The 72,089-nt window shown below is 34.1% G+C and overlaps 1 protein-coding gene across 1 annotated transcript; it reads left to right on the forward strand.

Annotated features, from left to right (window-relative positions):
• The first annotated feature begins 14,000 nt into the window (after nt 1-14,000).
• LOC111507842 (A-kinase anchor protein 14) lies at nt 14,001-20,138 on the forward strand. The gene is made up of 2 exons (XM_074180108.1): nt 14,001-14,421; nt 19,626-20,138. The coding sequence occupies exons 1-2, from the start codon at nt 14,081-14,083 to the stop codon at nt 20,065-20,067; spliced, it is 783 nt and encodes a 260-aa protein (XP_074036209.1). The 5' UTR covers nt 14,001-14,080; the 3' UTR covers nt 20,068-20,138.
• The last annotated feature ends 51,951 nt before the right edge of the window (nt 20,139-72,089 follow it).

The raw sequence follows: 72,089 nt of genomic DNA on the forward strand, positions 1-72,089 counted from the left end.
TTTTCGGTGAGTAATTCAATTAAGAACTCATGTCTTGTGAAATTTAAATGATGATAATCGTATAAGTTTTGTGAAAGGGATGTTTATGAAAATTCATTGTTACAGGGCCCTGAAGAAGAATTTAAGTGAATCGGAAACGTCGGCAAGAAATGAATTGTTTTTTTAAGAAAAAATTGATTTTGTTACCCAACCAACCATATTTCAGATTGCTGTCTATCTTTCTTCAAACTTTCCATCAACAATGTCCTGTCACAACTACCAAAAAATGTGATATTTGGATGGATCTAACTTAATGAGAAATTGAAAGATAAACTTTCGATGGAGGACAGTTTTCACTTTCTACTTCTTTTCGCTACATAAAAATGTGGGGAAACTTCCAAAGGAAGGAAAAAAACCAATTATTTCCGAAATGAACTCTCTACACATTTTTGTATAAAGATGGAGAAGTAGGAAGCCAAAAACTAATCATTCCTAAAAGTAAACCCCTTTCAATATATATATATATATATATATATATATATATATATATATATATATATATATATATATATATATATATATATATATATACATATATATATATATATATATACATATATATATATATATATATATATATATATATATATATATATATACATATATATATATACATATATATATATATGTATATATATACACATATATATATATATATATATATATATATATATATATATATATATATATATATATATATATTTCAATATTGAATTGTACAAAAAGGATTTGAAGCTTTATATCTTCCATTAATTATCTGCGAGCGCTTTCGACAGTTGGCACTCCAAAACTCCTGAGGAGTGCCAGAAGATGACAGTACTACCAACTGTCGAAAGCGCTCGCAGATAAGTAAAAGAAGATATACTTCTATTAGTACTATTCTATATTAAATACTCAAAATAAAGGAAATATATATATATATATATATATATATATATATATATATATATATATATATATACATACATATATATACAGGGTGTCCCTGGACTTCCTCTTTTCCTCTCGGGAATGTATAGATGGGGTCAAAATATCACCAGTACTTCATATAACTTTTTTTCCTAAAAGTCTTCGTAACCAAGTTACGGGCCCTCGAAGTTACAAAATGAAAAATGTTTTTCTTTGATAACTTTTCAAGTGAATATTCAAAATCATCCAAATTTTGGTAATTGACTAAACAAATGAATTCCGTCGATGAGCTTTCATGCAGGAGTCAGTTGTTTTGCTACAAAGTCAGGAATGGACTACCCCCGATGGTCCACACCCCAAAACTTTGAAATGACAGATATTTTTCAATATTTTTCAACAAAATAAGGTTACTTGGACAATTTTATGAATGAAAGTACTCGTGTGGAAAGTCGATCGGAGCAACGAGTCTTGATAAAAATGTAGTTCTACTCGACGACATCAAACCCGCTCGTCCACCATTATTTGAAATGAATAATTATCAAAGCAGAAATAATAATGATAACGTTAATTCAACAACATTTATAACAGGAATAATACAAAGTATGCTAAAATGAAGTCGTAAACAAAAAGTACAGTACCTATATGGAAGTTTAAGTCACAATTGTGATAGCAGATATTTTTTCAAAAGAAATATCAAGTTCTGTAGATTCGTGGTGTTTTTAAACTAACAAGCTACTCTACTAAGAAATATCGAATTCATTCCATATTTTGTATGTACATAATACGTGTGGAATAATCACGTTTCGTGTTGATCAGTTATCTGAATCTCATGAAACTCAACATTCGAATGTTTCAAATTCTTCTTCACAGCTAAACTGTTGAGGAGTTTCACTGATAATTATAATTTTATGGGAGAAATTCTTTAACACGAATAAAATTTAGCTGAAAAACGCACATCGGAAAAAATATTTACTATACTAATAAAAAGCAAACGAATGAACTACAAAAACGGCTGCACATGATCAGGTGAAAAATATCCAGGGAATAATTATGTTCCATTTCTTTCACAGATGTTGACAAGAAAACCTTTTAGAAAGTTTTGATAAAAAATGAGAAACTGGAATGCGATTTTGTTTTGTTGAGTGGTGCGTTGTCATATGACTATCATTGTATTGTCAATATTCTATAGGATATTTTGAATTTTTTTGATATGGCCGAACAGTTTACATTCAATGAATATGCAGATATGCATGTATTTTATGGACGAGCATTTTGTAATGCTGCAGAAGCTCGTCGTCTGTATTCCGTGCATTTTCCCAATCGAACGGTACCGTCAAGAGAAACATTCGAGCGTGTCGATCGCAGCTTGAGGGAGACAGGTATGTAATAATTGATAATTAATTTGAGCACGTTGTTTTATTTCGATATTATTGTAGGTACAGTTTTGCCAAAACGAGGTGGTGAGGGCGCTCCTAGGACTGTATTGGAGGAAAATATTTTGGAAGCCGTCGCTGATGATCCTTCAATGAGCATCAGAAATCTATCAGAACAGTTCCATACATCCAAGTCCACTATTCATAGAATGATTAGGGAACAACTGCTCCACCCATTTCACATCCAGAAGGTACATGCCATGACACCTCAAGATTTTCCAGCACGACTGGAATATGCCAATTGGTTCATATGGCAATTGGTTCCGGATTTAAATCCATTGGATTTCTTTCTGTGTGGGCATCTAAAAAGCCTTGTTTACGCTACACCTATTCACACAAGAGATGCATTGTTGAATCGAATAACATTACATTGTGAAGCCATACGAAACGACCCTGGAATGCTATTTCAAGTACAGAGAGGGTGTCTTCGCAGACTAAGAAAATGTATAGAGAGAGAAGGTGGTCATATCGAGCAGTTTCTGTAGCGGATTTTTCATTTCTGTTTGCTCTTGAGGCTCTTGAGTTTCGTTAGTTAAACGTGTTTGCATTATAAAAATTCGTTATAAACATTTTACCTATCATTTCCATTTTCCTTAAAAACTAATATTTTCGAATAATGGTAGACATCTCAGGATAAATATTGTTGAATTAACGTTATCATTATTATTTCTGCTTTGATAATTATTCATTTCAAATAATGGTGGACGAGCGGGTTTGATGTCGTCGAGTAGAACTACATTTTTATCAAGACTCGTTGCTCCGATCGACTTTCCACACGAGTACTTTTATTCATAAAATTGTCCAAGTAACCTTAATTTGTTGAAAAATATTGAAAAATATCTGTCATTTCAAAGTTTTGGGGTGTGGATTATCGGGGGTAGTCCGTTCCTGACTTTGTAGCAAAACAACTGACTCCTGCATGAAAGCTCATCGAAGGAATTCATTTGTTTAGCCAATTACCAAAATTTGGATGATTTTGAATATTCACTTGAAAAGTTATCAAAGAAAAACATTTTTCATTTTGTAACTTCGAGGGCCCGTTACTTGGTAACGAAGGATTTTAGGAAAAAAAGTTATATGAAGTACTGGTGATATTTTGACCCTATCTATACATTCCCGAGAGGAAAAGAGGAAGTCCAGGGACACCCTGTATATATATATATATATATATATATATATATATATATATATATATATATATATATATGAAATCTAGAAAGGTTAATGCAGTCAAGCTGCTGGAAAATAATTCCATGAAAATCAAAAAATAAATAGATAAGTACTCTTTGATCATTCCCATATTGATTTCAATTTAAGAGCCACCGGTATACAGCTGTTTCAGCCTATTGGGCATCGTCAGTACCGGGCAGGCGGTCCTCGATTGAAGACAAAATGAGAAAAAACCAAGAAAGTACTTGATAAAAATAGCTGCGTAAACGCAAACGAAACATAAGTGGAACCACCTATTGGTGTGACACCCAAGTCAACTTGCCAAGTTGACCAATCAACTTGTCGGTTGATTGGTCAAACCACCAACACTGACATAAAAAACTTGGCAAGTTGACTTGGGTGTCACACCAATAGGTGGTTCCACTTATGTTTCGTTTGCGTTTACGCAGCTATTTTTATCAAGTACTTTCTTGGTTTTTTCTCATTTTGTCTTCAATCGAGGACCGCCTGCCCGGTACTGACGATGCCCAATAGGCTGAAACAGCTGTATACCGGTGGCTCTTAAATTGAAATCAATATGGGAATGATCAAAGAGTACTTATCTATTTATTTTTTTATATATATATATATATATAGATATATATATATATATATATATATATATATATATATATATATATATATATATATATATATATATATATATATATATATATATATATATATATATATATATATATATATAAATGTCTTCTCAACTCATTTTTAATTCCGGTATCCAACAAACACATTTTGATTTTTCAAAACATGAGCAATATACAAAACCTAATAACTTTCAGGAAATACTTGATACCAAATAATCTTTCAATTCCTTAGATCTCAAAAAGCCTTCGATCAAATAGACCATTATGTTCTTCTCAGCAAATTTACAAAATTGGGGCTCTCTAACCAACTACTTACTTTAATTGAATCATATCTAGTTAACAAAAAACAATTCGTTGGATATGAATCTTTCAAATCGGTTCAGTACGTAGTTACGTCTGGGGTACCACAATGTTCTAATCTTAGACCTCTTTTATTTTCAATTCTTATTATTGATCTGCCAACCTGTTTGAATATTCCTAGTCTAACTATTTGCAGACGACCTGAAACTTAATTTCAAAATCGACGACATTACTGACTACCATCGTGTACAGCAAGAATTAGATGTAATCAATCTTTGGTGTGACGATAATCGTCAACGATTAAACGGATCCAAATGTAAAATAATATCATTCACAACAAAAAAGCGAACTTTAATGTACGATTATTATTCAATAAACAATACTACAATTAACCGCGTACACAAGATGAAACATCTTTGTATAACATATGACAGTAAATTAACATTTACAACACATATAAGTAATATGACTGCTGATGCAAATAGGATGCTTGGATTGATTTACAGAAATGGCAAAAACTTCAAAAGTATTGCCACCTTATGCGTATGCCAGATCTAAGTTAAAGTATGGCTCTGTGTTATGGAATTCAATTTACGACTACCAAAAAGCATCAATTGAGAGCGTGCAGAGAAAGTTCTTGAAATACTTATGTCTAAAAGTTGATGGACAATACCCCATGAGAGGCATCGATCATAACATTTTGTTGATATGATTTGATATGACATCTTTGGAAAATAGGAGAGTTATCCTTGATATAAAATTCCTGCATAAGTTACTCAACAATAATATTGACAGTACGATTCTTTTACTCGAGATCAAGTCTTAGTACCAAGAAGCGAATGTCGACACAATCTGAAGTTCTATTGCCAAGCATCACTCACAAATGTTATGTTACGATCACCATTGAATTTTATGTGCAGTAGCTTCAATAAAATCTGTGAACATTGCGATATTCATTTCGATCCTCTGAACGCCTTGGTATCATGTATCCACAATAACTTTTAATAATTTTTGTGTCAGTACTGCTACATTGCATGGTTTGTAACTTTGTGTTATATACTCAATTTTTCCTTCTTCTTGAAATTCTAGGTATAAGAATATTTTATATATACTTTGTTTCAGTATTTACTTTTTTACATTTCTATATTCCATTATTTTAAATATGTATTTCATAATATATACACTGTAATAATATAGTACTTTCTGTAACTGGGTACTCCTGTTAGAAATAAATCGTTTTTTTTTCTCGAAACCCCGTTTGTGTTCCAGATTTGTAACATAACCCATCCGAAGTTTCACTTTTCAATATTTCGAAAATAAATTCTCTCATATGAACATTCGCTGACATCTTCACTATTTGATCGGTATCATGTGACTATCTGGTTTTATAAATTAGCTTGTTCATAGTCACTTGTTTCCACTTGCTCAATTCATCCTCGAAGTAATATTTACTCTCATCTTGTTATCCTCTAATAATTATCCTGCATCTGGTATTTTAATTGTTCTAATTCAGCAATCCACGCTTGTTTGCCGAGTTTAAAGCAGGGATTGCATAAATTTGGAATTATTCGCAAGACACAGAGCAGCACATGATATACTTCAAACTGGGTTTAATGAAAATCCGCCGTGTAGCTTGGTATAGGTACGGCAATTTAATTATTACCTTCCGAAGTCCCGTTCGCTTCTTGATTTATTGCTTAGTGGAATATCAAATTTGGGACATACAACTTCCAAATTCTGGCAAGTTTGAAGTTTATAGTAAAGGATTATTGTGATTTCACAGAAACCGATGGATTTACTGAAGGAGACATGGCGTTGATTTATTTGATCAACTGGAATAATATGATTTTATGAATTTCTTCCACTCAAAGTCTTTGACCACATTCAAAGAAGCATATCGAGTTCCTTTGGATGATTATTTTATGATTCTTACGATTTTCATCAGCTGACTTTTTTTTGTACCTGCGGGTTTGGTTGGTTATTTTCAGTGAGTCATAAAACCACCTAAAAACTTGTTTTTCGAATACACAGAAAAACATATTCCACCATCCATGGCAACCAACTGCTACCGAAAAACTCTCCGGACCAGGAAAATCAGCAAAACTATTGGATATGAAAAACTTCTCAACTGTTTCAACAAATGTCATGATTCACATCATTATTTTCGCATCGTACATTTCTCAGCAGCACACCACACTTCTGTAAGTTACACTTACCCTAGGAACCCTACCCTAGCTCTAACTACTAGTACGCTCACATACCCATCCTGCGGTGTGAATACGAGGAAAGAGTCTGAGGAGCCTTGGGAATAGGCAGATTGAGACGTCGGGGCCGAGTCATAAAACCATAAAAGTATGTTACTAGCTGATGAATAGATAGACTGAGATTCTCCTAGGTTCACACTTCTGTAAGCTACACTTACCCTACTAACCCTACTAGCTCTTACTATTTGTACGCTCACATACCCATCCTGCGGTGTGAATACGAGGAAAGAGTCTGAGGAGCCTTGGGAATAGGCAGATTGAGACGTCGGGGCCAAGTCATAAAACTTTAAAAGTATATTACTAGCTGAGGAATAGATAGATTGAGGTTCTCCTAGGTTCACACTTCTGTAAGCTATACTTACTCTACCAACCTTACTAGCTCTTACTATTTGTACGCTCACATACCCATCCTGCGGTGTGAATACGAGGAAAGAGTCTGAGGAGCCTTGGGAATAGGCAGATTGAGACGTCGGGGCCAAGTCATAAAACTCTAAAAGTATATTACTAGCTGAGGAATAGATAGATTGAGGTTCTCCTAGGTTCACACTTCTGTAAGCTATACTTACTCTACCAACTCTACTAGCTCTTACTATTTGTACGCTCACATACCCATCCTGCGGTGTGAATACGAGGAAAGAGTCTGAGGAGCCTTGGGAATAGGCAGATTGAGACGTCGGGGCCAAGTCATAAAACTGTAAAAGTATATTACTAGCTGAGGAATAGATAGATTGAGGTTCTCCTAGGTTCACACTTCTGTAAGCTATACTTACTCTACCAACCCTACTAGCTCTTACTATTTGTACGCTCACATACCCATCCTGCGGTGTGAATACGAGGAAAGAGTCTGAGGAGCCTGGGGAATAGGCAGATTGAGACGTCGGGGCCAAGTCATAAAACTCTAAAAGTATATTACTAGCTGAGGAATAGATAGATTGAGGTTCTCCTAGGTTCACACTTCTGTAAGCTATACTTACTCTACCAACCCTACTAGCTCTTACTATTTGTACGCTCACATACCCATCCTGCGGTGTGAATACGAGGAAAGAGTCTGAGGAGCCTTGGGAATAGGCAGATTGAGACGTCGGGGCCAAGTCATAAAACTCTAAAAGTATATTACTATCTGAGGAATAGATAGATTGAGGTTCTCCTAGGTTCACACTTCTGTAAGCTATACTTACTCTACCAACCCTACTAGCTCTTACTATTTGTACGCTCACATACCCATCCTGCGGTGTGAATACGAGGAAAGAGTCTGAGGAGCCTGGGGAATAGGCAGATTGAGACGTCGGGGCCATATCCTTTCTGCTGATAAGCTTCTTGTATGATTTGCAGTTTTTTTCCTTTGTATCCTCGTCTCCAAGGGTACATATTGAGATATAAGAATTTGACTGGTGCACGTATTCGTGTTTTTTGTGACTACAGATTCGGGTATTTGCTAGTACTCGTGGGTTTTTTCTGAACTATGTGGTGAATTCCTGCGATGTATTTCTGTATAACAAGAACATTCAGGAAAAGTATTGAATTGTTACTTTGCATCTTTATAGCAAAGTTGTTCATCTCGTGTTCTGAGTCTGGCGATCCAAAAAGCGGCTGCGGCGATTAAACGCACGTATCCGCTCATTGCACGAATCTTCAAGCTCAGTGTTAACAACAAGTTGCTCATTTACAAACAAGTAATGAGACCAGCTATGTTGTACTCTTGTCCCGAAGAAAACTTCTCTCCAGAATAGTGACAGATACATTTCATTGAATGATCTGTTAGATCTGCCGAAGTTGAGACAGTCACTGATTATATCAGGAGGCTGTCTCAGAAATTCTTCAACTTCTTTCTGCCGAAAAGTCATCTGACGAGGTACGTCACGGCACTTAGGAGTTATCATGATCAGCCCCGTGAACATGGACTGATCTATGATTCATTGGATATCTTCCGTGAGCGGCGCGGATGCGATCGCGCTTAGTTCGTGGAAAAATTGGATAAGATATTTCACGCTTTACTACTTTATTCACAACTTTAATCACTCTTACTATATTTTTTCATGAGGTTCCGAATAACTTACGTTAGCTTTCATATATTAAAATAAGATAAAGAATATTGACACTGCAACGAATGGAGAACTCCTGCGTGACCGTTGGCAGGAAGCGAGACGTCACCGACGGAGGCTGAAGCGGAAATCTGTTGAGCGAAGAGCCACCCGTCAAAACCAACGGGGGCGCCTCCCACTGTTTAATTGCAGGACTGTGTAGTGGCGTGTATTTTTTGGTCATCCTGAGCTCAACAGCATAGTCATTCTCCTGCCATCCCACCCAATGTATTGTACATAGTGTAAATAAATTTTTTTCACTATTGTAATCTTAATAGAAAATAAAGATTCTTCGTTTAGTTTGGTTCATATCGTGTCACGAAGATGTCTAAAAAATCCACACTCTATACACCGAATAGTCTAGGTTATTCATCTAGGAAATTTCAGTTTCACCCGAGATGAAAAGATTTTGAAATTGCTTAAAAAATATGTAGAAATTATGAATGTCCATCAATTTTTCGGATTTGCTATTTTGTGTTACTGAAACGATACCAAATAAGACGGCATACCACTGGCCCACTGGCTTCATCATATACATTTTTTATAAAAATTATAGCCAGTAGAAAATTAATATAATTAGTGAGCTTCAATATTGATTGTTGAGCCGTTTATATAAAAAATTACAATTTATACAGCGGCAGTTTTTTTCTCCTTTTATATAGCAATATGGGCTTTGGAAATCAGTTGGGAAAATATCAGGTCATCTTCCTTCAAAAAAAATTTTGAAATAATATGTAATGTGTACTTCATTTGTCTTTTGATATGAATAATTCATTTACACAGATGTGTGTATGACGGAGACGCGAAGTGTGCAATACAAACAGCACAGACGAACTAGGGACAAGAAAAATTCCAGTTACGAACTAAAAAGGAACATGAATCTCTCTTGTTATGAAAATGATTAAGATATGTTGGTGATAAAAATAGAGATGTAGTGTACCTACTCAGCTTTTGCTCATGAATCATGGCTGGAAAGTTGTTCACTTATAAGTGAATTGAATTCGAATTGAAAGGGCTATATTTTTGAGAGTGATTAATTTTTGAGAAAGTTTTTTGCTTCCTACTACTTCATGATTTACACATTTGTGTATAGTTATTTCTTTCAAAATTGATTGCTTTCTCTCTTTATTTGGAAGATTGTAACGTTTTTTTGTTCGGAGTATAACACGAACTATTTTATAAAATTCTCTGTTTACATGTCATATTCGATCACGATCAATTCATTACGTGCTGTCCTAGTGATGCTCTTTACTTTACTAATAGGTGCCACCAGCCAACAATGGCTGGTGGCACCTATTAGTAAAGATGGCACACGACTTCACTCTTCCGAATCCCAAACTCCATTTCTGCCCTCAGAATATTTTTGAATATTGTGGATAGTTACCAAGGTGATGTGGTTTGATAAGCGGCTTTGCCTCTCTCTGCCTCAGCAACTTGCGTTTATGCATTATTTCTTAATTGGATTTGTTATGCTGTATGGCTATTGCTTTTTCATCACTTTGTAGCTCATTTGATAGTAAGTTTTATACCTATTTGGAATAGAAACCCCCCTTTACTGGGGTAAGTTTTTTTAGTCCTTAGTTTATTTTTTATTTCATTTGCTTACAGCAAAAAAAGGGGAATTGACCTATTTTCCAATCACGTGAAAATTTCTACATTTCCTGAGAACTCCTCTACTCTACATTCATGTAACAGTGAAAAATTTTTTTTACATAAGAGCACTGCTACAAGTTGTCTTCATCTCTTTAGGACATTACCAAGAACTCCAAGCACCATCATCCGTCGTGGGAAGTTAAGGCCAGATTTTCGATATGTCCTGATTCATTATTTTTTTATTTGATTACCGATAATTAGATATTATTATTTTCTTCTCCGTAACTGATAATGAAAAATTATTGGCACTGATATATTTATCACGTGCAATTCATTTAAAATAATTACTTTGAAGAATCAATCATTTTACAGCGAGTCATTATAAAACTCACACTTGTTACGATGAACATAGTACTATGCACAGGCGAATTATATAATATAAATGTTGATCATATATAACTTGGATTCTCCTAAACATTTGATTATTTGAATTCTCGAATTATTAAATTACAACAGAGATAGTGAATTATTTTATGTAGTCACTGGATCATTTTTTTGTCACGTCATATAATATGAATTTTGTGAAAGAAAGTTTTTGGCTTTCTACTACTCCATCTGATACAAAAAAATGGATGAGAGAATCTTCCAAAGAAAGGAAGGAAGTAATCAATTTGAAAATAAGTAACTCTATACATGGATGTGTAGATCATGCAAAGAAGTAACTTTCAGACACAAACTGAAAGAAAGTCCTCCTGTTCCATGTGAGTACAATTTATTACCATTCATTCAAAGTAGAACTCATGTGAATGATATCTGATTCTTATTCCTCAACAAATGTTCGATATACAAACTGAATAGAGAAAAGTATCTTCTGTATAATTCAGTGTTCATATAGAAGTATTTGTTTCGAAAGAATTATTTTCTTTCGTGTAATTCAATGTTTATATGAAAGTAGCTGTTTCAGGAGGACTTTCTTTCAGTTTGTGTCTGAAAGTTACTTCTTTGCATGATCTACACATCCATGTATAGAGTTACTTATTTTCAAATTGATTACTTCCTTCTTTTCTTTGGAAGATTCTCTCATCCATTTTTCTTGTATCAGATGGAGTAGTAGAAAGCCAAAAACTTTTTTCCTAGTCATAGGTATCTGCGCTCTCAAAGGCCAAAAATACCAATACATAGAAATGCAGCCGCTGCCAACTAGTCCACGTGGACTGAAGAATTCGCGGTTCGTATTGGATGATTTTTACTATCCGAGTTTCATGATTGGCTGAGGAGTCATGAAATTAAATTTGAAGTCATGTTACGGTGACGAATAGAATGCGAGAATGGTTATAGCCGTCGTGTTGTCAATGTTCAGTTCAGGAACTGATCGCTATTTGATTGTTGAAATTCGATATTGGTGCAGTTATGATCACTTGAAGTTTTTGTTATTTGTTTAAAATGTGGCGTCTTTTCCTGTGAAGTGATTCCAATAGCGATGGTGAACAATGTGAAGAAAATATACCAGTGAATAAGATTCGGATGCATTTGAATATTGAAACATAGGAAGTATGTTTCAATGTATTAAGAATCAACATCTAAAGTTTGGTTTCGAGGGAAACAAACTATTACAAGCAACATCAGATTTGACCGAAATTACTTTCTCAACTATACGTAAAATAGTCAAAAACAAACCTCATAAACGCAAAACGCGATGAGATACGGGACTACCAAAACTTCAAGATGTTCATCCAATAAAATTACTGAAAAGAACAATATACGAATGTTACAAAAGCGATGAGATTCCTACAAATGAAATCATAAGGAAGAAATTGAATACTTCCGGCCCTTACGTGAGCTGCTGTGACGAAATTTTCCAGAATTGGATAAAGAAACTAGGATTCAGATTTAAAATAATAAACAAACGTCAAGCAGTAATGGAAAGCAAAAGAATAGTGGAATTGCGTAACAAATATTCGAATAACTAAATATAGACAAGAACAACGGCAAATTTTCTATTTGGACGAAACTAATGATATTCACAACACAGTTACGAGTATGTGGACTGATGGTTCGAAAATGTGTACGCCAAACATGCCTGCAAACAAAGGATCGCGACTAATCATTGTGCATTGCGGAGAAAATAAAGGATGGGTTCCAAATTCTTTGAAATTATTTGGAAAAAAACTTGAGGACTGCAATGTTGACTATCATAAGAACTTGGAAGGTAATATTTTCGAGGAATGGTTTGAAAACATTTGAAAGATGATATACAAAGTTTTTAATAGATAACAATATGTATTTTGAAAATAAGTATACCAAAAATCTACTACTTGAAGTTTTACAGACAAAAACATTTGAAAAAGTGTATGCCCTTGAGAGTATTACTGAAAAGTATGGACACACCATATTGAGACTTCCCCCCTATTTTTGTGTTTTCAATCCTGTCGAGTTGATTTGGGGAAAATGGAAACAAAACATCAGGCGTAAAAATACTTCTCCAAAATTTGCTAAGAAGGTAATAGAGCTAATTAAAGAAGAAATATCTAATATTACCGAAAGAGACTGGCAGAAGACGATCAAAAAAGTAATTTTGGTTGAAAAAGACTATATGGAGATTGTACACTTCCATATTAATGGTGTAAATAAATTCATTATTCATCAGAAGCTTTCGAAGAAAGTCTGTAATTTTCATCTTTCCGACGTTTCGGCTCCTGTTGGACTTGAGGACGAGGTCGCAATCTCCCTTGCCCTCCAAGTCTCGTCACTATATCTATGCTAGGGGAGCTCTTGGAAGGTAGGTTGCACTATATCATTCACTTAAACTATGCCTAACTTTATTTTATGAACACCCCTTTTCCTCTGCGGTTGGTGTCTCAGCTGGGATATTTGACAATACTTCCTTATTGCATATCAACAACATAAAACAAACCTACATACCAGATTGAAGCCACCGAAAAATAGCGGTACGGAGGAACCGGAGAAACCCTTGAGAAGCGCCTAAGTTGAAATATTTGAAAATATTTTCTTGGTGTGCTTACACCAAATTTTAGCTTATCAGGTTTCGCCAGTACGGATAACAGAGATGAATAGGTGTTGAGTGACATTCGCATTTATAAGCTTAAATATTAACGTGTCTATTTTTTAATTTTCTCATAAAACTGAATGTTATGTTGAATTATCAGGCATTAGGACTCTTGAAAAATTAAAGCCGATTAATGGACGTGCCTCATTCATTACCTCACGTGAGGCTCACAAGAGACGTGGCTGAGAGAGGCGTAAAAGAGACATAACATACGTCTGCGCCTCCACCGTCCTTTCTATGTAAATTGGCGTTGATCAACATTCAGAGAGATCCCACTCTCCAGTCATTAAGAACAATATAATCATTTTTTGACAGTTCAGATTCGCAAATTTTTTTTGCTGTAATTTATACAATATATTTATTTATTTTCAATAATTACCTATTATTGGACTCTCAGTTGTACCCAGAGAAATTGTAAAAATTGCTGTCATTTTTACTTGAACTGCTGATTGGTTCACACTTGAGTCTAAAACAACTTGAGTCACGGTATCCATACAAATTATAGATTTCTCATAATGATTTTGACTGTCATTCTGACATGAATAGTTTTTTTTCCTTAATTAGTTCATAATACATTGAAATGAGTGAGATTCGAGAAAGTATTCGTACAATTACCAATATCATCACCATAAGAGGTCTGGATACGATCAGTATATCGCCATCAAGTCTAACTAAGTTGAAATGTGAGGGATCTGACATTTTTGGTGCGCAGCAAAGCTCCGATTCAGAAAATGAGGAAGGATCGTTCGAGTCTGATAACTACCCTAATTTGTATTCACCTTCGTTCCATGACAATAGGATGGTAATGTACACACGGGTGAGACCAAAGGAAAAATGTTTGTATTTTATGGATTATGAGGAGTTCACTCATATCTTTGTCGATGAAATTTTGGATGCAGCTGTTAAAGCTATCAGAAAGACGTGAGTTCTACGATATAATTCATTATGACACTTTTGAAGATTAGAGATAGTTGAGAATGTTACCTAAATTTTCCTTCATATAACCAAACATCACCTGAAAAGGTTACTTGTTGGTATAACTGATGATACACTACACTTCTGCAGGTTAATTTTTATCGAGATTCTTCTACAATGTCACGATGATGAAAACCTTTGAATACTGTTAGTAATAATGTTTCATGAAGAAAAACCAACGACAAAAAATTCTGATTGCTCTCTTTTTAAAATTTTTCATAAAATAATATAATTACATTACATCTATAAGTATCTATAGAATATGGTACTTTCTTCTCCGAAAACGAAATGAGAAATTTCAGAAATTCAAATCAATCATTTAGTTATGCCCTGTAATGATTTGGAATAACATACATTGGGATGAAATTAGGAAAAATCATAAAGAAATAATGTCTACGAATTCTTTTAGGACAAAAATCACTTCAATCCCTAGGATATCTGAAATTAGCACACAATTGAAACTACATGATACTAAAAGGTTTGCCCTTGAAGAAATTGAAGAAGAAGAAATAAAATAACTTAAAGTTTCATTATGAAGCGAAATAAAAATTTATTTATTTGTTTGTAATGATTAAAATCAAATAATACTTGACCGTATCGAAATTTTTTCCACCAATTGAAAGCTACATTATCAGCGAGTTCTGTATCTATAGAGTAGGAAGGGTGAGTGTAAGCCCACAATACTTAGGCCACATGTGACCTATTGTATATCCTCCCGAGGAGTTGTCCTCCTAGATCATCGTCCATCCTGTCCTTTTCTGGAAGGAGGACAAGTCACTGGGAGAAATCTCCTTCATATTAGCAGGTGTAGGCCAAGACTCACCGAAAACAGACTCTCTTATTGACGATGCCTCCGGGCACTCGCACAGGACATGTCTTATAGTCTCATCTTCCTGTTCACACATCCTGCATAGAGGTGTGTTCACTAGCCCCATATTATGGAGGTGTTTTCTGAGTTGACAGTGGCCAGTCAGAAATCCTACTATCAGCGAGTTATATGAGAGTTCTTTTTCCACAAAATTGAAGATCGCTAAGGAAATTGCAACTATGCGAACGAAGGTAAAGAAATTCGCCTATAAAAATCATAATTCGACAAACGCTGCAAAAACTACTGATGATTCATCAAATGATTTGTGACATTTAACTTCTCCAGCCAAGTAGGCAATACCTGGTTACCAGAAATGAAAAACATCATATTTGCACGGAGTCACCAACAAGAGCCAATCGTACATTTGTGGTTTAAACTGGATTCCTAGGCAACATCTAACATGACTACGTAGGCAGCTATAGCTAACTGTGTAAATTCCATGTCCAGGATCCAGTGTTCATGATATGAATCAAAAAAGAAACAATTCGTAGACACAACACTCCAAAAAGGTAGTCATACTGCGGACACGTATTTCTGGCTGTTGGCCTCATCTGCGGAGTGCATATGTGTTTAACATTTTCGGTAACCAGGTGTGGCTCATCTTTATACTTGGCTACACTGCTCTGAGGCTTATAGTCAGAAACACGTATCCGCGGTTTACGGTTTCAAAGACTAGAAATAAGATTGGGTACGCAGTGGGGCTAACATTGAGTATGCACTCTGCTGTTTCATCATCTTTCATACAGAGACGGCATGTCTTTCGACAGTTCAGGACTGTTTTTGTGACGATTCAGACAGCAGTTAACTGTGAACATGCTGAAAAACTTTGGTCGTCCCTGCTGTTATCAACAATTGTTTGGTACCATACTTTGAAGGACGTATAATAACATTGAAAAGGGCCAACACTGGTAGATTCTGCTAAAAATATGTTTTTATATTCGTAGTCAGGATTACAGATCAGATGAAATTTGTTAAGTATTCCAGTTCACTACAAACAACTTGGTTATTCCTCGCTAAAAGCAAAATGCTTTCAAAGTTGCTTGTATATTCGAAAATATCTGTATATCTCTCTTCAGGAAGATGGGGGAGAGAAGGTAGGTCACGAAGGGTTTCCATGAGCGCTGATGGTCACTTTCGTTGCGAATGAAATAATCTCGGTATGGAGAGCAAGTGGAGGTGGATCATTCAGTATCCTCTTTCTGGAGTTTACAGACCTATGTTTCCTCTGGCACTGACTGTGAAAATCGTTCAACGTTCTTTGAAAAATGTTACAGGCTACCCTCTTCAGTGTGGTCTTGGCCATGATCACATGTTCATCATGAGCTTGCAGATCTACCTCTCTTTTATCAAGGATAGTACTGATAAGACACGAGTATAGGTTAATTTCGACAAATGTTATTTAACATATTCAGAATGAGTTTTAGTACCATTGAGCGTAGCTTCCACTATATCAATTAACGAGACAGATGTCGGATCAGCAGAAAGAATGTCATTGGCCTGACATCCAATTGAACCAAAATCTGTTCACACACGTTCTGATTAATGCGAAATCAATCATGCTATTGAAAAATTGAAATAGAATCTTCGGTGTAGAATAAATCCGAATGAAGACGCCAACTTGGTTGGTGAAACGCGTGTCGGAAAGAGAGCTTGGAAAAAATATTTTCTTCTGTTGACCACCGTTGCTAACTGTTGCGACAGCTATGATTCAAAGTGTCGGGGGTATCACTGGGAATAGTTGACTACAGTGACTCTACTCCTGGAGACAACAGAATTTCGTGACAATTGTCGAGTAGTATTCACACGCAGGCAATTGATTTATGTCTCATTAAATGGCATCATGTAAGCCGCGCTTTGAGGATATTGTCAATTAGAGTCAACGAAAGTTACAAAAGACACAAAATCTACGATTGACTATATTTTCGCCAAAATATAAAACAAGTTGAATAATGAAATTGAAAGTGAGTCTATCATATTTCTAACCGACCTGACAGACCATTTCACACACTTTCACCTGCTTAGATATGAAACCACCAAAGAGAAAAGCACAAACAAAACAAGTTACATAAACTATGAGGAATTGGAAAATCTTTTACAGGGAGAAAAATGGGCGGTTATCAATCATATAACAGACAAGAATAAAAAATCAAATAAACAAATAGATAACACTCCAATAACCAGTAAGTCGGTAAAATATTAACAAATAATGAAGATGAAGCAAATATATTTAATGAATTCTTTACAATCTTGGGTATAGATATGTCTGAAAAAATACATAGTATTAAAATGAAACAAAACTTTCCTGAACGTGACAAAATTGACTCAACCATTGAACCGGTAACGGAAAACGAAATTATTATTCATCTATCAAACCTAAAAAATTAATGTTCTTCGGACCCAGATAAACTCTACAACTACCTAGCCGAATCAATTCTGTCTTACTGTATCACAATATGAAGTGGAGCTTTCAGCAACACCCTGAACATTATACAAACAATACAAAACACACTATTGAAAATCATCCTGAAAAAAAATATACGTTTTTCCACCGATAAGCTATATCAGGAAGCAAATATATTGAATGTTAAACTATTATACACTCACCAATGTTTGAGGAGAATGTTCATTAATCAAGAGAAATTCAACCAGAAAAATACTAGGATAAGCAGGTCTACCACAAACATGAATGTTAATTTCCAATCTTTTAAAAAAAATTAACACAAAGAACATTATTTTTTTTCGGTCCCAAATTTTTCAACGTATTACCAATTGATCTAAAACAGGTTTCAAAAATGAAGAAATACAATATTGAAACGAAAAAATATGTTATGAACTATCCTAAGAAATTTTATGATATACTGAATACAAAATCAACCTAAAAAATACCAAGAGGCTGTCATCTCCCCTGTGTTAATCACATCCGGAAGTAAAATATTCAAAAGCAGAAAAATAGTTTATTTTGCTTATTCACCATGTCAAGTAATGTACATTTAACTCTAAATTTCTCTGATCGAGCACATGGCAGACAGGCAATTTTACCTAGGCTAATGCGTCGATCTTGAAATTTATTCTAAAGAGCAATACGTTGAGATTCGATACTCTACTCTGATATATTTATTATGCCCATTTTTATATTACAGCCCTCGATAAAGCCAATAAACATTAGCGAAAGCTCGGGCAGCTTAAAAGAGTATATTTACTTTCTAAACACCTACTAAGAATACTGATTGAAATGTTAATGATAATGATTAATGATTAGTCCATGAACCATCGAACTTCAATGTGAACAAAGTAAGATTTATATTTTGGGTGACATTTGGTTTTCGAAAATAGCAAGAAGAATTTAAATAAGCATTTTTTCAAAACTATTTTCTTGATAGGAAAGAGCGAAATTTAAAATCATTATTGTGTTCTATCATTTTTTCACTTGTCAATATGCTTGTTTCATACGAACGAGTAAATGAACGATTAAAAAAAATCTTGATTAATTTTCATTCTCAGCCAAATATCTGTCAATCTGTACAACTCATTTAAAATCCAAATTCCACCAAAATCAAATATTTTCAATTATTCGGATGGTGAAGATCGATCAACTGGACGGTCTGTCGCAAATCTATATAACGGTAATACCACCCAGACCACTAGTGAGTACTGTAAACTCTCTTTTTCAGAATAAAAAAAATTATTAATGGAAACTTTGATGTCCTCTATACCAATCGGAAGATTTCATAATATTATCAATCTGAATGAAGGTTGGTTGGGTAATAGGATCAATTTTTTCTTAAAAAAACAATTGTTTTCTTGCAGACGTTTCGAACTCAAATGAATTCTTTTTCAGGGCTCGATAAGTAATTTCTTCGTGTTGATAATATCACTATTTCAAAAACTATCAGACATATTAGAAACGCAAAAAAATAAATAAAAAGCATTGCAACAGACAAACTTCCGAAACAACCAACACAAAACGACAGGTTTGTTTCTTGTCGTTTTATGTTGGTGTTGTTTCGGAAGCTTGTCTGCTGCAATTTTTTAAATTTTTTCCAATATGTTTCTAATATGTCTGATGGTTTTTAATATAGTTATATTATCAACACGAAAAACTACATTTCGAGCACTGAAGGAGAATTTAATCAAATTCGAAACGTCGAAAAAAAAAACAATTGTTTTTTAATAAAAAATTGCTCCTGTTACCTAACTAACATTTCTTCAGAGAAATTATTGGATCACTAAAATAGTCAACTGATATTATCAATTTTCAATTATTCACCATGAATTCTTTTAGATACAACGCGTTGGAAATTGTTAAACTACGGCATCCATCATTCCGAACCATCCCGTCATGGCCGACAATTGAAGAATTTGATGAAAAACTGGGTACCTCAAAACTCAAGGAATATATAGATTGTACATCGGAAGTAACAGAAGACTGGCTTTATTCTGTTGAACTCATTGCAAAACAGAGCAATAATCACAGTGACTTTTATACATACGAAGCAAAATTCGGCATTCCAACAAAGTGTTATCCTGTTCCACAAGCCACTGCGAGTGTCTTTTTCAAGTACGAAGTGTCCAGGATCAAACCCAGATTTTGTCCTGTCGATGTCACATTTCAATTTGAGGCCTCAAATTCTGTTTTGATGCCGGGGACAAATTATATCACAGAGAAATTACTCTTCCGAATTATAGATGCGAAAATAGCTTACTACAAGACAGTCAGATTCTGATGTTACCACAAGTAGATACTTTTTTAGGGATCAAATCGATAAATTCAGAGAAATAAAGTATGGAAAAATGATCTGTGATTTTCTTATTTTGTGTTCTTCTGAAATTATACCCCTTTCAATTTGGACAAGATTCTTATGTCTGGGATTTGATCAAATAAGCGAATGAATGTCAATATCTTCTGTCATCGATGATATGAGTGGATTTTACTCATTCGTGACAAGTCGTAATTTCATGAATGAATTGAGTATTTCTTCTCATGATGTTATCTGGATTTGGTATGAAGAGCCGATAAAGCAAGTGTCTTACGACAAAACATGTCTATGACAGTGTTCCATGTTAGTGAAATTTTACCTCTTACATTCACTATATTGTGTAGCAATCCTGTGAATGATATTTCACTCAGTTTTATAACGAATATTTGGAATGAAAAATGCTTAGTGAAAAATGTTTTTTGTATAATTTAGTGTTCAAATATAAGTTTCGAGAGGGCTTCTCTTCCAGTTTGTGTCTGAAAGTTACTTCAAGGTATGATCTACTCATCTTTGTGTAGAACAATTTTTCTTTTAATTCATTGTGACATTATTTATGTACCAACTTGGATTATAGATGAAAAGCTACGTCTGAAATTTCATGCCGACTTGATATATAATATTATCAACCTACATTCCATTGTAACGGAAGGAACATTGCCCCAAATTTGAAATATGGGCCAATTCTTTTGAAAATTCTCCTGTGAAATTCTTTACTGCTTTTGAAAATTCAACAGGTGATATATTTTTGGTGCTCCTCAACATTGCCCATAGAATTTTCACAGTTACTTCAAGTGTATATATATATATATATATATATATATATACAATACATTCCATTTAAAACGAGCCACCCTGAATAACTTGTGGTACAATGATTTTCAGGAAAAATAAAGAAAACACGTCAACAAAAGTATACAGTGGGACACATTTTGACATATTCACATTTGATGTTATTTCCCCTATCGCACCCCCAGAGCATGTCACCAATTTTTTTTAATGGATCACCCTATATTGATTCGCATTATCAGATGCTCCATAATAAGCAGATTTCAACAAAGTATAAAACATATGGTATGAAGCTTATGGTTCGGGAGCTACAAATTATTTGAGTTTAAAACGAGCCACCCTGAATAACTTTTGAAACAATAATTTGCAGGAAAGATAGAAAAACAGGCCAACAATTATACAGGAGGCCATATTTTGAAATATTCGTTCTAGAGACAAATATGGAAGCAATAAATCAGAAAAAAAGACTTTTTATTAATTCTTGAATCAAAATCTGATAACTGGACAATGAGGAGAAAAAACTGTTTCATAGTAAATGTTCGAAAACGTTTCCAACAACTCACACAATGGTACAAACGAGCTTCCGTTACCGCCCTTGCATTGTTGTGAATTTCGGGAGTTATTTCACTGCAATGCCTCATGATAATCTCTCTTAAATCTTCTTATATTGTTAATTCTACCTCATACACTTTAGACTTCAAATTTATCCATAAAAAAATCTACAGGGGTGAGATCCGAAGACCTTGGTGGTTATTCTGTTGAACCTCTTCTGCCAATCCAGCGACCCCGAAAATAATCATCCAAACCTTGTCGCACTGGAGCTGCATAATGAGGAGGTGCACCATCCTGCTGAAAAACTATTTCGTTATCGAATTAATTTATATCCTCACCATCCTGCTGAAAAACTAATTCGTTATCGAATTAATTTATATCCTCTCTAATGGCCCTGTTGATGCACGGTATTATTCTATTCTTCAACATATTCAAATATTTATCACTAGTCAAATTATCATCGATAAAAAAGGTCCTATGATGTGGTTACCTAAAATTTCTGCCCAAAAATTCAGTTTTTGAGGTCGTTGTGTATGAACTTGACGATATAAACGAGGATTCGTATCACTCATATTTATACAGGGTCCTGCAACAGTGGCGCGGTGTTCCATATCTCTATATAGGAAGCAGATAGGAATCTAATTCTCTATAATATTACCTTATTGCTCGAGCTCGACAAAATAAAAATTTTGGCGGTCACACAGGGTGTTCGATTTTTTCTGGGCGGATCCCAACTGTGTCTTTTTAAATGGCAACCTATATTTTTTATCGCTTTTTCGGTTTCTTCATAGAAAATAAAATAAACTTTATGTATATCTGCACTTCGAAATATTGATGGTTTTCGAGATATCTAGCATGACAGGTTTTTTTTTCCAATATTCGTCACTCAGAATATTTGAAATTATAAAGTGGTGCCAAGTCCAGTTGAAATTTTTTTTTTGTCAAATATTCTACATTGGTAACTCTCTCAAACGATATATCTGAAATCGACCTGTGATATACAGGGTATGAAAAACCGCTTGCCAAATATTGTAAATGAAAATTTGCAAAATCTTCCTTATATTAAATGGAACACCCTGTATATTATTGAATCATAAGAAGCGCCAACGAAACCTCTACAAATTTCATTAAGTATTCCCTATGGCTAAGTTCAATAGTTTTTCTTAAATGAGCATTTCTTTCGAAAAATGGTCATTTTTTCAAAGCGAAATCCATTTGACGACTGAAAGCTTCAAAGCCTAACCTTTCATCTCCACACATTTGTGGTTCCAGTTAGAAGACCTAGAATTCCCAGGCTACATCTAACATGACCACGTAGGCGGCTATAGCTACCTGCGAATTCTAGGTCTTCTAACTGGAACCACAAATGTGTGGAGATGAAAGGTTAGGCTTTGAAGCTTTCAAATGGCGAATAACACAATAACTCTGACACAATTACCTCTATTGTAACTGTTCATTTTCTAGAAGCTACCCGAGCGACTGATGAAGTGAATCAAGAGGATTCCAATTCGCGAATACAAAAGACTTTGACTCCACAAGTCTGCTGGATCAATGAATATAAAGTGACCGATTCAGCTTCTAGTTAAATAATATCAAGTACCATTATTCTTGCATGGTTGAATAAGTTGCCAAACTCCGTTGCACGAGTACTAGCCGTTTATACAAAATTAAGGAATGGTGAATCAGTATGCATGTCCGACGGGATTATGAAAATTACAAGAAATACGAAAACTTGTGCTGTTCAAACTTCTGCTTCAACAAGATCTTTAGAGGATGAAATCGATAAGTAACATTCCAGTAACGACAAATTTGTCTCCCAGTCTGAATGAGACTTTTCAACGAAATAAACCAAAAGAAAAAAAAAGATATTCTATGATCCAGACAATCAAATTGACAGAGCGAAAATAATTATTCATACCCGTTTCTGGAAAAACGAGCCATAACTATGGTTTCATGTTATCGAAACTTCCCCCAATATCAATGATATTTCATTGGAACAAGAAATTTGGAAATGAATGTATGAATTACATGAACAATATGTGAACTGGATCTTGTTCGAGCCCTTGAAAATCATTCATTGAAAAAGCTACAAAATATGTTTCGCCTTGTCGTTATAAAAACAAAAGTGATTCGGAAAACGAGCAGGGCAATTGTTGATGATTACCAAGGTGTTTGGCAAACGTATTTTTATTCAAGTTCGGATTCAAGATGTAACGGAACAATGATTGACACTTTTGAAGAACAAATGCTGAATATTTCTCTGGGGCTGAAAAGAAATTTCAGGTGGTCTCTCATGCTAGACAAAGTCGACAAAGCTATAATTGAAACAGATTTTCTTAAGAAATTTGGTTAATTGATTGATGTGATGAATTGAAGAATTGTAAAAACTCATACGAATTCATCAAGATGCTGTTCATCATATGAATTAGATTCTTTTTTATTTTCGAAACATTGAACCGAAGTTACACCATACCACCACGTTTTAGCGGACTTTCATGAACTCACCAGAACCACCCTAAGAAGGGCAACTCATGGAGCAAATATCCGACATCAAATAGTAACCAATACTCACACTATTCACTGCAGGGCTCATCGATTGAATCGAGAAAAACAAGCGGCTGCAAGAAAGAGGTTCAAATATTTAATGGAACAGGGCATAATTCGACCCTCAAAATGCCTGTGAGCAAGCCCTTTGCACAAGGTTCGTAAATCAAATGGGGACTGGAGAGCCTGTGGCGATTATCGATTATTGAAGTCGATATCAGTTTCGTATATATCCATTACCTAAAATTAAAAATTTTACGTTTCAATTAGAAGATTCGAAAATTTATCTGGTGAGGGCATTTCACCAAATCTCCATGGCAGAAAGAAACATCAGCAATCATAATCAAACAGCAATCATAACGACATTCGGACCCCAACTATCAATTTCACATTTCATAATGGTTTTGAAAACTTTTCGGGGAAACAAATTATAAAACTGTATTGTGTTTACTGTGTTTACAAAACAGCTATGAATAGGAAACTGGCACTGTTTCATAAAACATTATAGTCTTTATTGATATTTTGTAAGGCTTTTTACAATCACTATAAAAGAGTTTTATAAACATTTCGGTAGTTACTATAAAATTTTTCTAACACTCCTAAAGAATCTCATAAAATATTTGAAATACAATTGTTTAGTAATTCCAAGTGAGCGTTATAAAATATAATGCAGCCTAAAACAATAACGATAAAATGAAAAAGTTCTCAAAATGTTTTTTTAAAGGCGCACGAAGTAGTTTTGTATTGGACACTATGAAAATATAATAGATATGTCACCAACTAAAAATTAAGAGATAGAATGGTTGGAGCCATTTCAATAATATCACTTTTGTACTTATAAAACCGGGGAAGACATTGTTTGTGCTTCAAAGATTGATATTTTAACTGCGAATGAAATTTTATTGATGAATATATAGCCTATTAGTAAAATATAAGCGTGCCACTCTATTATTGAAATTTTTTGATGAAATTATTATTAGTTATACAAAAATTCACTCTGTCGAAGTAATCATTTTCTAGCCGCAAATTAACTCAGTTTGTTCTAAATAATATAATCTCACAATATCTATGTACTTTTCGTCCGTAAATATCACTATATATGCAGTAGTTCATATTTTCAACTCATCTAATATCAGTATTCCGAATTGCTATCATTTTAAAATGGCGTCATTCTATAAAATAATTTGGTATCAATAGCAAAAGTTTTAACATAGTATAGCTTCTATGTCATCCCCATAAAACTGTTAAGAAACACTTAGTTCTAGGAGTGATGGTATTGCGGCATTGTCGGACTACTTTTAAAGTCATAGATTTCTATAAAAATGAAGATAGGTTGTCCCACGTATTTATCTATGGAGTATTTTGGCTAAGAAGCTTCTTCCTTTGAGCTAGTGATTTGAGTATATATGTATAAACATGGTACTTCACTTAAATCGGCGGATTTTAATCATTAATTAACTTTTCTTGTTTTTAGCAAGAATAAAATTGAAGCACAAGGTTACGGGGGTCTTCGTCTAAAACGAACCACTTTTTCTATTTTTTTCCAATGACCAATATTATACGACGTTATTAGGTATTGGGACGCTAGTCAAATAAAACTGATAAATTATACTTCATTACACGACCTCTAAAATCAATGTCAACTGGTTCTTCTTAAATGCTCCATTTTATTCTTGGCTACAGCAATTATATATAAGCGAAAGCAATTTGATTTTATAACAGTTATTATCTTATTATTTTGAAATTGTAGTAAATATACCAAACTACAAGATAGTTGGAAAATTATCATTAAAGTGACAATATGATAATTAAAACAAAATTGTGTTTGAAAGCATTGTAATAAAATAATTTCATTAAAGCTACAGGAAGCAGTCGTAAAATACTGAAATAGTTTTATAAAGAGCATACAAACATCATAGAGAAGTGCTATAAAACTGCTACAAAACAATTTACTTTCATAGGAAAATATGTTAGTTGTAAAAATGTTTCTATAATACTCTCGTAACTATACCATAACAGATTTTTAATATTATTTGACAAATTTATAAAACACTTCTATTGCCTACAACTGTATTGTGTTCACGGCTCGTCTACTATAATCAATAAGCATTTTGGAAGTACCTAATTATAAAATACCAACAAAATGAAACTGTTGCAGCACCATGAAATTATTAAACAAATTTGCTGGTTGGGGCTATTTGAATATTCCATTCGGTTTATGAAACGCAGTACAAGTAAATTACCGCAGACCTTTGATAGCTTCTCAAACATTCAGGTAGAACGCTTGAAACAACTATATGACGAATTAAAAGGATTTGGCATTTCCATCTATCCTGAGAAGGAGTAATTTGGGAAAGAATCATTCGGGTTTTAGGATATAATATAACCAAAAATGGAATCAGACATATGGATAAAAATACAAACAATTTCAGATTATGAAAAACCAGAAGATTTTAAATCTCTTAGAAGGTTTTTGCGAATGGTAAACTTTTATAGAACATTCATTCCAAAAACTGCCGATATTCTAGCCCCACTTGGTAATTCCGAGGGCAATACGAGTAAAATACTATTGTGAATGCTACCCAGGAACTTTTTTTGTACAACTAAAAAAAGCCATAGCTAACGCTGCCCTGCTAGCTCATCCTGAAACATTTCCTTCGGCATTTATTGTGGATGCTTCGAGTAGTAATATCGGTGCGACAGTACAACAACAATAAAATACTTTCGTTTCATGCTTGAAGGACGTGAATTTGTAATATATCCTGATTGATGTTAGAATTTAATAAAAACCAGGAACTACTTCTCTCAGACAAACCCGATACCTGGATTTCTTTTAGTCAGTCCTCAATTGACATATTTCTGGATCCAAAATATTGTGCTGACGTCTTATCGTGAATTTCGAGCATAACTCTATGAAATTTTATGAGCTTAGAAAATGGGAAAACACTGGAACAAAATGATGAACCTCAGAAACTTTCGTCAGAAAAAATCATCTCTTCAACCAAAAAAAAATGCAAATACCTGGAAGCAACAGTGATATCTATTGTGATGTTTCTACTCATCATATCAGACCATATGATACGAAAATTTTAAGGAAAGACATATTCATCTTGAAAGTAGGTACATTCGGTCGAGAATTGGAAAAGATCTTCTCAGATGAGTTCTAATCTGTATCCCTTGTCTAAAATAAAGAATGGTTAGTCCTGTCGGCAAAGATAATATCCCAAACTCGCTAAATTGATGGATGTAGCCTTTACTACGTGAACTTTCTAATTTGTGATTAACGTTAATGGAGTAACTGCAGGACATTTTCAAACAAGTACAATAAACTCGAGGTTTGAACACATCAATATTGAATATCACTAGTTCGGACTTTTATTGTCTGATATGATTCGAAATTTCTGAAATAATAACAGATTTCAAATCATATCAGACAATGAAAGTTCGAACCATTGAAATTCACCATGAAACATTGTCAACCAACAAACATTAATATTGATATCATCGGACCTTCACCACCCTCAAATTTTTTTTCATGTCTAGACTGATTTTTCAGATGGGTAGAAACATTCCCTTCGGGTTCGAAGGCTGTGGATTTTTGGAATTTCTTCCTGACGTTTCGCTGGCGTGAGTGGCTAATTCCTTTAGAGGTTTATATCCGATGATCGGATATTAATCCAGGATGTTATACATCCTCGGCCGAGAATGTATCAACCATTTTGTCATTCCCTATGGAATACCCTTCATAATGTATGCATCACTGGATTTGGAGTACCAGCAGAAATAAGCACAGATCAAGAAAGACAGTTCGAGAGTACGTTATTCTCTGAATTTGTCAAAATAATATATTTCAATCATTCGAGAACTACACCAAGAAATTAAAACAATACAAAATTCTAATCATTGCAGAATCACCAACTGGTACACACGTCTTCGTCAGAATAGATATAGTCAAAAAAATTTTGCAACAACCACATCTTGGGCCATACAAAGTTTCAAAACGAAAAAAGAAAAAAATAATTATAGAGAGACTCAAACCAGCTTTTATAGGAAATCAAGATGAACCAGATATTAACAACGAGAACAAAATTGGCAGTCGAATTCTTACTACAGGGAAGCTTCTACTATGGAAAAGTTCTACAACCCGCTCTTCAAGGCATCCATAGTGTCAATTAGAAAGCGGATACATGTGGTAGTACATCATCACAGTCATTAGAGCCCAGTAAAAAGTTTCTGGATTGAAAAAAATATCAGAAACATTTTTTCTTTGTTATTGATTGATTTGTCAGATATTGTCAGATTTTCAAGCTACAAAAATGAATTTTTATTGATGAAATCGTTAGTAGTCATTTGTAAACTAGAGAGTCTTTTTCAATAACATTGATAATCAAAGTACCTGACCGTCGCTTTGCTCAGATCAAGTGGGCTAAAGTCGGAAACTGCCAAAATGGTGTTTATAAGTGATGGGTATAAAGGTTCCTGACACCAGTTGAGGGATCTGCCATAAGGCGGCTGAGACCATAATGCACTTATTGTCCAGTGCAAGCGATCTCAACATACATATAGCTAACAATATGACGCAGCTCTGAGAGTCTTTCATTATCACCTACGATACTTTTATGGTATCTACGAGACTCCTTTCGGAAAATACTGAATCCCTTGTGGGGAATGAGGAGTACCAAGTTCATTGGATCTAATCATTCCCCACCCTCATATAGGTTCCTATAAGCTAATGAGCCTGATGAAGTTATTGTCGACCATCAGAGCAAGACGATTTTTGTCGTGGAATTGTGAATTATCAGCTTGTGGTGGAAAGAATATCGTCCAGAAAGAGGAAGAAAAACGATGAACTATCAAGATTTTCTCTCCGAAATCCATAAACTCTATCCAAACCACTTCGTTAGGATGGTTGTTCTGATTATTTGAATCCTTGGTTAAATGATGCCGTCATCAATCCCGAATCCCAAGTTCATACCGACTAACCGCACCTACAAATATAGAAGGCTATCATTCTTGACTCACTGCGCTTGCTCAGGGCACATGATTCTTGTGTTAGGGAATAGAAAATATGTCATAAAAAATGGAAAATGTACCGTAATGATCTTGATTACTTAACATTCAAACTTTTGGGGGGCAGGTCAAATTTTCTGATTGACTCCAACTACAAAACCTATATAAACCAAATAGAAACCAGGATAACGTCCGATCCCAAACAAATCTGGCAGTTCATAAAGTCGAAAAAGGGCGGTCACAACACAACTATAAATAATTCAGACAAAAAACTTTTGACAGACGGGCAGAAGATATGTGATGTTTTTAAGAGTTTTTCGCTTCTTCATTTAATCCGGCAATAGGTATGAATCAACCAAATACTAATAGATCAACCGATAGCTCAACATTCAGTCCTCATCACATCCCTCAAAATACCATTCTGAGAACGATACTGAATCTTCCTCAGAAATCAACTGGCGTGGACCGTATACCCATTTGCTTTTTAAAACAATGCGCTCAAGAAATGACTCATATTCTAAATAGATTTGGAAAACCTGAATACACTTAATTGAATTAATGAATCGAAGAGGTTTTTTTGTATTAAATTGTATACTTTTTAAAATTTTTGCCGCGACTTTCGTCATCATCAGTGCTCACTTGTCAGGCAACAGGAAGTATCAAATCAAATACATTGCACATTCGTAATATTTGACTTATATAAAACGGAATAGGCTTATAGCCAAGAAAATACATTTTTGAATTCAGTCGAAGTATATTGTAATATTTGACTTATATAAAACAAAGTAGGCTTATAGCCAAGAAAATACATTTTTGGATTGAGGCCATGTGGTTCAGTCAAAGTATACTTTGACTGAATCCAAAAATGTATTTTCTTGGCTATAAGCCTACTTTGTTTTATATAAGTCAAATATTACAAATGTGCAATGTACTTAATTTGATACTTCCTGTTGCCTGACAAGTGAGCAGTGATGATGACGAAAGTCGAAAGCGCTTTGCAAGAATTTTAAAAATTATACAATTTAATACAAATAACCTCTTCGATTCATTAATGTCTCATATTCTATTTATTTTATTCTATCAAAGAAGGTTCTTTCCCAAAAATATGGAAAACTGCACTTGTAGTTTCCATCTTCAAAAGTGGTAATAAGTTATCGTATGAAAACTATCGCCCTATATCGAAACTGCTCGATTTCCAAACTTTTCGAATCGATCATTTGTAACTATATATACTTTGATGTTGGATCATCGCTCGATTGAAACCAATTTATTTATTTATACTGAATATCTCTTGAAGAGCATAGATGAAGGCTACCAGATTGATGCCATCTACACCGATTTCAGTAAGGCATTCGACAAGATAGATCATGCAACTTTACACGGTGATCTGCTAAGATGGTTCCAGTCGTACATTACAAATAGGTCTCAGGCAGTTATTCTGAGATTCTAGATTCATTAATATTACTTCCGGAGTCCCTCAAGGCTCCCATCTGGGGCCTCTCCTTTTCAACGATATATCTAGTTGTTTCTCCTACTGCGATTTTTTAATGTATGCTGACGACTTGAATGTAATCCATACTGTGACATGTTCTAACGATTCACTCCTGATTCAGAACGACATCAATAATCTTGTGGAATTCTGCGAGAAAAACTCTTTATTCCTTAATCTTGAAAAATGCCACTCTATTATATTTACAAGAAACAAAAATATTTACCACCAATATCACATAAAAAACAGCAACTGAAGACAACATCTGAAGTCAAGGACTTAGGAGTATTATATGGCTCTGAGACATTATTTGACTCACATATTAACTATATTGCGAAAAAAGCCAATGAAGCTATTGGATTTCTGATGAGGACTTGTCACGACTTCCCTAATACTAATTCTGTTCGTACACTTTACATGGCTTATGTAAATAGCCAGCTCAGTTCTACTTCAGTTATTTGGAACCCCCTATATATCTGGTATTTCGAATTACTTGAATCGATACAAAGCAAATTCGTCACCCATATCAATAGAATATTCTTTAATAATCTCAATAATCAATAACAAATTAAAATACAATTCAATCTGAATATCTTTGGCGGATAGACGCCAAATTGCTAATATGAAGTTCCTATATGAAATAGTAAATAATTGTTTGGACAGCAGTTCTATTTTGAACCAACTTTTGATAAATGTACCTCTGTATAATACCAGAGGATTATACTCATTCCAAAGAAAACAAAGTGAAACTGATTACTATTTGAATTCTCCCCTGAATAGGTGTTGTAGATCCTGCAACTCTATATCCAAATCATTAGAAATTTACATCTTTTCTAATTTTCTCGCAACTTTCACCACGTCTCTCAAACGTTCATACAATCATCATTTTCATATCTAACTATTGTAATTTACACTGCACTGTTCATAACACGATATTGCATATTATTTATATAATCAAATCATTTATTGTTATTTTCACCTCATCATTTGTGAATACTCTTTTTGGGTCACCATTTTCTTCTACTTCAAATGATTAGTGATGTCTACAATTCAATAGAAGTAACGATACTTCATACGATACCGATGAGTGTAATTACTCGTAAACCTATTTTAGAAACAATGAGAGCCATATCAGTCCTCATTTACTGACTTTATGGTCGTGTTTCTATCCTCCCTTCCATTCTTTACATACTTTATTATTATTGCAAGGCGTGTTGCTTGTCTTCGGGAGTTTTCGAGAATCCAGCAATAACGTTTGTTTTAAGTACAACTATATGGTTGTTTGTATGGTGTTTGTAACATACTGTATGGTATGGTAGAGAGAGAGCAGAGATTTGGAGAAATTTGTTCGTATATAAAAATAAAGACAAACAGATAACGGTAATGATCGTTGCCTATGCTGAAGCGTTTTCCAGAAAATTAGAGTGTATTGAAATATGAACTGAATTGCAATTGAAATTTACTTTGTATAGTTTTATGTGGTCGCTTTATGTATTATTGTTTTGGTCAATGTTTTAAGTTCAGTCGATCGATTAATTTAGTTTGACTGTAATATTTTATTTTTCTAAGTTTGTTGAATGTGTACTTTCACTCCATTATTTCTTTAACATCCAGAGTGACAAGTTCACTTCTCAAATAAACCTCTTCATAGTGTGACATCTTGAACCTGCGTAATTCTCAAATAATGTGAAAGATGAGTATCCCATGAATGTTGATCGAGAAATTGGAAGGACAATCCTATTGGCATGATTGTAAATTCCAAATCAAAATTCAGCTGCACGCACAAAAACATGGGAGAATATTTTTGACACTAGAGAGAATGGGAATATAAAGTTTAATGCAGTAGGTGAGCAGAATAGATTGTACTGCTCAATAACAGTCTCTGAGTTTACAAGTTAAACATTTGATATGTAACAATTGAAAAGATTTGTTTATATCCTTACACTATTATCAATGAATAGAAAAGAACTTCTACCTATGATGACGCTACTCAAACTGGAATAATTGAATGTTAAACATATGTTATGTTTATTGTTTTAGGGTTTTTGTGTTTTGAGTCGTTCTATTGTGAGAGTAATGATTTTTGGTGCGTTCACTATAGATATGAGAAACTGATGAATATTTTGAATGAATGACACTCACGGGAAGTACAAGGAACCACAACAATATATGGAAACAGACAGGACATTGTTTTTGTTCTACCATCTGGCTCAGTTTCCATATGTCCGATAAATTTCATATATTTCGTCGATGAACTTTCCAATAATGAATCTACTAGTAGAAGGTCTCACGACTTACATTAACGTCTCCTTATGTATTGATTATCAGATATTTTCTTAGGTAACTCTCCTCTTATATAGATGGAGTAAAGTGTATTTGACTTCACATATGCGAAAATTTGACTTCTGCTAAATGTCGAAGGAAGAATCACTCACTTGAATTCTTTATGAAGGAAGTAATTGTAGTATCATCAGAACTTGTATCTGAGGGATGTTAACGGAATGTTTTGTAGTTATAATGGCAAAAGTTATGGAATAAGAGTTTCAAAAATTGACGAAAACCATGAAGTAGGTGAAATATTAGTTGTTTTGCATCATCGTCAACTAAATGGTTTCTTTCTTGAAATCAAGCACTGATTCTCACTTAGATACCGATTGAAAGTACCTATTTTCATCTATATTTCAACTGTTTTGAAATGTTTCATCGTTGAATCAATTATAGATTGATTTTTATTATCTGGAGCTCTTTTTTTGAAATAATGAACGCATGTTCCTCTTCCAAGGAATAATCCAGAATCTCAGCAAAACTCCAAAGAAGGTCTGATCTGAGCTTTATAAAGCATCAAAAGATGCCAAGGTGTGTACAGTTTTCTATGTCGAAACAGTGTTCCAAGCTTTTGTGATGCAGCCTTTGCAATTCCAGCGACATGATTGTTTCAAGACATATTGTTGTCCATTTTAACCTACAACAAACTTATCGAAACAGCTGTATCCGGCTCGGGTACATTCATCTTCTTGGAGAAAACCGATGCCAGGGTTTTTGTGGCATTGAATTGAACCTAGTTACTTTCACGCCAATTCGAAATCACTTTTAGATCCTCATTAAAATATGCAACCTTCTGCTGCCGGTGAAGATGTTCCTCCGTAGCCGATGTCCTAGAATCCAAATGGAATGATGAGACAAGTATGTAGTCATCAGCAAAGCAACATATTGGATTCTTTTTTTTAATAAGTTATTGATATACAATCAAAAGATGGTTGGAGACAATATGGATTCCTGGGAAACACCAGCATTAATGGTGAAAGTTTTCGAGAGATATCCATCGACGGCCACTTGCAGAGAACTTTTTTTCAGGAAGCTGAAGAGCCATATACAAAAATGATCTGACAAGGCATAGCATCGAAGTTTGGCCAGCAAACCCTCATCTCACAACGGTCAAAGTCCTTAGAAATATCAAGCGCAACACCTCTTGATTCTCCATGTTTTTCGATTACGTTATTCCAAATATAGGTGACATACGATAGGAGGTTGCCTGTTGATCTTGGTTTCCGAAATTCATATTGATGATCGCTCAAGATGTTGAAGCCTTCCAAATATTAGAGGATATGTTGGTCCACAACTTTCTCTATGATTTTCGATTTAACTGATGATAATATGTACAACATACAGATAAGTTTTTTCAGATACAAACTGAAAAGCTTAATTCTTGGAGAACTGGTTGAGCGTAGTATTTACATATTTACTCAGCTTACGCTACGCCTAACGATTTCATTATATTTCCATCTGATCAATACTGTAGATTGCTGAGGTGAGTGGTGTGACGACTGCTACCTATGACCTTCCGAATATTTTTTTAGTTTTCAGTACATTATCTACATCACTATAGTATTTTTTCAATAAGACGGTTCAACTTAAAAAATGGAACTTATTCTTATATCGATTATATTTTATATATTACACTGTCTAGCTTACTGTGAATATCCGTTTCAATTTCATAACGAACGCGAACAGAATGGTTGTATCGAATGGGAGGAGGTGATTTTCATTTTATTTTATGTTTATATGAAAGTAGAACTTTTACTGAATGTGTAATTCAATATTTATGTGGAAGTAGTTGTTTCAAAACGGTTTCTTTTTCTTTCATATTCTATCTTGATGAAAGTTCGTTCTATGATCTAAATATCTTGATGAAGAGTTTTAATAGTAGTTATTTCCTATCTTTATTTCTGTTTGATAATAAAGAAGTGGTTAGCCAGAAAGTTTTTCTCTATATTGTTGATATTGTAACGGGGTCCCACATTAATCTTAAAATATGACTTGACGGCTTTACCTTCCGAAGGTGTGTTTTATAGATAATTTGCTTTAAATTCATAGTACTCCTCGAACATACACACAGAGGTTACAGTATTCACTATTCCATATATTTGTTGTAGTTTTGGGAAGTGTGTCTTCAATAAGTGTCATCGCAATATTTGATTTACAAAATTAATTGAAAATAATCAACAAACTGTTTTTGATTCACCATTTACTTCACAAATTCATAAAAAATCAATTATCAACATCGAGTTCCAAAGATGAATTTCTTGAAATTCGTCCTGTTGTGACATCTTTGTTGCAAAACAATAACTCACTTTCACAAAAGCTTTTGGACTTAAAAAATATATCAGAAAGCAACAAGTTTTCACTATCCAAATTGCATTTGCTTCTATCTGACGTTGAATTTGAAGAAACTCGCGAAGCCAAGTCATGTTTAGAGCTTTCATATTGAGTTTGAGTTTCGGATTCACTTGTGTCTGGTTTCGTAGTATGATCTATCAGCAAATTATTGAGATCATTAATAATAGTTATGGCATACTTCAGCTTGTTTTTATATCTATTGGACTTTTTCACCAAGTCTTCATTTTGACTTTTGATGGAATTACTGCTCAGTTCCAATATTTTTATTTCACTCTCTAAATTCTTTGTTTTTTCTATGAATACAGTTTCTTTAGTGGCAATTTCCAGTTTCAAATTTTCGTTTTTCGATTTGAGTTCTTTGATCTCTTCCAAGAATTTCTTTTGTTGAATCAAACATTTTCTGCTATTATCAATGAGATTCGTTTCATTTACTTTGATTTCGTTTTGGAGTTTATTCAAGTCTTGCTCAAAACTTGTCTTATTTGTTTCGATAGATAACAAAAGATTGTCATGTTGGATCCGTAGTTCCTCTAGTTCTGATTTCAATGAACAATTTTCATGCTTCAATTGAGCATTTTCACTGAGGACTCCTTGCAGCTCGGTGAATAAGTCAGTTGCTATTTGATCAGTGTTGTTCAATGTATTCGTCTTTATTCCATTGGAATAATTTTTCACTTGATAATTCTTTGGATTTTTTCCTGTATTTTGCTCTCTGAACCAATTCGCTGGAGACATATTGAGAATTTTGACAATTTGAGTTGAATATACGGTTATGATTCCATTGTCAAAGTGACATGATTACACAGAGAAAAATAATATTCGATTTTTAAATATACCGGTATTCTCAAATCGGTTCATATAATATCGATCATTTTGAATATTTGAACAATGTGATATCAATGTTGTTCTCATATTTCATTGAAATAAAAACATGAATATGTATTCGATAATTATTACCATTCATTCGATATATAATATTGAAGTGAGTATAATTCTCAACGATGTTGAGTTTCAAATTCAATTTATGTCGATGGAAATAATATACAGTGTGTCCGCAAAGTATGGAATAAATTCGATATTTCCGAAACCTAAGGTCGCTTTACAAAAACCTGAAACAAGTCTATTTTCAATTCCAATATTCTATATTTTACAACAAAATTCCATTATACAGGGTGATCCATATTAATGTGATGACGTCATCGGTGATTTTTTCAAATACAACACCCCGTATTTCGTGTCAGTTTTAGATAATGCGTAACGAGCTGATTCCGAAAAGTTATGATACTTGTGGTCTAACGGACAGAATTTGAAAGATGTGCGCTAATAATAATTGATATCTAATGAAAGTAGAAATAAAATAATTATTTTATATTTTTCCTAATGAATGATTTGAAAATTGGAAATTAATGCAGTAGTAAATACATTAGTTTATTTTGAATGTTCGAACTGTAGTCCTTGCTGTATTTGACAATAACCTAAACGATGAATAAATTCTTGTTGAACCTTGTTTATGGTTTCCTGAGACATGTTGTTTATTTCTGTTCGGATTCACTCTTTTAATTCTTGAATATTTGCTGGTTTCGTTTCATAAACAACATTCTTCAGATGGCCCTACATGAAGTAATCCAATGGATTTGAGTCTGGCGACCTCGCAGGCCATTCATTATGTTCAGGTCTAGCAATCCATCGGTTCGTAAGCATTTGATCGAGATACCTTGGAATATCTGCAGCATAATGTGGAGGCGCACCATCCTATTGAAACCATAAACTTTCATCAAAATTTCCAGGATTAATTATACTCGGGAATGGGTGAATTGAAGTAGGTACCTACAAGATATCCCCTCAAAGGTATGAAGGTCGGTCGGTTCAAATTCAAATTCAAATTCAAATTCAAATTCAAATTCAAATTCAAATTCAAATTCAAATTCAAATTCAAATTCAAATTCAAATTCAAATTCAAATTCAAATTCAAATTCAAATTCAAATTCAAATTCAAATTCAAATTCAAATTCAAATTCAAATTCAAATTCAAATTCAAATTCAAATTCAAATTCAAATTCAAATTCAAATTCAAATTCAAATTCAAATTCAAATTCAAATTCAAATTCAAATTCAAATTCAAATTCAAATTCAAATTCAAATTCAAATTCAAATTCAAATTCAAATTCAAATTCAAATTCAAATTCAAATTCAAATTCAAATTCAAATTCAAATTCAAATTCAAATTCAAATTCAAATTCAAATTCAAATTCAAATTCAAATTCAAATTCAAATTCAAATTCAAATTCAAATTCAAATTCAAATTCAAATTCAAATTCAAATTCAAATTCAAATTCAAATTCAAATTCAAATTCAAATTCAAATTCAAATTCAAATTCAAATTCAAATTCAAATTCAAATTCAAATTCAAATTCAAATTCAAATTCAAATTCAAATTCAAATTCAAATTCAAATTCAAATTCAAATTCAAATTCAAATTCAAATTCAAATTCAAATTCAAATTCAAATTCAAATTCAAATTCAAATTCAAATTCAAATTCAAATTCAAATTCAAATTCATACTCAAATTCAAATTCAAATTCGAATTCAAATTCAAATTCAAATTCAAATTCAAATTCAAATTCATACTCAAATTCAAATTCAAATTCAAATTCAAATTCATACTCAAATTCAAATTCAAATTCAAATTCAAATTCAAATTCATATTCGAATCCAAATCCGAATCCGAATCTAAATCTAAATCTAAATCCAAATCCAAATCCAAATCCAAATCCAAATCCAAATTCATATTCATATTCAAATAATTAATTTCCTTAAAATGACAAAAAATATATAGGAAATAGTCAACGGCGGACATCGATGTTTCGGAATAAGACACTTGCCTTATTGCCCCTTCATAACCAATCTGGATAAAATTGCATGAAGCACTCAATTCATTCACGAAATTACGACGTTATGCAACGATTGACTCAAATCTACTCATGTCATCGACAACACTACGTAATGATATTCATTCGCTTATTTGATTAAAGCCATTCCATTCGTGTGATGCACTGTTTGAAACCTTTGGTGTGATAATGAATATCACTGGAGTTTTTTCCCAACAACAAACTGTTATTTCAACACCCCGATACGTGTTTCGATTACCAAGTGATCATCTTCAAGAGGGAGATCAACAGTTTCATCCATTCAGTGATATCCTTTCAGTGATATCGAATCAATTCGAACAAGATTCCTATGACTGGAATTGAGTCATATGAGAAAATGAATGCCATTATGTACTGTCACGGATGGCATGAGTAGATTCTTGCAGTTTGTATCTGAAAATTACTTTTTGCATGATCTATACATCTTTGTATTGCTTTCTTTCTTCCAATGGAAGATTCCCACATTTTTTTGTATAAACATGGAGAAGCAGAAACCCAAATATTTTTTTCATAGAAATAGGTAACACAACATTTCGCTGATTTTGAAATTTATTTTGACTGTTGTTCAACTAATGGTATTTTTTGGCAACTCTCCTTAGGTGTGCCCAAAGTCTATTGAACAGACATCAGACTTTATGTAGAACAAATCACTTTGATATCAATTTGAACATCACTCATAACCTATTTATTTATTCGTATATGTATTACCTATCATTTCCATATTTAAAATTGGTGTTCAACATATAATCCACGTACCTCATAACTTCCCAGTTTCTTTTCTGCTGTTTCTTGTCTCTTTCTTTCATCAGTACTTCTCTACTTCATTTATAATATTCCCAGGCATTATTACAAAGACCATTTCCATCGTACATGGAGCGTGGCAACCATTTCATCCAGCGAGAATTTTTATCGAAAGGTCGCTCACACGCTTGATTTGTGTTGTTTCCGTTTGATTTTCTGTCGACACGTAAGGCGACAATCGTGGCACCGTAATAAAAACAAATGCGGATTCTGTTGAGTGGACTTTTTACTGCTCGACCATTTCTGTGAGAAGAAATACTTCTTCGTTTTTCGTCCATTCGGCAGTCGCTACCTTCATATATAAGTTGAACGAAACCTGCTTACTATGTTTATAGTCTTGCATAAAGTGGGTAACGTCGTAGTTTTAGAGTAACATTTTTGTTGCGATAGTTGAGAGGTAATCAGTTTTCAGAGCCATTCTCAGAAATTGTGTGACGTTTCAACATGAGAACTTTGAAGAAATGTAGTTTTCCGTTGAATTCCTCATTGATACGAGTGAGAAATCAGTTGCAATTAATATCAACGACAGTCCTGAAAACCACACTCATGGATTCAAAAATCCATCATTTCCCAGTATACATATAGTTCACCGTATATACTTTCAATGACTTATTATGAAATCCTCCACATACTGGCAAAAATTTCGTTCCCAATTTCTTACAGAAGTATTGAATTTTTGACTATGAATCGTTGCGATCCTCACTACACAAAATTATTGCTACGTCGCGTAATCGTCACTGTACCCAATGCTGACTCCGAAATTGCGAATTTGATAGTTGCATTGTCAGAGAAATTACTTGCAGCATGAACCGACTCATAATCATCGTTATCTTTTTTGTTTGCTGAGCCTAGGTACACTTTATTCAAATTTCTTGAGGATGAATGAATAATTTTTGAGAAACTGTTGACCATGGTTCATCTTGTGACTGGAAATCAGTGATACACAACAGAGAATGGCGATTTCACCATTAGAATGACTGACAAAATATTGAATAGTTCTGCAAAAATTTCTTGAATTTTCAGAAAACCTTCAAACGCTTCACAAAATATTGACTTTTTTTATTTCGAGGAAGGCTACCAAAAAAGTTGGTGATTTGAGCTCAACTGAAAGGGTCCTAGGTAAAACAGTTGTGAAGTTTTCGGATGAATATAAAACGTATTCATTTCATTCTCACAACCTCAAACACTAATTAGCGAAAGGAAAAAGTTTATATTGCTGATTCTATTGCTTCGTTTTCGTGATTTGAAAACAAGTATTATAGTTGTTGGTGAACTAACACAAATTACTTTATGATGATTTTTTATTTTTTATTATTGACTCTGAAAAATTTTAAAATTTTCTCTTCCAAAATGAAATCAATATCATCTGTATTCTCAATAAGGCAGAACTACTGAAAATAGAAATGAAGTTGAATGGATAGAACTGTAGAACAGAACGTGTTAATGAAGCTCTCACAAATCAATTTTGATCAATGATAAATGATGTTTTTTAAAAAACAGATGGGCATTTTTACGTTTAACTTATTCATAGTTTATGAATCTCAATTATTTCGTTAAAAGACCCAATTATTCAATGAGTTTATCTCAATACCCTGATCAGGATCGCTAGGATTGGATAATTTCCCACACAGTCTCTGTTCGAGAGCAAGTGAGACAACCACACTCTCTGCGCATGCGTTTATATTTTATATTGAAACAAATGGGCTTGAAATTGCAAGCCAAACTAAGGAGTAGAAAATAAGTAATAGTTTAAAAAAATATAAAAACCCGTGAATAGCAACACAAACTGAAAAATGAAAAATAATTGGAAACAATACTTTCAAAATACAAATCATGAAATTATAAAACAACAACAAAAATTAATTGGCGCTCCGGGGCAACTTCATTGATTCCAGTGGCGCATTTGCTTTTTCAGTTGCAGGAAAACCCAAACAAACCTGCAGCACCACATCATCTGAAGATCTTGATCTGCCAATGTCCTCTCTCTTATAAAACATAATGGCTCCAATAAATTCAATACATCGTCAGAACACTTAGTGACACGACCATCGTCAAACTTAAACCATTCGATTTTGTCTTTCACCAAGACGTAATAATGACCAGATTCAACGCCAGAACTACAGTGAACAATGACTACATGGAGATTTATAATAGTGGTCTGCTAGATTGAAGTGTTCATGTATTTAGAACCTTTGGTGTTTCCGTCAGAGGTAGAGTTATGTTTGATAATAAGTCATATGGCCGTGTTAGGAATCACACGTTGAAGGGTAAGACCTCATTAGTCCTTAGCTCGTACAAGTTTCTCAACTTCTGAGAGTTGTCGTTTGTATTGGGGCGATAGCCAATTAAGGGAAAAACAGATTTTAAACAGATTTTTTCAAACCGATTCAACTAATGACTTCAAGTCTGAAATCAAAGTGAATTTATTTTCAAAAAAATTAATTCTATTGTAAAAAAGCGTGTGATGCTGAATATCCATTGTCATAAATACTTAGTTAGGATCTGTTTGCCAAATTGAAGCCATAATAAATATTAATTTCAACCCTCGCACGCTTTTTTACAACATAATTAATTTCAGACTCATTAAAAGTCATTAGTTACATCAAGCCATAGGACTTATTATCGACGTCAATCACAGTCTTGAGTAAGGTCCGAATCATTTTTCATTTTTTTGTTTGTATTGGTATTCAAGCGTGTTTTTTTAGTTTTTTTCAAAGGTGAAAATGTATTCCAGTTGATGAGTAAATATATTAAATGATTCAATAGAAGTTCAACAACTGAATAACGATTAGTCTATTTGCTAAAGCAGCGGATTGATGAATCATTTTCAAGTGACTATTCTAAAGGCAGACATAATTAAGTTGGCTGCAAAGTGACAAATGTAGTAGAAACAAACATCCAATGCTGTTATATGATTTGATATAACAAATTTCATAATACTTTTATATGAGGTGATTAACGATCACTTCGATTAAAATTTTCATTATTTTCTGTGAGAACTTTTCAGTACCTATCTCATATATCTGCACAGTTTGGCTTATTGAATTCAGGCATATCTGAGATATGGTCATTTTCGCTGGAAAAGAGGATGAAGTCATGGTTCGAACAGGTGTTATTTCATCTGAAGAATATAAATTAATGGTGAAACCTTGTATCTTAATCAGTATTGTTGTTAGTAAATTATACTTAGTGTCCGAATCAAAATTGCTACTTCAGGTTCCTCTCCAGTAACATAAATATTATTCCATAATATATTATTCCTCTGTATACCGTTGATAAAAAATACAAACTTGCGATTAGAAGAACAGTATATTCATTTCATTTCAGAAGAGGAATATCGACCTTCAACAAAAAAATTGGAGCTTTGAAAAAAGACCAAGTATGTCTTGAATGATAGGCGGAAAGAAATTGTGGAAAACTCAAAAAGAATCGTATTTCAGTTGGGAAAAAAAATTATTAAATTATTTGCTGAAGGAAAAATTATTTAGAGCAGATAGGAGAGATTCGATGTGAGAATAGAAAGATTTATTATCTGGATGAAACTTGGCTTAACGAAGGATACTCCGTTAGAACGACGTGGCTAGACGAAAACGTTACAAGTTTACGTCTAGTATTCTTAGAAGGCTGGTCTGCCAGATTGAAGCCGCTTTTAGGAAAAGGAAAGCGACTGATTATCACCCACACTAAGAGAGTTGATGGTTTTGTTGTAGCAGGGGAGCCCACAATTCAAAATGGGGATTTACTCGAGCGTCATTGAGACATATTAGGTTGCAAACTTCAGATGATGAGAAGAAAAAAATGTTATATAATATATAACTTTTCATCGGTGGGGGAAGCGGCTATAGATGTTTAAATATGTAAAAAATCCTGTTGCATGAACATACTCAAGCGCGTCAGATATTGATAGCATCAATGTCCTACGTATTTTTAATAATGTTGGTATGTTATTCTGATCGTTTGCATGATATGGGTGGTTGTACGAAAGGGTTAAAAGTGAAAAGAAAAAAAATTAATGGAGCGTGTCAGATTTTCTAAAGGGGTGTTGAGTGCAACGAAAAAAAGCTCCAATTCAATATTCTGACGATTTCGATCTGACGCAAACTCGGGCCATTATTATAATGTGCAAAAAAAATTCGCCATTTTGAAATACTCTAGCGCGTCAGATTAAGATATATATGGTTCACCTCTATGTTCTAGACGTGCTTGCTGTCTCATTAATCTGACGATTATCTAGAGGGATTTGCTTAATCTGACAAAAACAATTTTTTTTATCCATTGAACTTAATTAATTGAAAGACTCAGGAAATAGCATGCAAATAAATAAGTATTGAAAAGAGAAATGAAAATTTCTGTTTTTTATCACTTTTATTTGTTAGTAACGTTACTGCAGTTTGGTCCTATATGGACATTCTCAAACCTATACAATAAACTTATTGTATTCTCTTTTCATTATGATCTCCTACCACGTAGTGACGGCTACATCCATCAATTTATTAGAATACTTGTATTTATAAGGAAATAATTTTTTAAAAATGCACAAAAAATTTAATTCTTTATAATCAATTGAATAATTAATGAAAAAAAGAGAAATGAAACTTTCTATGTTTTTTACCACTTATATTTGTAATTAACGTTACTGCAGTTTCGTCCTATAAGGACATTTTCAAACTTATACAATATGTAAGAACATTTTCAAACTTATACAATATATAAGTTCGAAAATGTCCTTATAGGACGAAACTGCATTAACGTTAGTTACAAATAAAAGTGATAAAAAACATAGAAAGTTCAATTTCTCTTTTCTCCATTATGATTTCCTACCACGTAGTAACGGCTACATCCATCAATTAATTGATTAATTAATCATCATCTTCATCACGAACGAGTCTCTGTGATCAGCTGTGATGGCGTCATAGCAACAGAATTCAGAGTGGGGATGGAGTGAGAGAGTAATGGATAGAGAAAAAGTGAATAGAGAACAGAGGAATAGAAACTCGGACAGGGAAATATAGGTACAACACAGCTGCACGCATTGAACTTTATCGACAAATTTTTGTTATTTCGGCTTGCGGAAATCGTCAGATTATATATTTTTCGTTATCCTTGAATCATTTCCTTCAAAATAAAAAAAAATAGCTACACTCGAGAATGTCGAAATGGCGTAATTTTTTGACAACTTTGCTGTCCTCCCCTTTCTTTACGTCACTCTCAAATTGTGAGATTACTGGAATATACACTTTTTAGGTAATCAATTAATTACAGGTAATTAACTCACTCTAATGAGTACTATTCTGCGTCTGCCTCCTCATCATTGCGAACTTAATTCTATTGAACTCGCTGCAAGTTGCGGTTGCAAGAAAAAAGACGACATTTCAAATGAAATATATCAAAATTCTCTTCGAGGAGTCCTAAAAAAGCTGATTTCTAAAAATGACGAATATGGAAAACCATTTACTCCACTGAGAATATTATAAATAAACCCTTTAATCATAAAATTCGATGAAGACGCATGGAATTTATCTGATGATAACACACTATTATTTTTGCATATACCTAGAATTTCCTAAATAGGCATTTATTATTCTCATGTGAATATTCAAAAACGAAATGGAAAAACAAAAATGATTGTATACAGAGTGTTTCAAATTCAATCCTCACCATTGGGATCTCGGAAACTTTGAGAGATACGAAAATGGTTAAATAGTGGCAAAGTTGCGCATTCACCTTGCTAATATGCCGTTGAGAAAGTTCTAAAATTCCGAGTATATCCGGAGATATATGAAACAGAAATTTCGGAAAATGGTTTTTATTTTTTTCCGGCTTTATTTTTTGAAGGATTCGAAAATAAATTGCACTCACAGTTGCCACTTTTAACCTGCTATATAACGGTGTTTTCAGATTTGATATCCGACGTTTCGTCTTCCGGCCGCCATCATCAACTTTATTTTTTCTCATGGACGCTACATTGGATCCTTTCTCTTTTGGATAAAACCAGATTTTTACCTTTTCTATGGTGCATAACAAGTTATCATTCCATTGCGAAAAACTGCAGATATTGAGAAAAATTAATTCCTATCATAAAAGGCCTTGACTTCGATGTTCCTAAATTTGACATTCAATGTTACCCTCAATGACATTTTGTTATTGTACAAGTCTTTGAATTTTTGGTGAAAAATGGCTTTCACGAATAAAGAAAAAAAAAATATGATACAAATTTATTACATATACGATAGAAACAGTGTCAGGACATCGGAAACGTATTTAAACTTGTATCCCGAAAGACAACAACTACATTGGATCAAAATCTCACCGACTTTGGTTCGTTTGAAAAGCCAAAGAAAAAATACGGAGAGAGAATCAACAACCAAAATTTGATAAATGAGGTGTGTATGAGGTAGATTAGATATTGTGTCTTTACAATGAAAATAGAACTTTGAACAAATAACAATAATCAACTAAATTGTAGAGCCAACAGTAAATCACAGCAAATGCTCAAAATGCTGGCCTTGTTCATGATAACACAGCTGTGCCCTTCTCCGAATACTATTCACTGCAAGATCAATATCCCTCCTCCCCAACCTTCCGAACTCCCTAACAATGATGTGTTGAAGATCCTAAATATTTTATATTTCCCCTGATCATAAACTCTATTTTTCAGTGTACCCCATAAGAATGTTTCCATAACGGTTAATGGAAAAACAGATTTTTAACAGATATTTTGTAACACTTAAGTCTGGAGACCTTGCTGGCCACCTCACCGGCCCATTATTCCTTATCCATTCATCATCAAACCATTCAGTCACGTAATTAGATACTCGTCTGGTAATATGCGGTGGAGCACCATCATGTTGAAACCAGATGTTGTTATAGTTAGCTGAAGGTAGATCATCCAAATTGTCCTCGAAAATCGACATTAAAAACTGGTGATAGGTTTTTTCATTCAGCATTCCGTCAAATGAATGAGGACCCAAAATTATATCTTTGTGAATTACTGCCCACACGTTAATGCTAAATCGCACTCCAGGTCGAATTTCTCGGAACTGCCTAGAGTTGTTTATGCTTCAAATGTGTTCGCTAATTCAGTTGAATATACCACAATTCGTAAAAGTGCTTCCATCTGTCCAAATTACATTTCCCAGGAAAAAAATCAGGTGTTCTTATTAGCCAATTACAAAATTCTAATCGCCTTTAGGGATCACCCGGATGCAATTTTTGAAATATTTGTGTATTGTAACATATTGAAATTCTTTTTTTGAGATGTCTCCAATCACTTGTATGATAAATATATTTCCGATGTCCTAACACTGTTTCTATCGTATTTGTAATGAATTTGTGTCATCTCTCTTCTCTTTTTCTTCATTTGTGAAAGTCATTTTTCGCCAAAAATTCAATGACTTGTACAATAACAAAAGGTCATTAAGTGTAACAAATTAAAGTCAAATTTAGAAACATCAAATTCAAAGCCTATTATGATGAGAATTAATTTTTTTCAATGTCTCCATTTATTCGATGAAGAATGATTATAGCCCCCATAAGAAAAAATAAAGTTGATGATGTTGGCTGGAAAATGAAACGTCGGATAGTAAATCTGAAAACACCATTATGTAGCAGGGAAAAATTGGCAATGTGGAAGTGCAACTATTTTCGAATTCTTCGAAAAATAAAGCCAAAAAAAAATAAAAAGCATTTTCCGAAATTTCTGTTTTTTCCGGATAAACTCGGAATTTCAAATCTTTCTCAACAGCATATTAATAGTCAGGTGAATACGCAACATTCCTCCACTTCAACCATCTTCGTATCTCTCATAGTTTACGAGATTCCAATGGTGAGGATCAAATTTGAAACACCCTGTATGAATAAGTGAACATGGTTGTCAGTTTTAACAAATATTTCTTATTAAAAACCAAAACGCATGCCACAACAGGGAGAAAACTGCCCGCCTATACCAGCTGTGGCAAATCACAAAATTTTGTTTGAACACTGTCGTCCAGAACCTTACAAAAGTGTCACAATGAAACATTTTTCTCATTTCAAAATATATTTCCAGGTATTTCATATCCTTTCATTTTGATGTATCCCGCACTTATTTGCCAAATATTTTCATCAGTATCAGTAACGCATCTCTCTTCTGAACTATTTTCCCCATTCCTTAGCACAATGTTAGTGTTCTCAGGCTAAAGTTATGCTATCAAATTATGAGAAACATGAGATATACCAAACTTCACGAATTTATCTCAAACTATGCATCAGTGACTTCTATTCAACTTAAACTCGATTTATAGTGTCATGTTTCCGATTTCAATTTGTTCTTCAGAAAACTTCATAAGTCGGAGTTGTTATAAGTTTGTGGGACGTGAAGTTGTTTCTTGTTTCCTACATTATATCAGTGAATAGAATGTTTGTAAAGGTACAGAAATAAATTCCGTTATTTTGTTTTAGATTTGCGATATATTTTCTCTCAGATTTTCCTGACGCGACGAGGCGGTTTTGCGAAAAATTGGGATCAGTTTTACGGAAGTTGCACACCGAACGACATATTGCTTTGGCATATTGTTTGATGAAATGATTGAATCGTATATTGCGTTTGACTGGATGGAATTTTATATGCATAGTGTTGTACTACGAAGAACTGCTCAACCAAATATCTGATTCGATTCGACTACATGGGTAAAAGAAATTCTCACTGGGAGGCATAATATTAGATACGATTGGAAAAATTGAAAAATGTGATAATTACTGGGCGACAATAGTAAAACAATGACTTACTTTTGTGCTTCTTCATTCTACCATCACAAAAAAATATCCAAATATATTCATTTCGATCAGTTGGAAATACTTCATAACTGAATTTTTCATTTCCCCAAAATCCCAACCATAGGGATGAAAATTGGCATAAATATCTTCCAGGAGGGGCAACCTAGGTGAAAAAACTTGTATAAAAATAATGTTTTTACCGTCCTGGTTAATTCCAGAAAAGTTTATATTGATGAAATTCTTTCTTCGAAATCTAAATGTCTCGAATTTTAAAACAGAACATCGATTTGTTCATATGCACTTTTCCAAAATGACGGACAATGTGTTCAGCACATAATTCTGAGAATTTGCCACCATCAATAGACATCTTCAATAGATATCTACAAACATTTCTGCATTCTTGTACTTCAGATACAGCTTCCTATTCTATTTTCTTAGGTGACCTCAATATCGATATTTTAAAAAAATAATGATTTGCCTAATGAATATCTTAATATACTCAGTGAATTCCGTTATGTATCAGGTATTAATAATCCAACCCGAATCCAAGGATATAGCAGATCTTGTATCGATCATATCTTTATTAATACAGTTCCTCAACTATTAGAGAAAATAATTGCCATGGTATTCAAACTGATATTACCGATCATTTTTCAACTGCACTGCAACTGATGTTTGATACCCCTCAAAGTGATAAAAAAACAATCAAAAAATAAAAACCGTACTAATCATTCCGAATTAAAGAAACAGTTGAATAATATAACCTGGGATGTTATCTTCAATACAACTTCACCAAACTATGCGATGAACATTTTCCTTAATATCATCACCAATGTGAAAAAACACGAAGATCACACCATGAATAACGAATGGTTTGGTGAAATCAGTTAGCACAAAAAATGAGCTAATATAACGAGCACGACTGAATCCTATGGACAAACAGTTGAAAAATGGTTTTAGAATATATCAGAATAAACTCACAAATCTAATAAGAAAAGCAAAATTTGATTACTACCAGGAAAAAATTAAAATAAACTCATCAGACTCTAAATGTGGGAAGTAATCAAAGGAGTGAGGAATACGCAAAAAAAGAAACGTCCAATTACTCGAATAAAAAACGAACAATGTAATACTGTTACAGAAAAACATGCAATCGCTAATTCATTCAATTATATATATTCCACCTCAGGCAAACAAATGGCAGACGAGATAAATAATACCTCCACCTTATCATAATATGTGCCTGAAACTGTTCCAAATTCTTTTTGCTTCTCCCTACTTATAGAAATGAGATTAAAAAGCTGAAAACAAAGAAGTCCATTGGAATCGACGGAATCTGTTCTGAAACACTGCAGTCCATCTCTTCTTATATAGAGGAGCCATTGGCATTCATTTTTAACAAATATATGGAAAATGGTTTCTGGCCAACAGCTTTCAAAAAAAACATTATAACCCCATTATTGACATTTTGAGTGATACAGAAGAAACTGTTATAGGAGTACTCCAAGGCACAGTTCTGGGGCCAACTTTATTCAACATATATGTTAATATTTGTTAATGGACTATATTCCATCAGAAGCAGAGGTGAAATATTGGGCTTTGCAGATGATACAGACATTTTTTACAAGGTAAATAGCTGGGAGCAACTGGAACATGTAGTTAAATCGGATCTGGTTTTTACTAAAAATTGGCTATTTAGATTTGAATTTTTGGTAAAAATATTAACGAACTCTATCCTCAAAATTTTGTACCATGCACTTGTAGCGAGTCACCTGAGCTACGGAATTGCTTGTTGGGGAAGAACCTACGATACGCACCTTCGGCCTGTTGAGGTGCTCCAAAACACTTACCTGGCTCCGAAACTGTATAATAAATACTATTCTTGGGGAGATTCGTACTTTCCGAATGATTCACTTGTTTAAAACCTAGGATAGTAGTTTCCGAGTTTGTTGACACAAAAATTACTTGAATTCAATGTACATGATTAGGTACTAACATTTCAATTAGGAAAACACACACTACATCGTTTTATTTATTTCATATATTTTATTGTGTTCCAATTATTGTGCCATTTTCTCTTAATAGTATATAGGTATGTATTATTCTTTCCATTATTTTGAAGTGAATTCTTGAAATTGTTGTTCTTGTACACGAAGCAAGTGCCTTTGCACTTATCTTCGTTTTTCTTTATTCAACTAGTACTATTATTATTATGTTCTGTGAAACCTTTCAAATGAATCAATAAAGTTAAAGTTGTTATCATATTTTCATAGTTGACGAAAAAATATACATTCAAAAATTACTTTGGTCAACCAAGAGCCGAGATAATGTTTGTTTTCAAAAACTTGCCAACTCTACATTCATTAACATTAAGAGCTGAGATATTCAAGAAAACTAGTGGAATACTGAACTTCACGACGTCATATTCTTTCACATAATATTCACATAATATTTCAATATCAAGTAGCTCATGAAAATACACACATGGAAATTATCTAGGAATATGGACTACTCTCGTTGGAATTGGAAATTTTTCGATTATTTTGTTGTAAAAAAATTTCGAATACTTCAACATTTCAATAAATCAATTTTACTAATTGAGTATGCATAATTACAAAAATATAAAAACATGATAGAAAATGTTGAACAAAAAATTTAGATTATTGGATAAACTTGAGTATTCGTACAGAGTATGTCCTTCCGGCCTATTCAAAACAGCTCTACATCTTCTGGGCATACTTGAAATCAAATTGTCTAGGTTTCTGTGAAGTAGTGCTTGTCAGGCGGCTTGGAGGGCCTCTTACAGCTCTACGTAATTCTGAGAGTTGTTACGGCCTCTCATTACCTTTCTCTAGAGCACACCCCATGCATGCTCTATTGAGTTGAGATCTGGTGATTGTGCAGGCCATGGTAATACCTAATACCTATTAATACCTATTAATACCTATTGATACCTATTAATACCTATTGATACCTATTAATACCTATTATTACCTATCAATACCTATTACTAGATAATACGCCTATTACATTACCTTGCAGGAACTGGTTAACCGATTTCGCAACGTGTGGTCGTGCATTATCGTTCATCAGGATAAAATTTTCATCATTTGCTCCAACGTATGAGGCCCGTTCTTCCTCCATAATCGTTTCTCATCTGTTAATACATTTCCTAAACATTTGCCAGTCTCGATTCATTGCCTGGTCTTCTCCAGACTCTAACTCGATTCGAATTCGGATAGAGTCCAGATCGAGAAAAGTACAGAAGCCCATTTCAGTCCACGCGATATGCTCCAGAGCACACACTTTACAATCGTAAGGCTTGATTGCCTCTGTTTAGAGGTTGAAGTCTGAGTGACCGTCATTTGAAGAACTTGTATGGTTGCGGTAGGTTTATTTCTCGCAGATAATTGCCAAAAATGGTCTTGCGCTGGGTTAGTTTTGACATGCCGGCCAGTATGCCTTTCGGCCACGGTTTCCGTTCCAGGATACCGTGCGTTTAATTCCACCTGACGTATTTCTGTTTGGAGCATCCCCAAATCTCTCAAAATTCTATCACGTTATAAATTATGTCTTATTGTCATTATTCGAATACTATTAAATTGCATACGATTAATTTCGATCGAAAGTTGAAACGAAACTGAATATTATTGAACGTGTTCAATAGGCAGCATGATTATCATTCTTCGTCAGTGAATAATCGAGCAAATAAGACCATATTATCTGGAAACAAAAACTGTCTGAACTGAGGAAACTGCTAGATTAATTCGATTATTTGAGATATTATACAGAGTCCACTTTTGCTGAGATCAACAAATATCCCTAGATTGTTTCCAGTAGTTTAATGACATAAGACACATTGGTTAAAAACCAGGACCCAAACACAACGCTTTCATGATCCAACACCAGACAGCTCTGTTTCGTCCCGCCATAGGTCTCATCAGTGGTACTGAGATGAGTCAAAAATGCACTGCTGGACTCAACTTTGTCCTCTGTCGATTCCTGGATGGTGTCTTCATGAGGGGATATGTCATCGACTTTAACTCACTGACTCATCCGTTGAAGTAAGTTGAATACAGTTGAGTAAGTAAAGTTGAAAACACATCTTCTCACGATGTCGCCATCTATGGAAACGTCAGAAAATCCAGTCTTCAAATTTCAAAGTCAAACGAGACTCCCCAAGGGGGTCAGATGGCGTTTTCGTAAGGGAAGATGTCGTCGATCTCCCCTACTCGGCCCTGTCCTTTAAGAACAGTTGAGTTCAGTATCGTATTTGTGGCTCAATCTAGCAGCACTTGAGACCGACGACGGGTCGAAACAACGCTGTGTGGTGTTGGATCACAAACACGTTGTGTTTGTTTCTGGGTTTGAATTAGTTGCCGTCCAGTATAAGCCGCACTGAAAAACAGAAGATGAACCTCCTTAGCGGTCGATGTCAAAGCTTGACTTCGCAACTGACCGCCTTGGGGAGCCTCCATCATCTCTGATATTCGAGGAGTAAGTTTTTTGCCGATCTCATAGATGACGTCTTTGTAAGAGAAGATGTCATCGACCTCACTCAATCTGGCATATCGATTATGTTAAAAAATGCAGTCATGGAAATATAGCTCCAACACCGAATCAATTTTGAAAATTTCTCTTCGAAACCGTTCACTTAAAATACAAAACTATACGTTGGAACCAAGGACTATTTCTCATTACAAATTAGGAGGGAAGCGATTTTTTTCTCCTCAATCGTGACTCCGGCCATGAAAGCCTGTGTAGTTATATTAAAATCAGTTCTTCTGGTGAATCCGGGCATGTTATCCATGTTAGAAACTGTGTTCTCAGTGTTCAAAATGGAAACTACATACGGTTCTCCTTTTATAGGTGCATAAGAGAGGCAGTTATTGCATATGTCTATTATTTGAGAATAACCCACATTATCCAATCAAATGTTTGAAATAATGGTCACAATGTGATAATTGGAAAGCATTTTGAATGGATAAGATGTTAATAGTCATCAAATGAATACTTTGGTTGCCTCGAACATTCTATACGCATTATAACTGACAGTTATCGCAAAATTCAAAATATCAATTGGGATAACATATTCAAGCTACCTGACAAACCAATGCGACACACGTGATGACACACACTGCGTTGGTTTTGTTCTACGTAGTGAATCATGTTGAAGGTTTTGCCATCCTTTAAGTTTCGTTTTGTCTTCATTAGGTATATGGGTACTTAATTCTTTCAAACATATAATTGATAGTTAAGAACATAGTTTTTTTAGCGAATTCCATTAGAAATCATTATCATTAGTTACTCGGCTTCGTGAAGGAAAATAATATCGAGATTGTGGTAGTTGAAATGAAAGGAATAATTTTGAATTATAAGAGGTTGACAGATCATCCAAAACATTCCCATCATTCGTGACTAATCTGAAATGTTCCGCAACGACCTGGGGTGTTCCCGAACGTCCCAGACTATTCCCGATTGTTCCAATTTCCAGAATCTATATTTTCAAAAGCTCACCTTTCAGAGAACGAAGATAACGCTATTGGACAAGCTCATAAGACACCATAACAAAAAAAAAGTTTGCATATATGTTCTGCCACCCTTGCGAAGCCGGGTCGGGTCAGTAGTTGACTATAATTTTCATTCAACTTGTATTTCATTTAGTGTTTTGGTAAAAACTCATTCCAAAAATTGCTAACAGAAGTGAGTAACATATTTACTTAAATTCTACTTTCGCATCTATGATGGTCATCCACAGATTTATGAGTTTTATAATATGAAGGAGAAAACATTATTATCGAAAACATATCAAGAATTTGAAATTGTACACCGTTGAAAGACGTTTTGAAGAACTGCCAGCAACTGCTTGAAACTACAAGCTCGTGGACTCGAACTTTTCTGTTGGTATTGGAATGTATCGATGCATGACTGATATAATTTCTAATGATGAGCTTCATTCGATTTCGGGCATTCATGTCGCGGTAGAATGTTGAATACAAATGAAATTTTATTGGAAATAGAAACGAAACTTCCAGAGGGAAATAAGTTAACAGGAACCCGAAGAATACCAATATTCGGGGTGTCAGTATATCATTCGAAGTGTTTGTCATGAGTCTCAAAAAATTATAATCCAAATTTAGGAAGATGTCAAGCATTGAATCGAAAATTATTCTCATCATGAGAAAAACCCGAATTCACTATTTGATGTTGCTACCTGCCTCAACGAGTTCATGTCAGACGACTGCATTATTCTAATGCAGTCTTTGAATCACCAAAGTATACAATGATTCAGAAATTTTAAAGATGATGGAATCGAAAATCACTAATGTCTTGACCCGGGTAATAAGAAAATTTGAAAGTTCAGAAACTTACAATTATCAAATAACTGACTTCAATAGCAATCCATTTTGATTTAAATTGAGAATGTTCTTTTGATGGTTTCTATTTTTACCAAAGGGGTATGGAAAACATATTCAAAAAACACTTTATTGTGTTTCGCCATACAATGGCTTCTTTGGGCGTGTCTTTACACGACCGAGCATGTATGGTGAAACACGTATTACGTTTTTGTTAAACTGTTTAGTGAAAATCTTACAATGAATTTTCATCAAGTATCGGCCAATTCCATCATATATGGACTATGGAGTATGGACTTTTCAGAAAATAGGTGTCCCGTGTTGAAAAGATTATGAATCAAAATAGTTGCTTCACAAAAAACAATATATTCGATAAAGTGCATGTACGTTTATTTGAAGTTCGGACTTCCATTGTCTACTATGATATGATTTGAAATCTCTGAAAAAAACATCAAAATAAGAAAGAATAGCTGAAAATAACATGTATATCAAGCAAAACACCCTGAAATGGAATAACAATGAAATAAAAATCAAGGAAAAAATTGAACACGATACCAACAATCGAAACGTCATAAAGTAACTTGGATTGAAATCTGTTGATTTTTAATTCTCATTTCATTTTAATTGTTCAATTTTCGTTTTTTGCTCAATTTTTATTGTATTATAATTTCATTTCAGAGTTTCCTGCTTAATATAATTGTTATTTTCAGATATTTTTTTATTTTGATTTTTATTTGGTATTTCAGAGTCCAAGTCATATCATATTAGACAATGGAAGGCCGAACTAATGAAATTTCTGCATGTATTTTACTGTTGAGCGAATATAATCAATTTTCAAACAACCAATCGAAATATTGATGAGAAAACGTTTTCATCATAATTGGTTTGCAACTGCTAATATAATTATAATCATTATTATTCAACTGAATTACTCACTTTGTAGATAGACGGAAAAACAGAATTTGAACAGATTTTTTTTTAAACAATTTCAACTGACTACTAAAAGAGTAATCAACAAATTTTTAACAACAATAATAAAAAAATCTAGCTTTCTTCGAGAACACAGCTTTTTAGCAATGAAGCTGAACGATCTTACTTGAATTAAAAATTCAACCTGACTGTACTTGGATCTATATGGACGTGCTCTAGGTCGATCTCCAACCGAATACCAAAACAAATCAAATAGGATGTTTTTGAAATGCTTGATAGAGAAGTGTTGAAGCGTAAATTCGTCATCTGCGCTACGGCGATACGGGTTTAAGCATTTGCCGGTGTAGGTTAGATTCAAAAAAAATAATGTGGATATCGTAACATATTTCCAGAGTAACAGAAACACCTGTTTCTTCATGAAGTTTAACTCTTCAGTCAGTCAGTACCGAACACTTACTCCTTCATCTTTATGTGAGCATACAACTAGATGATAGTATATTGTGCTCACATTTGGTTTCCAGTTTTGCTGAAACTTTTTACGTGAATGATAAATTAACTAATTCACATTTTTTGTCAAGTTCAGTGAAATTGATCAATACCCATTCGAATAAATTAAAACATCAAATTGCGAAATTTACATACAATGTGACATTTTCATTTTTTCTGCAAGTGATATTGTGACACTTCTTTCTTTTCGGAAAGAAAGAATGTGGCTTTCTACATCTTCATTATCATACAAAAAATGTGGAAATTTCCCAGGAAAATAACTTTCAGACAGGAACTGAAACAACTACATTCATATAAACATTGGATGGCACGAATAAAAAAATACCTTGAAATACAACTACTTATTATATTCTTCTTGACATAATTGAGGTTGTTCACAGTTCTGGGACTATTAGAAACCAATTAATCTGTCTATCAATTTCAATAAGTAAACTAATATCCTTTCCATGCAAGCATAAGAAATCTAGGGATAATGTCACTCCACTCATTAGGACGAATTTTTTCGATAAAGAGTCAATTGTTAAAAAATGTTCTGCATATATTTATTATTGACTTCTTCACGAATTATTCAATAGCTGTGAAGCAACACTTGCTAGTTCTCAGAAGCTTCAGAATCTATAGTTTTCTAATACGAAGTACATGCATACGGAAACACAAAACATTGCAAACATTCAGACTTAGGTTTGTTTGTTGTGAGAGGGTTGTGTTGTATTCACACTATACCAACCACGGTACATTCTGAGCATCGCCAAACAACCGCAATATCATTCGACACCCTAATAATAACTATAACCTCTTCACCCGATTAATTCAATCACACGAGGGAATTTGTGAATAATAACTAAATGCCTAATAATATCAGACCTCACATACCTGCAACAACTGAAACTTGATCTATATTTGCATACAGCTGGGAATTCGGTTCAATACCCAATTGAAATTAGGACAATTCCAATTAATAATAATGAAGCAGTTATGGTTGACATAATTCAATATATACAGGGTGTTTACTAAACATGTGGCAAAAATTCAAGGGACTATTCCTTAGACTGATCTAAAGATATTTTGTTCTTTGATGATTTTTGATATGACGCTTTCGAAAATTCGGAGTGAAAAAGAATTTCGACAATAACAATTCATTACCAGAAATTAAATGTAATTTTTCTTAATCTACAATTACTGTTGAAAATGACTACCCCTCCCCCCGCTCGGATGCAAGAATCCAATCTTCTCCTCATCGACTCCCGATCTCTTTCAAAATCACCAGGATCGTTTCTGATTGCGTTACACCAAGCAAATTGAATGTCTTCAGCCGTTTGTAGTAATCGGAATGTTGTTGATGGGTGGTAACGGAATTTTCAGAGTTTTTATTACTTGGTAGGTCCTGTGTAGCACTTTTATTTCGGCTACAGTAATAATTATAAAATTACCATATTTGGTATTGTTGATTTTTTTTTCGCCCCGTATATTCGAAACCAAGCGCTCTATCAAAAATCATCAAAGGACAAAATATCCTTTGAATAGTCCAAGGAATAGTCCCTTGAATTTTTGACGCATGTTTAATAAACACTTTGTATAGCATATTCTCTATTGATCTAGAATCAATTATTTTTCACTATATGAAAAAATGAATGCTCTCATGTAGGCGTTTGTCCCAACTCTTTTCATTCGTTCCAGGAAAGTTGAAAAAATATAATTTTCATTAACCCTCCAACGCCCAAATTTTTATTTTTTGTTTATATTAATTGAAACTGTATGCTTATTTGGATTGCATTGATATTGGTTGTGAGGTATAATCGAAAAATTTAACATTTCTGTATCACGCTTCGACAAAACTGACTGTAACCATATGGTCACGCTGGGCTTATATATAATAAAAAAAAATTTTTTTGTGGTTCAAAAGCGTCGACTACAAGGTCATTGGCCTTCTACTATTAGTTTATTTATCATTTGCTTTCTTGTTCAAATTTTTGAGTATAGCCCAATAGCTTTCATAAATTTTATAATTCTATCCAGACTTTCATTATGATCTTTCAAACATTCCTTCATAGAATTTGGTATTTCAAATCATTGTCTAGCTTCATCATATTGTACACAATTTAGCAAGATATGTTTCACTGTTAGGCTCTGCCTACATTGTTGGCATACAAGTTGTTGTTCTCCTAAGAGCATGAATATGTTAGTTAAGTTGGTATGACCTATTCTTAAGTAATCACAGTTTGTTCTCTTCGTGTCTTTGGAATAGAATGCCTCCAGGGTGTGATTTTTGGCTTCACCTCTTTCAATTTTGCATCTATTTCCTTTCATTCAGTTTGCCATGAATCTATAATCTGTTGTTTAAAGTAATGTTTCACATCTTCCGGTCGAATAGGAATATAATTACAAACATCAGGTATTTCGGTAGCTCGTTTGGCTGCCTGATCTGCTAATTCATTACCCAAGATTCCTTAGTGACTAGGAGTCTATGCAAATTCGATGTGTTTTACATTCCTATTCGTCCAGTGCATAGATGCCAATATGGTCTGTACTAATGAATCTTCATTGAATGAATTTTCTAGTGCATGTAGTGAGCTTAAGGAGTCCGTACAAATAAGAAATTTTATTTAATTATGGAATGGACAAAAGTAGGTTGCTTGTAGTGTAGCGTATAATTCGGCTGTGAAAATACTTGTTTCTGCCGGTAATCTCCAACTGTGAATAAAACCTTGACTAGTGAACGCACATCCAGTACCTTCTTGAGCTTTTGATCCATCGGTGTAAATAAACATGAATCCAGTGTAAGTTCAGAGGAGATTGTTGAATTCTGCCCTCAAGATATCTTGATTACCATCTTTTGCAGTATGGGTGAGCTTTTTTGAAATGTTCATTCATTTAAAATATTACATAACTTGTGTCAGATAAAATTATAACACTGGGTTTTTCTGTGGCATGCCTCAAAATAACAAATAGACCTACATCATAATTTTTACATTGAGTTCAACCCACTGAAGAGCAGTTGTTCATGACACATCGTCCTCGTTTGTTACTTGGTACTGAACAAACCCAGACATCCATACGATCAAATCAAAAATCGATTTTAATTTTTTTGGTTTGAGGAAGTATAAAGAAGATGGTCGCTATGAGGTAGAGGACTTTGATCTGCATTTCTTCAGGCGTGTCTATAATGCTCACAATGCTTCTTCTGAAATCTAGATTGGTGATAGGTCTACTACTACTTTTGTAGTAGTAGTAGACCAAGCATTGTGATAAGCTGCATCAATCATCCAGGTACGAAGAGCCCGTGATCATTCTTGGACCTAACAGAAATCTTTCTTCTTGCGATATCTTTATCCATACCATTGATTCCGCCCGTGAACTCATTGTACTGACGAATAACGTACGGACTGCTGATACTGATTCGTTTTCTCCTCAGCCTGAGAATATCGTGATACAGTCGAAATAGGTTGAACACCGTAAGATGTTTCCGCCATTGTCACTATAAAATTATCGATCAAACAAGTATTATTTTCCCATCTTAATTCAATTGATTCTCAAAACATTCCCGTTATGCCTTTTCCATCGTTTCCTTTTAAGATTGAGGGCAGTCTCTAGGAATACTCAACGGAATTTGAAGTTTTATGGGTTTTCTTATTTATTGAATTCGATCATCTGATCCTTTATTTTATGATGATGTAGATTTTGATACCTACTTCTAGAGAAGGTTTATTTGAAGCGTGTGAATATATTGCGTTGTGATAGAAATCTAATCCAAATATAACTGTGACAAATTTCAAAACTGATATTCACAATATCTATCCAAACTTGTTTGAATATAACATAAGCAAAGCAAAGGTGGAATATCCGAGTCATGTTCTCTTTGTACACAATTCTGACAGAGGATATTACTCGATAATCTGGGATCGTCACCACAATACTAGTCGAACAGTAACTCGATGGGATTGGAATAATATCACCGCGATGATATCGGGGAATTTTCCGTATCCCACAATATGAACTTGTTTCGAAGTTAGTGATTAATTTAACATTCGAACAAAGCAACCATGGGTTTTTGGAATAGCAGGCGGGAATTGGCTTTCAATTATTTACTCTGGTTTGGGAAGTTTAGTTTAGATTGGCTTGGAAAGTTCGCTTGACCGGAGGAACAATTTCAGCAATAATTTCGTATCGCGTAATTGAACAATTATTGATATACAGCTTTGAATAATAATGTCGAATTACTCTGTTTTTCTTTGGAAACATTGATCCTGATGAAATATTTTTATGAAACGAGAAATTAATTGTTTCATTGACGTCGAACCATTAGATAATTTGTTCAGAATGAAACATAAACAAAATATAATAAATATATTGATATCTATGTGAAAATTTCGATTCATAGGACCATAGTTCAAAAAATTTAGTGATGTACAAGTTCACTACAGCGTTAAAACTGACATCGATTCCAAAATATCAGGAAATAACTGAATTCGAAATTTTACTATGAATATTAGAAAGTAAATGGACGTGGATGTAAATGAGGGATTATCTGCTGTTATCACAATGTGCGAAAAACCCAATTCAATCTTGATCCATAACTGATACGATGTTGCGCCTGTGTTATAAAATGATGACTTTGTGAATGGATAATTCGAAAGCCTAAAGCATAAAATTTATAGAATTCATAATTTATTTTCCCCCTGTTATATGATTCAACATGGATGACTTTCATACCAGTGTTAATTAGTTTTTTTCACAAACTACATCTAAAAAAAGTGTTGATGCAGATCAACATTTTTAAGGCAGAAGGCAGAAGGTTTGCATACAAAATTATTGACACATTTGAGTGTCGTTAAGTTACTTCGACAATGCATTGGAATGTGCAAGAACATGTCGAACAAAACGGTCATTATTTTGAACATTTTATGAACTAAGTAGTGAGTGAGCATCTCAATTTTCAAATGACATTTCACTGGACCCCATTATCTTTTAAAAATTTCAGGTTCACTTCCACCTTCGGTATAGGGGTTGAAAGTGGTGAATTTGAAAATACTAGAAAAACGTTCTTAGACTAAAAAAAATCAAGTTCAGTAAAAAATCGATATAACTTCTGATGATAGCTATATTATGTTTTCATGTGAAAAAACACAGGAAACTTCAATGTTGTTCGAAGATGAAGATATGTGACAGTCTTATAACGATGAAACTCGAAATGAAGTCAAAATGTCAGCATTCCCTTCCAATGAAAATAAGTAAAAATCTGAAAATCGAACAGTTGTAAAATTAAATGATTAATTAAAAAGATTTCAAACCCTTTCCTAGGTCAGAGGATTGTCGAAAAGGATACCAAGACTTGGGTTCACGTACAACATCAGAACCTGCTTCAGATCCGGAAACACCATCAGTAGCAGCCCCAGGAAAACCAGGCTACCAAACGCGGACTGCGATTCTAAGAATTGCATTCACCGGATACCAAGTGAGTGCGAAAAATCCTATATTGATGAAACTAGGAGGCCATTCAAAGTTCGCATTGTCGAGTACAACAAACACACACAGCAACCAGCAAATCAGGATATGCAGAGCATGTCTGGACCCGTCAACATAACCTCAAGTGGTCCTAAGCTGATATCATACACTGGTTACACTGGTTTAGGAGGAAATTCAAAAGATATGCATACATGTTGTCCAAAAATGTATTCAGTCAAGAGAACATAAAGATACGCAACATATGAAAACCTTTGGTCAAGCAGAAAAATGGTCAACTCTCACTGAACCGATGAAGCGGAGAGAGGAAAGAGGTAATAGGTGAAAGCGTTCGAATGATCTTTTAAAAGTAATTTCTCGGAGGAATAGTTTAGTCATCACCCGCAGACGATTGTGTATACGAATTGTCTTGAAGTAACTTGGTTTGAAATCTCTTTAATTATTTATTTGATGTTTTGATTGTTTAATTTACAATTTTATGCTTATTTTCATCTTATTGTAATTTCATTTGTTATTTTCAGCTATCAATTTCAGTTTAATCTGTTCGTTCAGATATTTCAAATCATATTATAGCATATTAGGCAATGGAAGTTCTAACTAGTAAAATTCACCATGAAACATTGTCAACCATTCTCAAACATTCTAATACTATAAGGGACATTATTCTCACAAGATAACAAAAGAAATATTCATTCAATATTCAGTTCAGCCTGAATCAAATCTTTAGTTTTCTAGAAATACTAAAAGTTTTTGACAGTGAAGCAATATGTGAAACTAATGTATACGGTGGGTAAAAGCCGAATGGAATACATTTTTTATTTCAGTTACGGTACATATTTTAACAGAAGAATCCTGAAATATGTCAAATTAAAATTATAATTTAACATACTACAACGGAGAAATGCTACCCCTACCTTCAACCCCCGTCTAATGACAGTTCGTTAACTTCAAGTCTGACAAATGGTTAGATTAACGGAAATGCAGTTTTACGAATGATTGGTTATGGAGATAAAACCCGAACACAACAGGAAATAGCTGGCCTATTTCATGAGAAATTTCCTAATTTACCGCCCATATCTTAAAGAATAATACGCAAAATAGAGAAGCAGTTTCGCGAGCTTGGTCATGTGGGATAGATGAACAAAACAGCTGCCAATGCAATGAGAAAAGAACTCAAATTAGATGTGATGCTTGAGTTTGAGGAAAACCCACATTCATCGAGTTGACAGGCATCCACTACATTCAATGTTAGCCAAACATCGATACAAAACATTTGAAATAAAATAAAATATATCACTTTAAAATGATACTTCCTTAGGAGGTGGAAGACGATTATGATAGAAGAACTTATTTTTGTGAGTAAATGATGTACATGTTAGATAACAATATCATCCAATTAGAAGATGTTATCTTTTCAAATGAGTATACATTGTCTCTTAACGCTTATTCCTATCAGCAAAATTGCCGCTACTGGTCAACGGAAACCAGGAACCAGTAGGAAACCATATCATTGGTATCTTTTTCATTTTGGGTAACTTGAGATAATCATTTGGCACTGCTTCAAAATGATTATCATTCCAAATTTTGCAAATTTATATCCTGATCCAGGAAACCCTCAAGTTCCAGTGAATACGATATGTTTTCAGCAAGATGGATCACCACTACATTACCAAGTTAATGTCTGGCAATACCTCGATACAACATTTCCCAATCGGTGGATAGGGAGGCGAAGATCGACTGGATGGCCAGCGCGATCACCTGATCTTTCATCATTAGATTTCTTTTTATGTGGATATGTAACGAGCAATATGTACAAAAGTAAATCATCAGATTGTAATGACTTCATAGAACGAATAACGCTTGCGATTAGATCGGTCACGCATGATATGTTGAATAATGTTAGAAGACAGTTTTATTTGAGATTATGATATTGCCAAGACATTCGCTGTGAACATTTTGAACGTCTACTTCGTTAACATCCATAATTGTTTTTCGTATTCTACATCACATTACGTTTTGCATTACATTTTAGTTTTGAGTGTATTTTATCGAATTTCGGTAACCACATGATTTTAATTTATTTTATCTTATTTGTTGCGATAAACTGGAAAGCGATAACATTTTTGAATAGAGAATGTAGAGACCTTTCAAAAAATATATCACAAACCTGTACTTCCCATTTAAAAAATTGGGGGTTGTACCTGTCATTCGAAGGAGGTTGAAGGTAGGGGTGACATTTTTACGTTAAAGAATGTCAAATCATAATTTACATTTGACGTGTTTCGGGATTTTTTAAATATGTACAGCAACCTAAATAATGAATTCATTCCATTTGGCTTCTACACACTGTATATAATTCATCAACTTTTATTTCTGCCAATGTTTTGTAATTGTGAGACATTGACAAAAGTCTTCACCGTTTCATTACAGCTGTACTCTTTCTGTGTCATCATATTCGCTTCAACATATCCTGCTATCTTCGCGAATAAAGTTATTTTCAACATCCGTTTAATACCCCGAACAAGAAATAGTGCTTTTCCTTCAATAAACACAGCGTTAATATCAGGCAAATGCAGGGGTAACTTCACTACATGTGACAGAACAATTAGCTTTAAATGACTAAGAATTTGCATCTGAACTGTAGAACTGAACATTTCAGTGGATGTCGATTGTGCCCGGAATTTAGATATGTTTCTATAATACCCCTACGAGCTCACACCGATATACTTGCTACAACAAAGGATACACTCCAACCAGTCTTGACTAGATTAGCGGATATGTATGTCGAAATCATTAATTTCAAAAATAGAGCTGCGCATGTGTGATGTTCCACTATTCTAAATTTCTATCAATCGTCCAATTGACAGTCGGCTCTATCTTTTCAAGAATTAATTGTGAAAGCTATTTTCTGGGTTTTTTGGCTGTGGTCTGCAGGTTTCCATGTCTGACGTTTTGTCTACTATTGAGGTAGACATTATCGAAGATTTAACTGTCGAAATGCTAGAGTTACTGTTCCCCTTGTTCCCAACGCAGAAACTACAATGCTGGTATTTGAATCCGGTTCTATATTATTATTAGTGGACGTTGCATGGTTTCTCTCAATTGGTTATCTGTTTGGATAGTAATCTTGAGTTTAACCTAGTACTACTGTATCTTCGAATAAGATAAAGTTAGTCCTTTTTTTGTTGAGAGCATGATCGGTTACAGCTGACTTATTGTTTTGTCTTTCATGGTTTCAACGTAGACCGACCCGCAGCTACAAGGAATCCGGTATATCTCGGGTGTTGTTGAAGTTTATCTGGGGTCCTTAGCTGACCTTTGACTTTTTCTGATGATTTTCGTTGGCCATAATATTGGTTTCAGGTCGTCTTTGTCTAACATTCTCTCAATCTGGTCTAAAACATTTTATCACAGGGAAGGAAAGATTTTCCCTTGACTAGCCTAGCTGGGGTAACTTTGGCTTTCTTTCTCCTGGGTCGTATGGCCTGCTCGAATACACTGTCGCTGTATCCATTCCTCAGGAAAACTCTCAAGTTCAAAGATGCATCCCACACTCTCAACCAACATTTTAACTACCCCTTTCTTTTGTTGTAGTTGGTGGTTAAAGATTTTGTTCAAGTACCTGTCTGTGTCTGGTAGTTTCTTGTACACTCTGTTACCAATGTATCATCTTTTCGTCTATTTACAAGAACATCCAAGAAAACTAGAGCCCCTTGTGTTTCTGGTTCCATTGTGGCTAGAAGTTTTGGTTCGAGAAAGCTTAGATATATTAAAAAATCGTTAAGTGTCTCTTCATCGTCTTGCAATACCACGAACGCGTCATCAACATAACGCAGCCAACAATATGGTTTCACGGCCGCTTGCTCTAAGGCCTGTTGTTCAAAATTTTCCATAATGACCAAAAAAATAGCTGTCACACAGTTTTCTCAGGCCGTGGAAGTTTACATTCCCTGTAGGTTTTTTTCTTAATAACAACAAAGATCATTTATTTCGTAGAGCTGTATAAATTATTTGGTAAATGGGGTGGTAAACATATCACTGGAAATCTGAAAGCAGCTGTGATGGAATTGGCGGTTGGTACTTGATGTAAATCCATGACTTATTAAAGAAACACTTCATTGTGAGATTTTTACTGGACAGCCAACAAAACCTGCTGCACCTGTTTCGCTGTATGGCAGCTTCTTCAAGCAATTCCTTGGCTTGGGCCTTACGTTAACTTGAATAATCCGCTCGAAATCATGTCTTTATTAATAATGACCAGCTCAAAGAAAGGATGGGGAATATGAATTTCTGAGTTCATTTTTTATGATAGCTTATGACAATTTAATTTTTATTTGTCAAAAGTGAGAGTTAGGCATGAATCAATTATAAAAAATGTACGATTTACATTTTCAAATGGTAAATATCACTTCTCATGAAGTTTCAATCACCTTCGAAGGTCATTTGAAACTTCGCGGCGTTTTCAATCCATAGATAACCGCGGTTCGATAATATAACTTGCGAAATTGTCCCATATCGTAAAGAAATGAATTTGTTAACAGATTTCATCAATATTGATAAGTGAATGATGAACATTTTGAACACTTATTTGGATAGACTGGAGTGAATTTCGAATATTTTTTATGGAAATGGAATATAATATTGCTGATTACAAGGGAGCGGCTTGTATGATTTTCGAAATTATGAATGAATTATCAAACGAAATATAACAAAGACATTCATTCCTATTGAAATAAAATTGATATAGCGTCTCCATGGCAACAAGTGACGTCAAGCTACTGAAGTTTTCACCATAATTTCCTAAAAATTATATTTTTTTTAGTTCTATTCAGAAGTTAACAGGTATGGCTGTTTTTATGTTAGCAGTTTTGAAAGTCGTATTGTGCATACATATTTTGAGTTATAATTATTTTTTTCATTTCCATTATTTTTTAACCTTTTTCAACCATGAAATATTACATGGTGTACCACTGTACTAATTCCTTACAGTAATTTTTCATTAGAAAAAAGTTTTTATAGAGAACAAATTTAATGAAGTTTTACCACCAATCAAATCACTACAAATCACTGAAAGATTGATCTCATGAACCAACTATTTTATTTGACATGCCATGAAAAATTTTCTACCAATTTAAACGTTGCTCGGTAAGAACCAAGAGCTTCCAACATATGTCATTGCATCTTGCGCATATTCATGTATATGTTGTGGACTACCTATGTACGTCGCCGACATCTTAAGGTGCGTATTCATCAAAAAAGCGAGCACGAGCGAACAAGAGTGAACGAGCATTCTTCATCAATAATCGTCTAGTGAGTACGTCTAGTGTTCGCGTTCAGAAGAGATCGAGAAGAAGGCGGTACTACGAACTTGAAGATATTCGCTCTGGTGTGGACGAGACATCAATATGTCGAGCAAACACGAGCAAACATACACGAATGCTCGTTCGTGCTCGCTTTTTTGGTGAATACGCACCTTTAGTCAATCGACCAATATTAGCTGCATTTCCATCAATGCTATTGCAATGCGTAAATGGATATACCTACTCCTCCTAATGTAGTTTGGCTTGGTTCAACCGAATGAAAGTTAAGCGCTCCGTTTCGATTTTGACGTATATGTAGACGCAATATTGCTATTCACCTGTACCACTTTTTGTTCGACTTTTGGTTAGGAAATATCCCAGTCATAATCGATATCTAGATTTTTAAAAGATGTACAAGACTTTTCGACAAATTACCCTCCACCCATGTTGTTGTTTTCAATTTTTGAAGATTTTCACGTGTCCCACTTTCAACTGATGCAGTTAGGTTGGGTTCTACTTCAGTATCATGGAAAAAAATACTTTTTTTATTGAAGGTAGAGTAGGTACCAGAGTGAAACGCGAGTAGAGAAAAGTCCTGCAGTTCTGGTGTTCGGAAACAGTGCTTGTTTTGGACTCAACTCCAAAGGTGAAAGTTCTGTTTCATATTCAGATGAATCGTTTTGAAAAAGTAGGTAATACGAAATTATATAATTGGAACAAAAATTCAGATATTCAAATGCTAGACAGATCCAATTCCAGTTTGAAAGGACTATTCTAATATTCAAAATTGGAAGTGGAACCAACGCAAGAATGAAATTGAAAATATTCATGCAGCTGTAACAATGTATGTTACTGATAAAATGCGTCAAAACAAAAATGAAAAATTGATTTCAGTAGGAGATTTGAGCCGGTTCTAAGCCTCCCCCCACCACTATGACGTATTAATTGCTTTTTTATTGGTTGTTGTTTGGTGAAGTCACTGTGATGTGACCTTGAAGGGTGTGGTGTATGGATCGTTCAGAAATTTTTTCCCGGTTCTAATCCTCCCCCCCCACCAATATGACGTGTTATTTGCTTTTTTTTGTTGTGCAGTGAAGTCAAGGCGTTGTGACCTTGAAGTGTCTGGTGCATGGATCGTTCAGATTTTTTTTTTTTCATATGAGATTTTGTGTGTGTATGTGTGTGTGTGTGTTAGAGAATGCACGGTACAGGGTTTCATCATGTGCTTGTTTGTCTATGTACAAACATACGTCTGCATACTTCGAAGATCCTCCAAGTAATGAATGCTCCATCGGTGTGAGGGCACCAAGTTAGTAGTGGAGTGACGTCACAGCAATAACCGTTCAACGGCTAGAGAGCGACATGTTCACTCCACGACTTGTGGCAGAGTAATGCGTATTCATCGGTCTGCTCTCACCTCCCTCGATGTAGTGAAGGATGTGACGTAACGCCCCAGACTCGCCATCAATGGTGACACGCAGGCGGGCGAGGACTGCGCTAACGTCTGTCTTCTCCGAGAGCGCAACGACAATTGCTTGTTCGGCTATCGCTCTCGAAGCAGTGAATGATGTGACGTAACGCATCACCCTACCCTCGCTATTGATGGTGACACGCAGGCGGGCGAGGACTGTGCAAACGTCTGCCCTCTCCGAGAGCGCAACGATCACTGCTTGCTCGTGCCGGCAACTGTTATCGCATCAAATTGGGAGATGGGCTTGGCTGTGACGTCAGGCATGTCTAGTGGATAGCAACTAGCAATGTGAACCTTTCACGGTTTCATGGTGGGGGTGACTCGCACTGTTTAATATAAAAGAAATGCCTGGCACACTATGAAATCAGTAGACGAATATATCTGCAGCAGTTAGCAATTGGTAGAGTGTTATTCAGTTCGTAATAGAAGGAAGACGGTGAGTGTATTTGTCTGTTGGAAATTGTTTATATTTTCATATATATTATCATCATGTCCGTTTCAAAAGTAGACTTGAATAAAATTAATAATTTGATTGTACAGGAGGTTGAAATACTAGAGCAAAAGGCCTTATCATCATTGCCAATTGATGAAGTGTACATAATTAAAAATATGTCAACTTATTCTACACGATTTGGTAAATCAATTTTATTAACTTTGCAAGATGTGAGCAATGATAAATTATTTAAAACATGGCTACCAAAACGTATTTCGTTGCAATTCAGTGATGACGATATATCTTGTATCAACTCATCAGGTGGTAAATATACGATGGTGTATTTAGGACAGAGCCAACAAAGTTTTGCTGGCATGAAAACGCGATCTCTAGTTAAATTCAATATGATTGAATAATAATTGTAATAATTTATAGCGAATTTCTTTAGGTCATAGCTTACAAAGTTTTTTGGTGTGAAAACGCTAACTCTAGTCAAATTCAATATGATTGAATAATAATAGTAATTATAATGAATTTCTTATTGTTTTATTAATATTCATATATTAGATGATAATTATATGGAAATATAAACATTACTAACTTAGTTGAATACACCCACTTTGTAACTACAATTAAAATGGGAATGTGAGTATTATATCACTGAAAAATTGGAGGTTGCTTATTGTTTTTTTTATTCGATTTCAGTTCCACCATTTAAAGATGTGGATGCAGTACGCAAGTCAAGATTGGGTCGATGTTGTAGATCTCAAATCATCGGTTCAACATTTGTCGTCTAAATTGAAGGTGTTGGGTGATGGAGCCGAACATGCAAGCAATTATGATATGAGTGTATGCTATGATGAAAAACAAATCGAATTATGCCTTCGTGATGCTGAGAAGTATTGGAGTGGTGCAGAAGTTTGTAACAAATTTTTGGATAATGAATTGGAATTGTGGCAACTTTGTGAGGTTATGATTGAACTGAACCTAAGAAGATTCCTGTATAGCCTCCAACCATACTTGCCAGAATGGATTATTCATCACTTTGAATTGAATGATGAAAATCGAGAGGAAATTGAAGATGGTCGCGAAAATGATGATTATGAGGAAGAAGTTATTTTAGATAGTCTGTATGTTCCTGTAAATCATAAATAATGTCAAATAAAAAACTTTGAATTATTTTCATGTTTTATTTATTTAAATCTCATGAAATATAATAGAAAATGATTACAAAACAATAAATATGATATAAAATACAATACATGATATAAGTCAGTTACAAATAAAAAAAAGATCATAAAACAGTATATGATAGAGTGAAAAAAAGTGTCAATATCTGCTATGAACTGAACCATCCAATGCATTGTATGTTAAAACTGTATCATGCAAAATTAATGCATATACTTTAGTGTTGTCTGGAAACTTGGTCTTCCTCGTCTCAAACTCAATCTTTATATCAATAGTTGATGATTTTGTTGCATTCGGTTGATGGGAACAATCGATGACGAATAGTGGATTCTCTCTAAATTGCCCAATGTCCATCAGAGGTTCACTCATATCTTTATCATAATAACTTCGCTGGAAACTCTCAAAAGCATAATAAGCAGGAGCATCAAGTTTTTTATCGAAATTCAAATTCCAACGCTCATATGGATAAACTTCAGAATTCAAGTATACTCGAATACTATTGATATCAGCAGTTGTGAATTTTGTAATATCCTGTGTTCTATCTTCAGATGTGGTAGTACTTTGGAATGCGATGATGACAAAACGAGGAGTTTCCAATGCATTAGTTGTTTTGATGGCCCATATGTCTGAAGAAGTCCCACGTAATGATGGTAGTTCATAGAGGTCCCACATACGATACGCCAACTTGATTTTGGCATTCAGACCGCTTTTGTTTATTCTACTCAAAAGTTTTAGCTTGTGTTTATCATCTGGTACAATATGTCTTATTTTCCATTCGATTTTATTTATTTCCAAATCAGCATCAACCTCACCTATATACGAGTTTTTGAATGATCGAGCGATAATCAAAATCAATTCCTGTTTGGCATTCAAGATACTTTTGTTGTAATCTTCAGCAAAACCCATCAAATATTTCAGTGGTAGTTTTCCACTAAAAACATGACTGTTTGTATCCAAGATATCTTGCTTCAATTGTGAAAGTCCCCAACCAGATGTCAATAATGTGTTAGCATGAGATTGTCCAAATGATATCATGGTTTTCATTGTAGATGTTATCCCAGGTTTTCTAACAACAGCCACTTGTTCACCACCCATTTCATAACGAATTTCGTCAAAGAGAAATGCAATTGCATTATTCGAGAGATAGCATGTTTTCGCTACATCTTTGGGGGTGAATTTACCTTCTATGTAAATGAAGCTGTCGGCAATATCTAGTATAACATCTTGATTATTGATTGCAATTCTGATTTCATCCGAATTCCTGAATAGCGGTGATCCATAGGGCTTATATGTGTGCTCATGTAAACTTATGAGAGAATGATCGAGCACTGGTTCATTGAATATATTCAACTTTTCACTGTTTGTTTCGAGCACCATTGTTATTTTCTCACTTTCAATCCAATCGATTTCAAAAATTTAAGATCACTCACAGACAGAGCGTTATGTGCTAACTGTTTAGCATACACTTGTGGAATGAGCTTCTTTTTATGCACACTTTTCTTTTTATGCACACCTTTCTTTTTGATAGTGCAACTCGTTTGGGATTGTTCAATGCGATTTTGTCTATTGTAAATGAAACCCATAACAACAGTTATTCGATTTTCTTCAATTCCAAAATAATGAAAATCTCTTCTTCACTTCCAAAATCGATAAGGTTATTTTTTTCATCCAAAATACGCACTGTAATGTTGTGAATCAATTGACGACCTTCTGGACTGACAGGCATATATATAATACTGTGTGGTTCTTTAGTAAGATTGTAGCCAGGTTCAACATCAATATCGAATGAGAAAAGAATGTGAGATTCTTCACCATTTATATATGAACCTGATATTATATTGCAATCTAAGCGGATAAGTCTCACAGTTGTAATGTTTATTGGTAATGATGATTCATGTATCTGATTTGGTGGAAATATTCCATGAGCGAACCCCATCATTTCTGCTATAGAATTTGGATGTGTCAGATCAATTTCATATTTGGATCGCATTTCACATTTGAATGTATTATTATTGGCGTGTAGATAGAAAATATCATCTGCATCGACATCATTTGGTTTTTTATCATGAAACAATCTGAACATGATATGTTTCTGTATGACGGCATTGATCTCTTCTATTTCGTAAGCACCACATGGAATTTCAATTGTCAACTTTTGGGGTATCGATGAGTTGTCATTACTGATTCTAAAACTAACTAAGTTATTAGCTTCAGTTATATTATTGATTGTATTGCATCCATAGAATCCCAAAAGTCCTAATCCATAACGACTGTTCCTATCCAATTCAATTGGTGGAAAAAAATCCGCACTCAAGACACTTGTCCCGACAGCTTGTAGCTCGAACTTTCGTGACATGACTGATGAATATTTTGAAACACATTTCAATTTATTATTGTACACAGCAACAGCACATTTGAGACAATTTACACTTTTTGGAAGGTGTTGTATTGTAATAAGTATCATTTTTATTGATACCAATATTCACATCCTCTATATTACAAATACAACACATAGATTTTCGAGGTATAGGACCATCATTAACATCCGAATCTGAATTTTGATCGTGGTGGTGCTCATAACAATATCTATGTTTCATTATATCGATGTCATCTTGCAGATGCTTAGGCAACTTTTCCCAAACATATGCAATCTCATGTGCAACACATGCAAGTATCACTTCCTTAGGCATATTTGCAAGCATCACTTTATCCATTTTTTTCAAGGTACCATATTTTGAAAACATTCTAAGTGAAAACCCCATTCCCTTGATAGCCTCCCGATCCAGTTTTGGTGTTGAATCCAT

Source organism: Leptinotarsa decemlineata, unplaced genomic scaffold, assembly GCF_025532065.1.
Source record: "Leptinotarsa decemlineata unplaced genomic scaffold, Ldec_3_MD MMD2_tig00026282_RagTag_RagTag, whole genome shotgun sequence".
In the NCBI taxonomy this organism is placed as follows: domain Eukaryota; kingdom Metazoa; phylum Arthropoda; class Insecta; order Coleoptera; family Chrysomelidae; genus Leptinotarsa; species Leptinotarsa decemlineata.

Coding starts and splice junctions, on each gene's coding strand:
- LOC111507842 (XM_074180108.1), top strand. CDS start 14,081: ATGAGTGAGATTCGAGAAAGTATTCGTACAATTACCAATATCATCACC. Junction 14,422..19,625: donor GTTAAAGCTATCAGAAAGAC/GTGAGTTCTACG, acceptor GAATTCTTTTAG/ATACAACGCGTTGGAAATTG.